At 42.0% G+C, this 52,378-nt stretch overlaps 1 protein-coding gene, 1 long non-coding RNA gene and 1 pseudogene across 4 annotated transcripts; 2 read left to right on the plus strand and 1 right to left on the minus strand.

Moving 5' to 3' along the window:
- The first annotated feature begins 22,555 nt into the window (after positions 1-22,555).
- On the plus strand, positions 22,556-23,078 carry LOC121839980 (annotated as a pseudogene).
- Positions 23,079-23,257: 179 nt separating this feature from the next.
- Positions 23,258-39,948, minus strand: LOC112217689 (histidine triad nucleotide-binding protein 3). Of its 3 annotated transcripts, none has more exons than XM_024378154.2 (5): positions 39,811-39,948; positions 33,372-33,489; positions 33,194-33,263; positions 32,938-33,064; positions 23,258-23,417 (listed from the first exon to the last, which is right to left on the minus strand). In XM_024378154.2, exons 1-5 carry the CDS (start codon positions 39,946-39,948, stop codon positions 23,397-23,399), a joined length of 474 nt encoding a protein of 157 aa, XP_024233922.1. In that variant the 3' UTR covers positions 23,258-23,396. The 3 variants fall into 3 exon arrangements, with proteins under 3 accessions (XP_024233922.1, XP_024233921.1, XP_024233920.1); XM_024378153.2 differs by lacking the exon at positions 23,258-23,417 and adding an exon at positions 31,987-32,248 and having other exon boundaries at positions 32,948-33,064; XM_024378152.2 differs by lacking the exon at positions 23,258-23,417 and adding an exon at positions 31,987-32,248.
- LOC112217695 lies at positions 39,890-46,671 on the plus strand. Its single transcript, XR_002948494.2, has 7 exons — positions 39,890-40,017; positions 41,155-41,655; positions 43,467-43,591; positions 43,758-43,915; positions 44,468-44,677; positions 44,805-44,927; positions 45,663-46,671. It is a non-coding gene; the product is annotated as an uncharacterized LOC112217695 (long non-coding RNA).
- The last annotated feature ends 5,707 nt before the right edge of the window (positions 46,672-52,378 follow it).

Consider the following 52,378-nt stretch of genomic DNA (forward strand, 5'->3'; position numbering starts at 1 on the left):
TATGGAAGCCCTTAGACCTCATTCTTATTGGTATATTGGCGATCACACAATTGAATGTGGATCCCGCCACCTACTATGCAGGATGGAAACAGGATTCCACCAAAAAACTGAACTGCCAAATAATAAATACATCAGCCAACTTTGTTAAAAATAAATCAAACAGATCCCTACATAGGCTCAAGGGGAACCTGGGAGGTCGTGTCTTCCGGCGCCAGTACCCCTTGCAAGTCTTTCGATGTAAAATCTTTGTCTCAAAATCTTTCCTGCTGCAGCCACAATAATGTCTAGTTTCTTCAACTTCTTTGAGACTTGTGCAGTACAGATTATAACTGTGGCAATGAATGCAACAAAATCCACCTTTCGTCTGGCAGTAAACATTGACTACAGGCTGTGTTGTATCCAATACCATCTCTTCACTAGCACCACTTGTTTTCTCAATTCTTTTAAAAATCGCCGCCACATAGGAGTTTCGATTGACCGCTAACTTTTGCCACCTCAATTTCTTCACCCTTACAGGGCACTCAGGATCCCACCACAATTGCAACACCATCATCCTTTTACACCTTTCTTCACTATACTCTGTTTGTCTGCACACACTTGAAACATGGCCCAATCCTTTACAATTCTTACACTACAATACAAAAGATCTTACAGCATAACTTACATAACCAAGCTTCACATGCGTAGGTATTTGCTCTTTATCAAAAAACAACAGGACCAACAGACTATCTTTCTCCATTCACATATGGATTTGATTTTTACCTTGTTTTTTTCACCACTGTCCAGTTAGTGGAGGTAATACACCTTTTTGGGTTGTAGTCTGCCATGAAACCCACAGAAGAAGAACTTTGCCGCGATTTACTTGTATATGGTGGACATGTACAAATTAATGTGATATGAGGCGCTCCTCCCAGATTGATAGGACAATGTACACACATATTTAAAGTTTGTGAGTGTGTGATATGGGACTTGGAGACATGTTTATTTCGAAAAACTTTAATAAACAATGGCAACATTACCATGTTTTGCCAGCAGCATACCACCCTGCATCCCACTGCTGGCTTGCTTCTGAAGTTAAGCAGTGTTGGTCCTGGTCAGTCCCTGGATGGGAGACCAGATGCTGCTGGAATTGGTGTTGGAGGGCAAGTAGAAGGCATCCTTTCCTCTGTTCTAAAAAAAGATCCCATTTTCCCAGGGCAGTGATTGGGGACATTGCCCTGTGTAGGGTGTCGTCTTTTGGATGGGACTGACTCTGTGGTCACTAAAGATCCCATGGCACTTGTGAGAGTAGGGGTGTTAACCCTGGTGTCCTGGCTAAATTCCCAATCTGGCTTTCATACCATCATGGCCACCTAATCATCCCCAGTTCACAATTGGCTCATTCATCCCCCCTCCTCTCCCCTGTAACTATTCCCCAGGAATATATCCATAAAAACACATGGAAAGAGGGTGATAGCGTGGCAGGCACAGCTTGTCCCATTAATTAATCACAAAAATTTAGGATTAGCTGATAACGAAACAAACAAACATTATGGAAAATAAAGAGAATCTGTACCAATTTATTGATCAGCATTTTGATATGTTCGGAAAAGAAACTGATACATCGAAGCAAACAAGAGAATACCTTTCCTTGAGTTCTGTGAGCGAAACAGGAGGAAAGCAACCTTCTAAAATGTGTCATTTAACATTGGAGTGGGACATTTTTATGACTATGTCTCCAGAAGACAGAGCATTTCTTACAAGCATGAGTGAGCAGATAAAAAAAACCGGATATACAGTGGGGAGAACAAGTATTTGATACACTGCCGATTTTGCAGGTTTCCTTACTTACAAAGCATGTAGAGGTCTGTAATTTTTATCATAGGTACACTTCATCTGTGAGAGACAGAATCTAAAACAAAGATCCAGAAAATCACATTGTATGATTTTTAAGTAATTAAGTTGCAATGATGTTTCCACCTCCATGCTTCACGGTTGGGATGGTGTTAATTCTACCGTTAACTTTAATCCCTTTATCCCAGTGTTAACCAGCCCGCCACACACTAGAGACAGCAAACCTGTTGACATGGATTAGGTATTGATTAGGTATTGTCAACAGGTTTGTTGACAATAGGACACATGGCACTAGAGACAACAAACCTGTTGACAATACCTAATCAATACCTAATCCATGTCAACAGGTTTGCTGTCTCTAGTGCCATGTGTCCTCTGAAACACAACCCAACCAAGCCACACTTCTTAAAACAGCGCGCATCCAACCCGGAAGCCAGCCGCACCAATGTGTCAGAGGAAACACCGTGCACCTGGCGACGGTTTATTTGGTTAGTGTGCACTACGCCCGGCCCGCCACAGGAGTCGGCGTGATGAGACAAGGATATCCCTACCGGCCAAACCCTCCCTAACCCGGACGACGCTAGGCTAATTGTGCATCGCCCCACGGACTTCCTGGGCGCGGCCGGCTGCAACAGAGCCTGGTCGCGAACCCAGAGTCTCTGGTGGCACTGCGATGCAGTGCCCTAGACCACTGCGCCACCCGGGAGGCCCCGAAACAGACCCTTTACAATGATTTGTGACGTTATTTGGATTTTAACTAATTATCTTTGAAAGACAAGGTCCTGAAAAAGGGCTGTTTTTTTTTGCTGAGTTTATATGGACACTTAACCATCATGGTGCTTTTTAATGGTAAGTTTACAAACATTGGTTGTGGTAAGTATAACTGAAACTTGGTAAGTGTGGAAATAAGTATAGCAAGTTATAATTGTAATGGCTTAGCAGATCATCAAAAAAGACGATACATTTTTACACAACTAAAAGAGAAAGAATATAAAATATATTGTTTATAGGAAACTCTTTCTACAAATATAGATGAAGTTGGGTGGAAAAAGGACTGGGAGGGAGAAATATATTTTTTGTCATGGGCAAAGAAACTCAAAAGGGGTGATTATACTAATTAATACAAATTTTGATCCGATTGTGCAAACAGATCTGCAAGGAAGATGGAAAATGTCAAATATGCTATTGGACCAAAAACAGATTTTGCTTATTAAATCTATATGGGCCAAATAATGATGATCCACACTTTTTTGAATATATATATATGTACAGTGGGGCAAAAAAGTATTTAGTCAGCCACCAATTGTGCAAGTACTCCCACTTAAAAAGATGAGAGAGGCCTTTAATTTTCATCATAGGTACACTTCAACTATGACAGACAAAATAAATAAATAAATCCAGAAAATCACATTGTATGATTTTTAAATCAAATCAAATTTTATTTGTCACATACACATGGTTAGCAGATGTTAATGCGAGTGTAGCGAAATGCTTGTGCTTCTAGTTCCGACAATGCAGTAATAACGAACAAGTAATCTAACTAACAATTCCAAAAAACTACTGTCTTATACACAGTGTAAGGGGATAAAGAATATATACATAAGGATATATGAATGAGTGATGGTACAGAGCAGCATAGGCAAGATACAGTAGATGATATCGAGTACAGTATATACATATGAGATAAGTATGTAAACCAAGTGGCATAGTTAAAGTGGCTAGTGATACATGTATTACATAAGGATGCAGTCGATGATATAGAGTACAGTATCTACGTATGCATATGAGATGAATAATGTAGGGTAAGTAACATTATATAAGGTAGCATTGTTTAAAGTGGTTAGTGATATATTTATCATTTCCCATCAATTCCCATGATTAAAGTGGCTGGAGTTGAGTCAGTGTCATTGACAGTGTGTTGGCAGTAGCCACTCAATGTTAGTGGTGGCTGTTTAACAGTCTGATGGCCTTGAGATAGACGCTGTTTTTCAGTCTCTCGGTCCCAGCTTTGATGCACCTGTACTGACCTCGCCTTCTGGATGACAGCGGGGTGAACAGGCAGTGGCTCGGGTGGTTGATGTCCTTGATGATCTTTATGGCCTTCCTGTAGCATCGGGTGGTGTAGGTGTCCTGGAGGGCAGGTAGTTTGCCCCCGGTGATGCGTTGTGCAGACCTCACTACCCTCTGGAGAGCCTTACGGTTGAGGGCGGTGCAGTTGCCATACCAGGCGGTGATACAGCCCGCCAGGATGCTCTCGATTGTGCATCTGTAGAAGTTTGTGAGTGCTTTTGGTGACAAGCCGAATTTCTTCAGCCTCCTGAGGTTGAAGAGGCGCTGCTGCGCCTTCCTCACGATGCTGTCTGTGTGAGTGGACCAATTCAGTTTGTCTGTGATGTGTATGCCGAGGAACTTACTACCCTCTCCACTACTGTTCCATCGATGTGGATGGGGGGGTGTTCCCTCTGCTGTTTCCTGAAGTCCACAATCATCTCCTTAGTTTTGTTGACGTTGAGTGTGAGGTTATTTTCCTGACACCACACTCCGAGGGCCCTCACCTCCTCCCTGTAGGCCGTCTCGTCGTTGTTGGTAATCAAGCCTACCACTGTTGTGTCGTCCGCAAACTTGATGATTGAGTTGGAGGCATGCGTGGCCACGCAGTCGTGGGTGAACAGGGAGTACAGGAGAGGGCTCAGAACGCACCCTTGTGGGGCCCCAGTGTTGAGGATGAGCGGGGAGGAGATGTTGTTGCCTACCCTCACCACCTGGCGAGGGCGGCCCGTCAGGAAGTCCAGTACCCAGTTGCACAGGGCGGGGTCGAGACCCAGGGTCTCGAGCTTGATGACGAGCTTGGAGGGTACTATGGTGTTGAATGCCGAGCTGTAGTCGATGAACAGCATTCTCACATAGGTATTCCTCTTGTCCAGATGGGTTAGGGCAGTGTGCAGTGTGGTTGAGATTGCATCGTCTGTGGACCTATTTGGGCGGTAAGCAAATTGGAGTGGGTCTAGGGTGTCAGGTAGGGTGGAGGTGATATGGTCCTTGACTAGTCTCTCAAAGCACTTCATGATGACGGATGTGAGTGCTACGGGGCGGTAGTCGTTTAGCTCAGTTACCTTAGCTTTCTTGGGAACAGGAACAATGGTGGCCCTCTTGAAGCATGTGGGAACAGCAGACTGGTATAGGGATTGATTGAATATGTCCGTAAACACACCGGCCAGCTGGTCTGCGCATGCTCTGAGGGCGCGGCTGGGGATGCCGTCTGGGCCTGCAGCCTTGCGAGGGTTAACACGTTTAAATGTCTTACTCACTTCGGCTGCAGTGAAGGAGAGACCGCATGTTTTCGTTGCAGGCCGTGTCAGTGGCACTGTATTGTCCTCAAAGCGGGCAAAAAGTTATTTAGTCTGCCTGGGAGCAAGACATCCTGGTCCGTGACTGGGCTGGGTTTCTTCCTGTAGTCCGTGATTGACTGTAGACCCTGCCACATGCCTCTTGTGTCTGAGCCGTTGAATTGAGATTCTACTTTGTCTCTGTACTGGCGCTTAGCTTGTTTGATAGCCTTGCGGAGGGAATAGCTGCACTGTTTGTATTCAGTCATGTTACCAGACACCTTGCCCTGATTAAAAGCAGTGGTTCGCGCTTTCAGTTTCACGCGAATGCTGCCATCAATCCACGGTTTCTGGTTAGGGAATGTTTTAATCGTTGCTATGGGAACGACATCGTCAACGCACGTTCTAATGAACTCGCACACCGAATCAGCGTATTCGTCAATGTTGTTGTCTGACGCAATACGAAACATCTCCCAGTCCACGTGATGGAAGCAGTCTTGGAGTGTGGAATCAGCTTGGTCGGACCAGCGTTGGACAGACCTCAGCGCGGGAGCTTCTTGTTTTAGTTTCTGTCTGTAGGCAGGGATCAACAAAATGGAGTCGTGGTCAGCTTTTCCGAAAGGGGGGCGGGGCAGGGCCTTATATGCGTCGCGGAAGTTAGAGTAACAATGATCCAGGGTCTTTCCACCCCTGGTTGCGCAATCGATATGCTGATAAAATTTAGGGAGTCTTGTTTTCAGATTAGCCTTGTTAAAATCCCCAGCTACAATGAATGCAGCCTCCGGATAAATCGTTTCCAGTTTGCAGAGAGTTAAATAAAGTTTGTTCAGAGCCATCGATGTGTCTGCTTGGGGGGGGGATATATACGGCTGTGATTATAATCGAAGAGAATTCTCTTGGTAGATAATGCGGTCTACATTTGATTGTGAGGAATTCTAAATCAGGTGAACAGAAGGATTTGAGTTCCTGTATGTTTCTTTCATCACACCATGTCACGTTGGCCATGAGGCATACGCCCCCGCCCCTCTTCTTACCAGAAAGATGTTTGTTTCTGTCGGCGCGATGTGTGGAGAAACCCGCTGGCTGCACCGCTTCGGATAGCGTCTCTCCAGTTAGCCATGTTTCCGTGAAGCAGAGAACGTTACAGTCTCTGATGTCCCTCTGGAATGCTACCCTTGCTCGGATTTCATCAACCTTGTTGTCAAGAGACTGGACATTGGCAAGAAGAATGCTAGGGAGTGGTGCACGGTGTGCCCTTCTCCGGAGTCTGACCAGAAGACCGCTTCGTTTCCCTCTTTTTCTGAGTCGTTTTTTTGGGTCGCTGCATGTAATCCACTCCGTTGTCCTGGTTGTAAGGCAGAACACAGGATCCGCGTCGCGAAAAACATACTCTTGGTCGTACTGATGGTGAGTTGGCGCTGATCTTATATTCAGTAGTTCTTCTCGGCTGTATGTAATGAAACCTAAGATGACCTGGGGTACTAGTGTAAGAAATAACACGTAAAAAAAAAAAAACTGCATAGTTTCCTAGGAACGCGAAGCGAGGCGGCCATCTCTGTCGGTGCCGGAAGTAGGAATGAATTTATTGAAATAAATAAATGAATTTATTTGCAAATTATGGTGGAAAATAAGTACTTGGTCACCTACAAACAGGTTGAAATCCATCCACAGGTACATCTCCAATTGACTCAAATGATGTAGATTAGCCTACCAGAAGCTTCTAAAGCCATGACATCCTTTTCTGGAATTTTCCAAGCTGTTTAAAGGCAATGGTTTCTTTTGATATTCCCATGATGTCAAGCAAAGAGGCACTGGGTTTGAAGGTAGGCCTTGAAATACATCCACAAGTACACCTCCAATTGACTCAAATGATGTAAATTAGCCTACCAGAAGCTTCTAAAGCCATGACATCCTTTTCTGGAATTTTCCAAGCTGTTTAAAGGCAATGTCAAATTAGTGTATGTAAACTTCTGATCCACTGGAATTGTGATACAGTGAATTATAAGTGAAAGAGTGTCTGTAAACAATTGTTGGAAAAATTACTTGTGTCATGCACAAAGTAGATGTCCTAACTGACTTACCAAAACTATAGTTTGTTAACAAGAAATTTGTGGAGTGGTTGGAAAACTAGTTTTAATAACTTAAACCTAAGTCTATGTAAACTTCTGACTTCAACTGTGTGTGTGTATATATATATATATATATATTGAGCTTACAAGCAATGAAAATCTATCATTATGGTTGGAGATTATAACACAGTTTTAATTACCTCAATGGATCATAAAGGAAATCCCTCTATCACCCTCAATCACTTAAGGAGATCAAAGGATACATTAGAACTACTGGATAAACGGAGGTTGAAAAACCATGACCTTGTGAGATCTACATAGGATGTTTAAAATCAAGCTAGCCGTCTTGATTACTTCCTAGTCTCGTTCTTGCTGGCATCAAAAATATAAAAAAATATTAATAGGAGACCGAATGCGATCAGACCACCATCTAATTGGACTCCATATAACTCTTACTGAATTTCCACGTGGACGGGGATATTGGAAATTTAATCAAAGCCTATTGGATGACAATTTGTTCTTAACAAAGACAAAATAATGAACTTTTTTTGTACAACATAAGTACAGCCGATCTTCTTATTGTATGGGACACTTTCAAATGTACTTTGAGGCCATTCAATACAATGCTAATCATTAAAACTAAAGCAGTTTAGGTCAAACGAGATTAGACTAATAAAGGAAATAGAGGAAGCAACAGCGCATGTAGTAATGGAAACTGTACTATAGAGGCACAACATAGGTTAGAGGAAAACAAGAAGAATTGGAGGTACTTATTCAAGAATGATCAGGTGTAATTTATTTCCAAAATAATGCGAATTGACAGAAAATTGTAAAAAAATGCAACAAAAAATCTTGAATCGTCAACAGAAATTCTGCCAAAAATAATTTACAGAAACTCGTTACAAATGATGCATCAAATTATATTTTGAACGAGGAAGCAAAATATTTTAAGCATATGTTTTCTTTTGTCTCTGTAACGGTTCTCTTGTGGTGAAGGAGAGTCAGACCAAAATGCAGCGTGTAGATTTCGATCCATGTTTAATAAACAAACGTAAAACACGAATCAATTATAAACACTACAAAACAAAGAACGTAATGAACCGAAACAGCCTATACTTGTGTAAACTAAACACAGAGACAGGAACAAGGACACTAAGGACAATCACCCACAAAACCCAACACAAAACAGGCTACCTAAATATGGTTCCCAATCAGAGACAATGACTAACACCTGCCTCTGATTGAGAACCATATCAGGCCAAACATAGAAATAGACAAACCAGACACACAACATAGAATGCCCACCCAGCTCACGTCCTGACCAACACTAAAACAAGGAAAACACATATGAACGATGGTCAGACCGTGACAGTCTCCTCCATTTCTACTGAATGATGTTAAAACTGTAAGGATTTCTTTCCTAATAATAATGTAAAATAATAAATTTACAGAAAGATCTGCATGAAGGCCAATTTACAGCAGAGGATCTTTTTGAGGGAATAAAGTACTATCAGTGTGAAAAAACACCAGGGTTTGACGGTATATCAGACCTTTTTTTGATGTACTCAAATATCCATTATTAGCATGTTTTAATTACTCTAATACAAATGGTCCGATTTCATTACTACTAAAACAGGACCCAGGTGGTAAGTATAAAGATCCAGTCCATTAAAAAACTGGAGGCCTCTAAACACTTCAATGTTGCAATGTGAAAATGCTGGTGAAATGCATTGAATAAAAAAGGTTTTACCAGATGTTGTTCATCCTGATCAGACAGTTTTTTTACATGGACGATATATTGGAGATATGAGAATTACTTGAAACAATTGAATATTATGAAACAAAGATACCAGGCCTGGTCTTCATAGCAGATTTTGAAAAGGCGTTTGATGAAGTATGACTATAATTGATATAAATGCCTGGATTACTTACATTTTGGTGAATCTCTTATACAATGGGTTAAAGTTATGTACAGCAACCCAAAATGTAAAATAATAAATAATTGGTTACTTCTCAGAAAGTATTGAGATTAAGAGGAGTCAAACAAGGCTGTCCGTTGTCTCCATATCTACTTATTATTGCTAGCAATTAATATTAGATCGAACAAGAACATCAAGGGGTTAGAAATCCAGGGGATAAAAACAAAAGTGTCATTGTATGCCGATGATTCTAGTTTTTTCTTAAATCTGCAATCTGGATCCCGGTCTCATTGAAGATCATGGTCACTTTTCTAGCCTCTCTGGATTAAAACTGAATTATGACAAGTGTACCATATTACATATTGGATCGTTAACAAATACAGTGTCTACATTACCGTGTAGTTTAACAATAAAATGGGCGGATGGTGAAGTAGACATACTTGGTATTTACATCTCAAAAAAACTTAACAATTAATTTCAATAGAAAGTTAGCAAAAATAGATACGATTCTGCAACCATGATGAGGTAAATACTTGTATATTTATGGAAAAATCACATTGATTAACTCTTTGGTCCTATCACAGTTTACTTACTTACTAATGGCACTGCCTACACCAGATGACTCGTTTTTTAAAATCATATGAGCAAAAAACTATTTCATTTTATTTGAAATAGTAAGCCAGACAACTAAACATACCTATTTATATAATTAATATGAGTTTGGGGGGCTAAAATTATTCAATATTGAAGCTCTAAACTCATTAAAAGCTTCCCTCATACATAAAGTATACTTAACCCCAAAATGGTTCTCTAGTAGATTCTTAAGGCTCATCCTTTGTTCAAAAATGGCCATTTTGTTTCAAGTATCGCCCTTTCTTAAACAAGTCATACAAAGCTGGTTACAATTTCAGCTTTATCCTCCAGAAAAAATAGAACAAATGTTATGGTTAAATTCAAGTATACCGATTCATAAAAAAAACATTCTTTATGGAAAAAGTTAACATTTTTTATTATATTTGTTACTGATATTATGAATAGAAACGGAGTAGTTATCGAATATATTTGGGAATATCTGCTCAATCCAAATGTAGAACCAATTGATTGCAGCACTACCACAAAAATGGAGGGGGCAAGTGGAAAAGGGAGAAGGCAGGGAATTGTTTGCCTGCCCGATATTAAAAATACAAATAGAAAAATATACCAGTTTCATCTGAGGACAAAATGTTGACAGCTGTGCCATACAAGGTGCAAAATAAATGGGAGGAGCTTTTTGATGTACCAATTCCATGGCAAATGGTTTATGAACTGGTGCAAAAAAACTACACTTGATTCAACACTTAGAGTTTTTCAATTTAATTATATAAAATTCTTGCCAACAACAGAATGCTATATATATGGGGCATACAACAATCTCAGCTCTGTAGATTTTGCTGCGAAGAGACAGAATCAATAGATAATTTATTCTGGTATTGCCCCGATGTAGCTTGTTTCTGGTCACAGGTTCAGGAATGGTTAAAAAATCACAACCTGCAATTAAAATTAACCTTACAAGTAACAGTGTTGGGCGATTTGGAAAGCATTGGTCAGTCAATACATAACCTTTCCTATGAGTATTATCTTAACTCACAATCTGTGGATAAAATACGATTAGAAAGGTTCAAACATTTTGTAAAACAGCACAATTAAAAAAAATATATGGCACATGAAAACCAAACCAGGGTGATCTATGGTGATAGGTGGGATGGGCTGAGAGTGGCTGAGGGGCGGGTTTAAAGAGTTTGTTTGGTAATGTATTGTTATGGGATTGCTTTATATAAAAGTACCATGTGTGTAACATATGTAACGTGTATGTATATGTAGCAAAAAAGCTGTACAAAACAAAACAAAGATATTTGTCCTCTGAAGCGGGGTGGTGGAGGGGTTAATAAAAACAAATCTTCCCCAGGTCGTTGCTGTAAATGAGAATGTGTTCAGTCAATTTACCTGGTAAAAATGTAAAATAAAAACATTAAAATTAAATAAATGTTGCACTGAGCCATGCATTCGGAAAACCACATCAGTGTCCGACTTTTGGCTGTAGCAGATGCACCTCCCCCGACTTCACTACTCGACTAAGTCGGTTGGTTCAGATATAGCAGTCAAACAAGCCCATTGTGTCCATTTTACAGTAGCATAATCAGACAAAGGTGTAATCCAGACACGTCACAGGGGCTATAAAACTGAAGCACCCGTTTAGAACGTTTGCTCACCACCATATATGGTAGTGAGATGAAGTCCTGTCGTGGGTATTGGAAAAGGATGGATCTCGGTGAAACTGGGCCGACATCCTGCTCATTTTCTAAATCGATGAAACATCTGATCTCAATACATTTCTGTTCCCAAAACTAGAATCTGTTGGAACACAGTGTATTAAGTTGTATAAACTTGACTTTTTCTTAAGTGGTTTATAAGATGTGCAAGCCCAAATTGAGTTTGTGCACACGCGCACTTCAGAGGGTTTCCTAACGGAAATATGCAAATACATGCTATTGGATCTGCTTAGGTCGTACTTGGCTTCCCTACCTCGTTGCTTGTTCTGCCCACTCTGCCTCATTTGCTCCCACTGTAAACGACAGAGATTAACTATCTTGGGTTAGTTATAAATATCTTTGGCATAATCAATGCCATATTGAATTCTTGATGGGGCACAATGTATTATGCATTTCCAATGTTCTGACATCTACAAGGCCATTCTTTGGTAATCATAGGCCTATGACGCCCCCATGTGGCCAAAATAATTGGAGTCAACGCACAAAAGGACGGCAGACACTGGCTTACTCACTGTGTAGATGATAATGAAAAAAAAGTAAGAGCAAAATGCCGAGGATTAGCGTGTTATATAATTCGTCTTTATCATCAAAACTATTGTTCATCATTAGACTGTCTGTCTGCAATTATACCCACATTGGTAATAATATGTAACAAGGCATAGAAATAACCCCAAAGTAATATAAAGCACAACATACCTACTAGTGCAGGGATAGGGAACGATGTTTTTCTACGTGGAGAAAACGATCAAATCTGAGCACAAAAGGCCCTTTAATGTTATTTCCTTTGTTGCTCTCTGAAAGAAGAGAGAAAGTGTTGTTCCACATTAAAGAGTGAGTGTGTGTCAGTGGGCCACACACATTTCTCTTAAAGTTGTTTACTTCCCTGTAGTGAGCATTTCTCCTTTGCCAAGATAACCCAGCAACCTGAAAGGCGTGGCATATCAAGAAGCTGATTAAACAACAGGTGCACCTTGTACTGGGGATAATAAAAGGCCACTCTAAAATGTGCAGTTTTGTCACAACCCAATGCCATAGATGTCTCTAGTTTTGAGGGAGTGTGCAATTGGCATGCTGTCTGCACTAATGTCCACCAAAGCTGTTGCCTGAGAATTGAATGTTAATTTATTTACCATAAGCCACTTCCGTTGTTTTAGAGAATGAGGCAGTACATCCAACCGGCCTCACAACTGCACACCACATGTAGCCATGCCAGTCCAGGACCAGTGCATTTTAAAATAGCAATAATTTCATCAAAAAGAAAGGAGGACCAAGGCACTCTTCCTATAATTGATTAAAATGCCTTTATTAGTATGGCATGTTCAATAGAAACAAAGTTGTTGTTTTTTTTAACCGACGCGTTTCGGCTGCATGGCCTTTGTCAGGGAGTACAAAAAAAGGAATACAATGTCCCCTTTTTAACAGCTTTACAATTAGCCCTAATTGGAAGAAGTGGTTACACAATTGATTGGACACACCTAGTAAACAATAATATACACATTAAAAGGTGAAATACTGTAGCAATGTTATCATAAAAATACAACTCCAAACTAGAAGTATCAGAACACTAAAAGGTAGTTCTAACCTGAAATATGACTGGGAGAAGTGTCAAGAATAAGAAAGCTATATATTCCATAGTACACTAGAACACAGCAAAACATGAACAACAGTCTAACCATAGCTGAGGGCAATAGAGCAAAATGTCCACTAGATGACAGCAAATGGACCCATCACAACCCTACAGGAAGGGTGAGAAATCCATATATTCATTTAAACCAGGGTATTTAGTGGCCTGTAGTTTGTAAATCCATATATTCATTTAAACCAGGGTATTTAGTGGCCTGTAGTTTGTAAATCCATATATTCATTTAAACCAGGGTATTTAGTGGCCTGTAGTTTGTAAATCCATATATTCATTTAAACCAGGGTATTTAGTGGCCTGTAGTTTGTAAATCCATATATTCATTTAAACCAGGGTATTTAGTGGCCTGTAGTTTGTAAATCCATATATTCATTTAAACCAGGGTATTTAGTGGCCTGTAGTTTGCAAATCCAAAAACGTTCCCTTTGTTTTAACTGTTTAAGACGGTCCCCTTTTCTAATAGAGGCCGGAATATGATCAATACCCATAGCTTGTAGGGAGGCAGGGTTGCCATGGTGTAGGGACTTGTAGTGCCTTGCCATGGGGTAGTCTTCATTGCCTACCCGTATGGCGTACTTGTGTTCCACTAAGCGGTCTTGAAGGCGTCTCTTTGTCCGTCCAATGTAGAACACCTTGCACTGTGGACATTCCAATCTATAGATGACAAGTGGTTTTACAGTTAATGAAATGCTTGATGTAATACTCCATTTAGGAAGCGGTGTCAACAAAATTCTTCTGAGCAATATTACTGCAATGGTTGCAATGGTTACATTTAAAAGAGCCCTTGGGTTTGTGGTCAAGCCAAGTGTTTTGAGTCACCCGGAAGATAACTGTGGACCAATTTGTCATTTAGGGGAGGACATTTCTTAAAGTTTATGACTGGTGGCTCAGGAAAGACTTTGCGTAGTAAGCGTATCACTTTGGATGATTCAACCAATTATTTTTAATGGTTCTTTTAATGCTCTCTGCTTCAGTGCTGTATTTTGTGACAAAATATACTCTCCAATGTATCACGAGGCACTCCCCTTCGCAACAAGTTCTCTCTGTCAAGTAATCCAGCCCTTATACCGGAATCTTTCAGGACCTGAACGCTGTAGCCCCGATTCAAGAAGCGATTCTCCAATTCAGCAGATTTGACACTGTAGTCTGTTTCCTGATCGCAAATTCTGCAGACTCTTTGGAATTGGCCATATGGAATGTTTTCTTTTAGCCTTTTGGGGTGAAAGCTGTCTGCCCTCAGAATGGTATTCCCATCTGTAGGCTTCCTAAAGATTGATGTGTGCAAACAACCTTTGTCATTTTTACTAATGTCGAGGTCCAAAAAAATGAATGTTATCCTTGCTGTACTCCATAGTTAGTTTGATGTTAGGGTTAATGTTGTTAAGGTATTGGTGGAAGGAAATAAGTTCATCTTCTGAGCCGGACCAAAACAGACAAGCATCATCAATATAGCATCCCCACCATATAATCCGGTCAAAGAACTGGTACTTAGAAGGATCCAAAATGAAGTCATTTTCCCAAGTACAAACCAGGGTAGGAAGGGCTGTAGCTCCCATGGCACATCCTTTAACCTGTTTAAAGATACGGTCCTGAAAGATAAAGATGTCATGATTAAGAGTCCATTCAGTCAGTGAGACAATGAATTCTGTAGGAGGCATCTCAGTTTCAGGTCTGGTACTCAAATGGTGCATAGCTGCCAAACCTTGTTCATGCTCAATGGTGGTGTATAGAGACTCCACATCCATGGTGACTAAAAAAGAAGCTGTACCTATATTGTTCAATTCCTTAATGTTGTTCAACACATCTGTGGTATCTTGAAGATAGGCTGGGAGTGACGTCAGAAAAGGCTTAATAAAGTAATCAATGTACTTAGAGATGGGTTCTGTCAGACTTTCATTACCACTAATGACTGGTCTGCCTGGGGGATTTTCAAGATGTTTGTGGACCTTTGGAAGAAGGTTAAAATAAGCCAGACTGCCATTGAAAAGACATTTGAACTCATTGTCTGAAATGTAGCCATTCTCCTTAGCTTCTGTGAGGATCCCTTTCAATTCAGTTTTTAGGTCCTCAGTAGGGTTGAAGGTAAGAGATTGGTAGAATTCATCATTGTCTAATTGACGGTAGGCTTCTGTCACATATTTGTCTTTACTCAACACTACTGTAGGGCCACCTTTGTCTGCTTTTTTAACCACAATATGTTCATTTTTGGACAATGATTCAACTGCATCCTGTTCTGTCTTAGAAAGATTATGTTGTGTTTGGTGGTAGTCAATTTTACACTTAAACAGATTCTCCACATCAAAATTAACTTTCTTAGCAAATGTATTTAGTGTGGAATTCTGGACGATGGGACAAAAAGTGGACTTGGGCTTAAAAGGTGTTTTAGAGGGAACAGAAACTGCCTGACCCGAGACACTGGCATCTGTAGTTGGAGAGATGTTTTGCTTGTACCAGGCCTTCAGATGTAGATTCCTGTAGAAACTAAATAGGTCAAACTTTGTATTAAATCCATTAGTTGAATATGTGGGGGCAAAGGACAGTCCTTTAGACAATACCCTTATGCGATCATTAGAAAGGGGTTCTCCAGAAATGTTGATCACAGCCTTGTTCTGGTCCTGCTCCGTGTGGTTGGATAGTCTTGATTTCTTCCTCCCCCTCCATGTTGGCCTCTTCCGCGTCCTCTCCTGTTGTGGAACCTGTGTGACGACTCTACCTGATCTAAAAAATCTTGGGAGGAGCTGGCCTCTGAGCTTCTGGGGTGATCCTCGTCGTCACTGCTTGTAAAGTTGAAAGAAACAGATCTAGGCTTCCTTCTCTGCAGATGTGAGTCTGAATTCTTGCGTGTTGATTTTCTCCAGGCAAAGACCTTGCCATCTATATAGTCTACTTCATCTCTTCTAAATCTTCTTAGCTTGTCTTGTTTCAATATCAGAGTGAATGTGTCTACTTTCTATTTCAAGATTTCATCACATTGTGCTTTGTGAGAATTGTCACTGTGCTCTGATTTTCCTTTTTACTTCTTCAATTTCTGTTTGGACCTGTCTGTCCTCTTTAGATTCTTCTATTAGAAGTAGCATTAGGTCAAAAGAACACTTGTTGAGAATAGCCTCCCATTTATCTCTAAGCAATAATTTCATACCTTGAATTACATTGAGACACGATCACATCTTTTATTTTTTGCAGAATTCCTGGTGATTTTACTGTGTTTTTTAACCAAAAACAAAACAAATATTTTTGCAAGCCAGTCCTTCAGGTTAGTGGATGTTAAGTGTAGGGAGGGAATGCAGTCAACCATGTAAGAGTTGTTGACCAGTACTGTTGTTTCCTGCTAAACCAGGTGTATTCTTATTTGACCTGGTTCTGGGTCCTTAACTGCTGGAGCACTTTGTCTACCTACAATAGAGCACAAACAAATTATTTAACACACAGAGATCTGAATATTGTAAACATGACACAAACATGAAGGACCACCCATAGTGAAATGGTATAGGTTGCTGCTCCACTCACAGTGATGAACCAATAGGATTGTGGCCCATAGTTCCTGAGTGACGTGATGCTCATCTGACTGGCAGGAGCAATGACGTGGAGATGGAGGTGAGGGACAGAGGAGAAAGGGGGCATGTGTAACCCCATCCTATGGAAGACAAAAACAAGGGAACAAGTTAGGATCCTCAGAAATTGCAACACAGATGGGCCTGTACTCTAATGTATTATTAAGGCTGAGGTCAATGTGATCTGTCTCAATGACATGGCTAATCATAATGTAGACCTTTACCTTATGTCATCCAGGTCAGTCACCTTTTTCTTATGCAGTACACTCCTTCCCATCTCCTCCATCTTCTCCACTCAAAAATTAAAGAGCCTATCAATACTCTCCATTCAGACACCATGTGATTATGTACACAACATTTCAGAGGATAATACATGGGCTAGGCCTGTCTATTTCCAATTAATTTGTGCTGCTCTATTTGTATTTTATACATTTGTCAATTTTTAAAAATACAAAAATGACAACAATATAATAAGTAGAAAACATTTTCAATACAAATATAAAAGTAATGAAAGTGTCCAAGACCAGCTTACTTATTGGTCTAACACAGGAAGCTACAATTTGACAGACAGCACGACTCCTTATACATACAATCAAATGTATTTATAAAGCCCTTTTTACATCAGCCGATGTCACAAAGTGCTATACAGAAACCCAGCCTTACAACCCCAAACAGCAAGCAATGCAGATGTCTCAGCCTCCAGTATTTATGCTGCAGTAGTTTGTGTGTCGGGGGGCTAGGGTCAGTTTGTTATATCTGGAGTACTTCTCCTGTCCTATTCGGTGTCCTGTGTGAATTTAAGTGTGCTCTCTCTAATTCTCTCTCGGAGGACCTGAGCCCTAGGACCACGCCTCAGGACTACCTGACATGATGACTCCTTGCTGTCCCCAGTCCACCTGGCCGTGCTGCTGCTCCAGTTTCAACTGTTCTGCCTTATTATTATTGGACCATGCTGGTCATTTATGAACATTTGAACATCTTGGCCATGTTCTGTTATAATCTCCACCCGGCACAGCCAGAAGAGGACTGGCCACCCCACATAGCCTGGTTCCTCTCTAGTTTTCTTCCTAGGTTTTGGCCTTTCTAGGGAGTTTTTCCTAGCCACCGTGCTTCTACACCTGCATTGCTTGCTGTTTGGGGTTTTAGGCTGGGTTTCTGTACAGCACTTTGAGATATCAGCTGATGTACGAAGGGCTATATAAATAAATTTGATTTGATGTAGTAGCACAGGGGCAAGGTAAAACCTAGATGAACCAGGCTCTGAGGGGTGGCCAGTCCTCTTCTGGCTATACCGGGTTGAGATAACAGTACATGGCCAAGATGTTCAAGCGTTCATAGATGACCAACAGGGTCAAGTAGTAGTAATAAAAAAGTGGTTGTAGAGGGTGCAACAGGTCAGCACCCCAGAAGTAAATACTTTACCTTACCCAAAGGTATGTGCTCCTTCCGGAGTGATTTGCAGTTCCCGACGTGTGTCCTAGGTACAACCAGGTAATGATGCCGTGCCCCGGGTTTCAGGTCACGAAAGCAGACCAGTTCATCATCCTTACGCATTTGAGAATAATAAAACAGTTGGTTTCTTATGTTTGCATGATGTAAGACACACAATAACAGTAGCTAGTGTTGGTGTTCAAATACTGGAGAGTGAGACCAAATCATGGACGCTGGACAGAGTGGATTTCAGTTGTAACAAAATGGCAGTTTATTGAGTCAAAAGATATTGTGGAAGGACCACCAGAGGGCAGGCTGGGCTCATGGATAGTAGCCCAACAAGGCATGGGAGACAAGGTAACCAGAGGCAATTAAGCACAGCTGACGGTACTAATGACATACTCTCCTTCCCCTATAAGAGAGAGAATGGAACCAGCAGAGAGAGGGGGGGGAAACTATCTCTGGAAGATGGCCACCGAGAGAGAGGAGCTATCCAGGAAGAACCACTAAGACGGTGACAATCCCGTGACTTTTTGTTGTAGTTTAAAGATAATCCTATTGTGTTCCTGTTTCATCTGGAGAAGAAAATGTATGTTTTTTCCTTAGGAGATTTTCATTGATTATGTTGGAGTGTTTGTGTTGACCAAATGCCCTCAATAGAGAACTGTGTTCAATCAAGAAAACCTACTCCTGACTCGTTTATTCCACCTTCCCGCTTTAGAGTGACGCCCAATTACTTGGTCCGCTCACATTGGTGGAGAATGCGGAGATTAGGTGGATGAGTGACACAAGGATAAGTGAGTAAATCAAGATTCTTCCAGTAGACCCGGAGGAACCATTCAAGAACGATGGATAACGCCCTACTACAACAATTGATCACGGCACAGCAGACAACCATAGAACTCCTGCAACAACAGTTGAGCCGACGAGAAGAACCTAGAGTTAAGCCACGAGCGGCTGCTCACTCCATCTTACCTCGTCTCTTCAAGGAGGATGATATTGAGGCCTTCCTCATGACCTTCGAAAGGACGGCCACCTTGGAAGAGTGGCCGCCCACAGAATGGGCGAGCGCATTAGCCCCTCTTTTGACCGGGGTGGCTCAGGAAGCCTATTTTGACCTGGATTCCCACGAAGCTGCGGACTATGGGCGACTAAAAACCGAGATCCTGTCCCGGTACCAGCTGACTGCCAGAGATAGGGCTGTAAAGTTCCATCAATGGACCTATACAGCTGATCAACCCGTCCGTGCCCAGATCTTCGCATTAATACGACTGAGGAAGACACGTGAAGGGTTATACACAACGCAGGAAGGAAGGAGCAACCAGGCGCTAAGGGATATATTTGAAGCTCCATCCGAGGAGGGAACCTGGAAGGGATTCTCCTCGGTCACCCCTGATGGGGATGTGGAACATCCTCCACATCCCTCTACCGAGGTCGACCTGTCCCAGGAATTAAAGGGACAGTTCGGCACCTCGCAGCATAGAGACCCAGACCTAAGGGAGGCCATGAGGAAGGTGAAGGTGATCGACGGGAGGAACGTCGACGGATCAGGTGAGCCCCCTCTTCCTTACTATGCAATCAGGCGGGGTCTCTTATACTGGGTCGTACGACGAAGGGGGAAACCAGGAATTACTAATGGTGCCTAGGCCATACAGGGATACAGTTCTACAGTTAGCCCATTCCCACGTCCTAGGAGGACACCTGGCACGAGACAAGACTATTGACAGAATCATGCAGAGATTCTATTGGCCCCGGGTCACCCGGGATGTGGCCAGGTATTGTAGGACGTGTGATCAATGTCAACGTACAGCCCCACGGCCACACCTACGTAACCCTTTGATTCCTCTCCCCATCATAGAGACTCCCTTTGAACGCATAGCTATGGACCTCGTAGGACCCCTCCCAAAATCCGCCAGAGGACACGAGTACATCCTAGTGGTTATAGATTACGCTACCAAGTTCCCGGAGGCCATACCCCTGCGTAACATGTCGTCAAAGGGAATTGCCAAGGAGTTATTCCTGATGTTCTCTCGTGTGGGCCTCCCCAAGACTATCTTAACCGATCAAGGAACCCCGTTCATGTCCCGGTTGATGAAGGACTTGTGTCGGTTATATCAGGTTCAACAGATACGTACAAGCATATTCCACCCTCAAACAGACGGGTTGTGTGAACGCTTGAACAAAACGATTAAAAGCATGTTGAGAAGAGTGGTGTCCCGAGACGGGAAAAACTGGGACATGCTTCTCCCACACTTAATGTTTGCCCTGCGAGAAGTACCCCAGGCATCCACTGGATTCTCTCCGTTTGAATTGCTCTATGGCAGACCCTGTCGAGGAATCCTCGACTTAGCCAAGGAGACCTGGGAGACCCAACCATGCCCCTTTCGATCCACAATAGAACACGTTACCCTGATGAGAGACCGCCTGTTAGCAGTGTGGCCCATAGTCAAGGAGCATATGGAGAAGGCCCAAAGGACCCAAGGCCGGGCCTATGATAAGTCCACGACCCCCGTGAGTTCACCGTGGGAGAGAAAGTATTCTCTCCATTCCCAGGACAAACAGATGTCAAAGGAAAAGAGGAGGCTCTACCACAGGTGCCTCCACCACCATCCACACTGAACCCGGCAAGAAGGTGCATATCCGCCCTTACAGGATTCCTGAGGCTCGCCGAGTCATCGCTAAGAAATTCGGATTCCAAGGGGGCTCTTCAGGCGGTGGAGGAGGATACTTCCGTGGAGGCAGAGGTGGTGGAGACCGGCTAAGACCTTCCCGCTTTAGAGTGACGCCCAATTACTTGGTCCGCTCACAATATCTTGTCCTGCAGTTTAAACGTGCACGGACCTAGTCATATGACTCAGTAAGGAGTCAGCAAAAAAGGCATTAGACAGAGGTTACAGCAAATTTTATACATGGAATAATGTAGGTGGAGTCTTGTCGTCTCGTTTTCTGAATGGTCCCGAAGGGTTGGAGGCGGACCTGCTCTAGCCAGAGTAGGAGCCCCATTGGTGCACAGCAGAATCCTCTGCTCTTGGCACCCGACCAGTAGCGAGGGGAGTGAGGTGTGTGTGTTCGTGCGATGAAATGTCTGTGTGTCAAGGAGTCGTGAGGTAAGGGGAACTGAGAGGGGTAGTTTATGGCTGGGGCTAGGTTGGTTCATGTTTTGGCAGGGGTATGTGCAATGACTTGAGTCAGGCGGATTAGTTTGGCGCTCTATAACCGTTTGTGCGGTTAGTATCCTTGTGACAATGGGGAACCATGTTTTGTGCAACAGCAGTTTGTGTCTCAGTCATGGGGTGTGTTGTGCAAGCTTTAATCCTATGGTCACAAACAGGCTCACAATCAGCCTGAGGGCACTAAGGCCACCTAAATGATGCTTACTATATGTGCTTGATATATGAGCTATGTATATGAATATATGTCACTAGTAGTAGTAGCCTACTATCTAGCACGTTTTATGCTGCGTTTGCGTGCTAGTTGAAACTAGGAAACACTGAAATGTTCGACTTGCTAACCGGTTGAATGCAGCACGTGTATAACTACAAGTTAGTAAATTGGACATTTGAGTTTCCAAGTTCCAGCTAGCACTTGAACGCAGCATTAGACTTTCACCTCATTGGCTAGCTATTTTGTTCGATTTTGTCAAATGACGAAACTTACAAAAAGCTGCATTTCTGTGTCCGACCCCGACTGTTCCTTGGCAATATTACAGAAACAGCAAGTTTTGTCATTCTTGTTTGGAGATGTGGTGTCCTTTGCTTCATTAGTGCTTTCATAAGTTGCCATTTCACTGTGATGGGTCGTTCGCGACCTAGCTGCTCTTTTTTTTAATGAACCGAATCGCATGAGTGAAAGAGCCATTCATTAGGCTCCCTGATTTACATACAAGTACACTGTTTGTTATTGTTTTTTTTTGTCTCAAAACAATGATTACCTGCGGATACGTTACAAAATAATTGTCTAAAGAGGGTGAATCCTCACTGCAGAAACAAGAAAGCTGTCATTCTAGTCCATGCTCATTTTTGCAGTGTGTTTAAAGAAAATTCATTTTTGTAGGTGAATAATTTATCCAGGTAAAAATGTATTTAAACGTGCATTTCACAATCTGACAAAGGTAGCTAATTAGTAGTTAATTCCTGGGCTTTACAACGGCGATTTGCAATTTTCCCTTGGTTCTCGATCGAGTTTTAAAGTATTTTGAACGAGGATCCAGTTGGGAACTCACCAGAATGACCTTCACTACATTGCCAAAGATTTGTATAGATAGAACATTGTTCTATATGTGACTGTACACTTGAGATATAACTTGCTAAAGCACCAGCCTCTCTACTTCCTCGTCGTGTTGACACGTGGGTCGCGCGTCAGCAAGGCTAGCGTGAAGCCAGAGATGTTTGAAAAAGATGATCAACACATATACCGGGAGGCCTCGCATCTCATTCATTCCCATCTGCTGCAGGTCGGTCGCAAGATATTCTGTTTTATCGGAGTGGTGAAAAGGATGTCTGACGAAGGGAAGCTTTTTGTGGGTGGCCTCAGCTTTGACACTAACGAACAGTCATTAGAAAATGTATTCTCCAAATATGGGCAAATATCTGAAGTTGATGAAATTAAAGACAGAGACACTCAAGGTCCAGGGGCTTTGGTTTCGTCACCTTCGAGAACCCAGATGAGGCCGAGGATGCTATGCTGGCCATGAACGACAAGTCTCTTGATGGCAGACCGATCCGTGTCGACCAGGCGGGCAAATCTGGCGGTGGTGGCAGGTCCGGAGGCGGATTCCAAGGGGGCTCTTCAGGCGGTGGAGGAGGATACTTCCGTGGAGGCAGAGGTGGTGGAGACCGGGGATATGGTGGTGGACGTTACGACAACAGAAGTGGAGGCTCATATGGATCAGAAAGAGGCTATGATAACAAAGACAGAGCACAAGGAGGAGGATATGGAGATCGTTCAGGTGACGAGGGTGGCTGGTAGGACAGTGGCGTCCGGATGCCTGTCGTCTGGGCTCGGCCCCTCACCCCGAACCAGCGGCCCCATCTCGATGACAGCGGGCCTGGCCTGGCCTGGTCCTAGCCCAGCGCCTGCTGCTCCGCACCACTTTAAATCTTCTTCTGAAACCCACCATGTAGATAAGAGCAGTCCTGGATAAGTGCGGGGAGGGCTTGCTTGCACTCCGAGCCACCCACCACCTGTCTGTTCCAAGTTTTTTTCGTTTTTTACTTTCTGATCCTCCTTATTTGTTATTGAAAACAAACAAAATTTTAATTTACAGTTTTTTTGTGGGGAGCTCGAAAGAGCAAGGCTCATGTGCTGTAGGCCTTTGTCTCACTTTGGGCTGTGCACAACCTGAAAGACAGGGAATGTATCTTGGTTAGAGAATGGTAATGCAGTTGTAGTTTCAAAGCTCTGCTCTGTAACAAAGTACGAAAATGCTTGCACTTATTTTGGTTGATTTGATTGTGACTGCTTTGCCACCCATTAATGGTGATGAGTCTGAATGAGGGAAATGTACAGAAAGGTCTGAAACCTTCCATCACCACCATCATGTTTCTACTGTTCTACCTGACAGAGGGAGGGATGGTGGAGACGTTCTCTAAATGTTCTCTAGTCCACTGGGCTTTTTAGGATCGCTGTGGGTTCTGGTAAATGAGGGCCTACTCAATTGTTTTCTGGATCACTGATCTGTTGTTTGACTGACCTACCTATATTGTCTAATTTATTTTGGTTTCTACTGAGAACGTTTTTTATTTTATTAGCTGCACATTTTGAATAAGGAACTGTCACATGACAGTTGAGTACACAGCGGTGAATTAATGTGAAGCGGGCCAGTTCTTAAAAGGTAACTACTACTTATGAGCTGTTTTCAACAAACCTACTTTTTATGAGGGTACAAATGGAGTGATTTAACAACTGTTCTCATCATAGCATCAGATTGGTTTTGTATTTGATTTTTTTGTTGTTTAAGCATTCTGTATCTTCATGGATGTGTTTTTCCTAAATAAAAAACCTTTACAAAAAAAGAAAATAATAATGTTTGAAAAAGATGGGATAAGAGTCCCAGCACGAAATGTACAGAGAACTTAACGCTTCGCCCTGTCGACTGTCGACCAATCGCGTTCACGTTATCATGCTGCGTAATGTGGTTGTTTAGCTATTCGTAACGAAATCAATTCTGTAAATCAGGGTATGAGTAGAGAAACCTTCCTATTTTCCTTGAAAGTACGCACTGTCACGATTTGAAATCTATACGATATAACAGAGGACAAGTTCGTTATCTCAAATCCTGGAAAATATTTGTAATGTTGAGCTTCTTGTTTACGTAATTCATGCTCATGTTGGCCTTTTGTGTTCGCGCCCAATTTACTCCCATAGACTCATTGAAGGAGAGAGCGCCTTGTCTGAGTGTAACCAGAATGCACAGCGCGGCCCATCGGAAATGGATGGATAGAGTGGGCGTTAATGCGATTGTATCTATGCCGAAGAGTTTCCCATCTCTTAAAAGTATCTCTGGCGAAGCCGCATACAGTCAGAAGAATTTGCTGGTGTATTTTCAACAAGTGTATGTAATTTCAGTGGGTGTGGTGTACAGTACACACAGACCTTGGGTTTGCACTAGAAAACACAGCCACAAAGTCATATTCCACAGCCTCAAAGTCAAAATTGGCTACAAACATTTTCTCTTTGAGTAGTTTAAGGTTGGGCATAAGGTTAGCAGTGTGGTTCAACATGCACTATATATAAATTGCTCTGCCATTTCCCGGTTGCAAAAATTAAAATAGTTTGCCAAATTTCAGTTTGTGACAAAACAAGCAAGTATAGTGTCATTGTACCATCTAAACCACTGCAAAATATATTTTCCATAAGCAAAAATACTGTATTTTCAGCTGTTTGAAGCTGGTGTACAAAACCAAAAGTTAGACGCAAAAACGTCAAAGAAATAGCGAACATACCGTCTGGTGGACCGGCCCGATAGGTATGTCCTGCCTTTCGGCCAGATGGCTAGGACAGTTCAAAAAGAGTAATCACTAGTGTTCACTAGATTAGTGTCGTAGGTGCAACAGTGCGTGACGATGGCCCTGAAATGACTGATTTAATATGTTGATTTTTGCCGTACGACTGTAAGAGGAACAAACATAACCTTTTGAAAGGTAAATCGTCTTTATTGCGGACTATACACTGACTTTAGAAGAGATAACGGGACCTGTCACACTGTTTGAGTTTTCAAAAGCAGTATGTGGCTCCTGTTGCAATCTCCTACTCAAATATAAAAGAAGTGCAATGTTGTGGAAAGATTTGGATGTCTTTTTTAAATTTAATTTTACTCCCTTTTCTCCCCAATTTCATAATATCCAATTGTTAGTAGTTACTATCTTCTCTCTACAACTCCCGTACGGGCTCGGGAGAGACGAAGGTTGAAAGCCATGCGTCCTCCGAAACACAACCCAACCAAGCCGCACTGCTTCTTACCACAGCGAGCATCCAACCCGGAAGCCAGCAGCACCAAAAGAGTGTCTGTTCAGGAAGGCACAGAGAGTCTGATACAAGGCCTATTCAAGGACCCAGCAACAGATGACCAGCCGCCAGATATAGGAATTCAATACCTACAAGCATCATCAGCTGTAAGTGATAACAACGAAAGTGATCACCTCATAGTTAAAGTGCTCTACCTTCAAACAACATACACTACATAACCAAAAGTATGTGGACACCTGCTCGTCAAACATCTCTTTACAAAATGCCTCCACTCTTCTGGGAAGGCTTTCCACTAGATGTTGGACCATTGCTGTGGGTACTTGCTTCCATTCAGCCACGAGCATTATTGAGGTCGAGCACTGATTTTGGGCGATTAGGCCTGACTGGCAGTCAGCGTTCCAATTCATCCCAAAGGTGTTCAATGGGGTTGAGGTCAGGGCTCTGTGCAGGCCAGTCAAGTTCTTCCACACCATTCCCAACAAACCTGGTAAAGGATGGATGCCTAAAAAGACTGGGGAGGACTTGGTGTCTTGAGCCACAGTAGCAGAAGGTCACCTAGTGGTTAGAGTGTTGGACTAGTAACCGAAAGGTTGCAAGATCAAATCCCCAAGCTGACAAGGTAAAAATCTGTTGTTCTGCCCCTGAACAAGGCAGTTAACCCACTGTTCCTAGGCTGTCACTGAAAATAAGAATTTGTTCTTAACTGACTTGCCTAGTTAAAGAAGATGTGGGATCCACATTGATTAGGGTATCTATCTTTGGGACTGATCCCTTCTCATCTGAAGAGGACAGAGCAGCACTTTGCTCAGCAGTACCTTTTATTATTATTATTTTTTAAATTTTAACACACTGAACAACATTGAAAAGATAACATTTTAGACAGTTTACAGAACCAATATCTACAATTCATATGACATTAACCACAAGCAACAGTGGGGGAGAGGGGTCATCCAAACAAGATGCCACGCAAATAGGTACACTTCTGAGAAAGAGAAGCCTACATGAAGGGGTTGAATTGCAACCCGGTACAGATGTTGATGTATAGGAGCAGCGTTCCCCACATCAACGTTATGTTCCAGGATGGACGTGCGACTTGGAACGTCCTGAAACACATTGAGAAAACTTTATCAATAGGATAAGATCCTTAGTTTGATCGTTATCCAAATGTTCCATTTGAGAGGGTAACTTTTTCAGCATCTCTGAATTACATAGGCGGTCACACTGCTGTAACTCCAACCCGTCCTCCTTTAGGTCCCAGCCAGGCTTCAGCACCACCACAGCCACACTGGAGACGGCGGGCTGGACCGGCTTACTTGAGGAGCTGTCTGGAGAGTCACGTACATAATGTGCTTTCAGCATGTTAACATGACACACACGGGAAGAACGCCTTCGATCTGGGGTCTTTATCACATAATTGGTGTCACTGAGTTTCTTTCCCACCAGATATGGTCCAGAAAAACATGCCGACAGAGATGAGCCAGGGATTGGCAACAACTAAAACTTGATCACCTGGTGCAAAAGAACGGCCAACAGCCTTTTTGTCATAATGCAACTTCATGCGTTTTTGAGACGAGACGAGGAGAGGGACTTTTGGGCTAACACACAGGCAGCGTGCTGTCTCTCCCGCATCTTACTGACATAATCCAAAACATTTTTAGGGGTGCTACTGGGTGTAGGAGATAAGATATGCTCCTTCAACACTTTCAGCGGACACCGTGGGGTGTGTCCAAACACAAGGTCAGCAGGGCTGAACCCTAAGGACTCTTGTATCGTTTCCCTTATAGCAAATAGGACAAAGGGCACCCCCTCATCCCAATCGGTACTGGTATCCATGCAATACATGTGTAGCATTGCCTTCAGCGTCTGATGCCAGCGTTCGAGAGCCCCTCGACTCTCTGGATGATACGGACTGGAGACCTGATGGGAAATACACAATGTCTTTAACACATTTGAGAACAGTTTTGACATGAAGTTGGATCCCTGATCAGTTTGCATTACTTTAGGGAGTCCAAACGTAGAGAAGAACTTCACTAGTGCCTTCACCACAGTCTTAGCCGTTATAGTACGGAGAGGAATAGCCTCTGGGTATCGAGTAGCACTGCACATTATTGTTAGTAGGAACTGGTTACCTGACCTGGTTTTCGGCAATGAACCTACACAATCAATTATCACTCTTTCAAACAGCTCCCCCACCACAGGAATCGGGCAGAGCGGCGCTCGAGGAACTGTTTGATTCACTTTCCCAGTGAGTTGACATGTGACATGTTCTACAAAATTGGACCACGTCAGATTTCAAACCTGGCCAGAAAAAATGCAGAAGGACCCGGTTATATGTCTTTGTGATCCCCAAATGTCCGGACCACGCCTGGTCATGGGCGAGTGACAGCACCTGCTGTTGGAACGATGTAGGAACAACCACTTGACACACTTCACTCCAGTCATTAACGGTGTAGTGAGCTGCCCATTTCTACATCAAAACTCCTGCTTCCATAAAGTAGGCGGTCTCTCTAGTTTCAGCTTCCTCAATGGAAATTACCAAAGCAAAACACTTGCGAAGACTGGTGTCTCCTTTTTGACATTCAATTACCTTCTCGGGGGTGACATACAAAAGAATGTCATGTAATCGGGGCGCAATTTCGCGTTCCACTGCCTTAGTTTTTACTCCTGTAAAAACTGTCGGCATTGCAGAAGGCCTACTCGGCGCATTGTCTTCTACCTCAACATTCTCAAAAATGGAACTAGCCAAATCCACCACATCTCCTACTTTGCGAGATTGTGCCCCTGTTAACACACAAGCAGGAAAAACATGTGGAGATGCTTGAACCAATTTCTCATCTGCAATTCTGATTTATGGGTTGTCTGCTAACTCTAACACAGGAGTGACGTTACCACCAGCAATATCATTTCCTAGTAGCAATGTGACTCCTTTTACTGGCAGTGTAGACGCTACACCAACACGGAAACGTCCTGATACCAAGTCTGACAGTAAGTGGACCCAGTGTAATGGTACAGGTACGGTCTCTATCCCCTGTAATATGACGTACGAGCCACAATACGTTTCAAGAGACCAGGGTAAAGCATCAGTAACGATTACTGATCAGAACAAGCTGATTACTGACTGCGCCGCCCCGGTGTCTCGTAAGATTTGGATAGGCTTTTGATCAGCTTGTTCTCCAGTTAAGGAAACACAACCAGCAGAGATAAACGGAGCATAGACCAGATCCGGTTTCTCAAATGCTGCATCAATACCTCGGGCCAACGGACGAGCCAAAGACTTGACTAAACCCAAACTTTTCATTTTATTTTCAGTTTATTTTTAAAAGCCGGGCAGTCTGGAATCCCGTGACCCTTTTGGTGACAGTAAAAACATTCACGGATCTCATGAAAAGGCTTAGGGTTGTCAGAGGAGAAGCGACCTGAACGAGGAACTGATGACGTAATCGTCCGGCCTTCAAAACGAGGTGCACCAAAGACAGTCTTGTGTGTCAAGGAGTACTCATCTGCCAACACTGCTGCTTGGGCCAATGTCACCACTTTCTGTTCATTTAAATGAACTACAATTCTATCTGGGAGGTTGCTTTTAAAGTCTTCCAACAGCATTAACTCACAATTATCAGCAAAGGTGTTAGCTTTGCTGGCTGAACACCAGCAATTAAATAGAGACTTTGTCTCTAGCAAACTCAACAAACGTCCGGTGAGATGTTTTCTTGTGGTTCCTGAAGCGCTGCCTATAAGCTTCAGGCACCAACTCATAAGCCCGCAACACGGTAGTTTTAACTGTATCGTAGTGTAAACCATCTTCCAGGGAGAGAGCAGCTACTACTTCCTGAGCTTTCCCAGACAAGTTACATTGTAACAGGAGCGGCCAAACCTCGAGTGGCCAATGCAGCACAGCGGCCAAATGCTCAAACGCATAGAAATAGGCATCAACTTCCGACTCTCGAAATGGAGGGACTAATGCAATATTTCTACTTACATCAAAGTGGACTTGATGATAAGCAGTTTGTAGAGTTGCACTGGAGCCAGCATCTAGCTCTAGTTGTCGCATCCTCACCTCCTTCCTTCCTCACCTCCTCAGCTTCTATTTTCCTCATTTCAAAATTCATCCGTCTCTCTCTCTTTTTGCTCCATTTCTAAACGCACCAGCATCACCTTCAGCCTAGCGGTCCCGTCTGAACGACCTGAAGCAGAAGATAAAGGGTCAAATCTGGGCAGGGTAAAGGGGGTACGAGCAACCCCTTCCTCCGCCCTGTCCTCTGACTTGGCATCGGAAGGTCTACCCGTCTCCTCTCCTTGCAATGAGAGAATTCGCTATCTCACTAAACCCTCCCTGACTAGCACCACAAGCTCAGCCTTTAGGGCTTTCTCAGGGATAACAAATCCATAATGGTCAGCTATAGCTATAAAGGTCTACTTTACGAAACCTATCCAAACAATCAATAGAGGGCGCTTCAAAAAACATGGATGGCTGAGGCAGCCATCTTGTACACAGCAATCTACTGGACACACATAAACTAAACAAATCATCCAAACTCACAACCTACCGTCACACCTCAATTACTAACCAGAGAGCTCAGAGCAGCAGGGTGGGGTGGGTTTAATGATCCCGGATGAGCCCCCATTATGTTACGCACGCCTCTATGAAGAGGGAACACAACACCCTGCTACAACACAACTCCCCGTGAATGGTATGGACTGTAGGTGCGAGTAAGGAAGACAAAAAGGTAGAATGTGGTACCGTTTACAAGGAATTTATTCCGTCACACTGTAATATGGAGAAAAGGGGCTGGACGGAACCAAAGCAAAGAAAGTAAATGTCAAATCCCCCCCCCCTTCTCCTATATAACCTGCCTACCCATCTTAGTACCACATGGCGCGCTAACCAAAATACAAGGGGGTGGTCCGCCAAGGTCTTACCTAGTGTGCCTAGACAGTGAATATACTACGGGTATATGTATACCCGCGGGCCTCTTGCCTAAGCAGTCCCTAGGTGCCTTCCCCCTGGGAACAAATGAAACAGAATAACACAAACAATTTCAATAACCAAAACACTGCATCCTATTGACACACAGACATAACCAATCAGCTCTCTCACTCAACCAATACAGGACACACTAATCATCTCCCTCTGAGAACAACCAACACAGTATATCACCCTCAGCCATCAGCCTCCTCTCTCAGCAATGATCTTTCTGCAATCTCCTCTCTCAGCAATGATCTTTCTGCAATCTCCTCTCTCAGCAATGATCTCTCTTCTGAACAGAATACTGGCTTTTATATAGCTTCAGAAGGAATGGGTAATTGGAGACAGCTGTGTCTTCACAAGGGGGCGGGGTCAGCTCTCCAATTTGCCATGGAGTTGACCAATCAGCTGCTTGTGGAGAATTCAGGAAGCCATCTCCTGAAACACACACTCCAATACACAAGCTATAACACAGAAACTGGGGAGCGTAACAATCAGTTGGAGATGAGATTCATATGGGCTAGTAATTTATTCCAGACCTTAATGAATGCAGCTGTTTGATGGGTTTTTGAAATTGTGATTTGTTCCATGTGTACATATTCAACAATCAGTTGGTGCCGATGCTGTATGAAGTTGCTTTGTTTTTTTCTTCCCGTTTTAAAAGATGCATTGCTTCCCCAGAGCAAAATCCAGAGAAGTCCAGAGAAGTTTATTTTGGTGGGGTACAAGGTCAGGGTGGCCCAGGTCACCTTGTATACAGTATATACAAAATATATATATATATTTGGTTTATGAACATAGTCTGGCAGTAAATATATATATATTTTTATGAAATTGTCCAAAATTAACTAGCTAGCATTGATTAAACAGTAATGACAATTCCCTTTTAGCTCACTAGCTAAATTATAAAAGCATTTTGTATATATTGATGCTGTTACATTAACCAAACAAAAGGCTATTTTATATGGAAATCATGATGTCTTTCCGGGAACTTTAACCTACCTGGTATTTTGTCAACCTGTGTAGATAAACTGGTTGGTGCAGTCAACTCTAGTGGCCCTATCCTTAAAGGTCTAATGCCGCTGTTTTTATCTCAATATCAAATCAGTTAAGCACCTCTAGTACTGTCTAGGAGTGTTCTGATCGGAAAGGGGAAAACTGAATATTAGCTATTATTGGAAGAGAGGTTTGGAACTCTTTTCTTATTGGTTTTTTAACTAATTTACCACCAGGCAGGCCAAAAATCCATCTCACCAAAACAGGCTGACAGTTCAGGGGGTCTTTTCAAACAGCTCTTACACTAAAATGGCATTATCATAATTTTCACAATTACACAGTATTATTCCAACCTCTTAGTGTGGAAATATATAAAACACAGGAAAATCCCATTTTCGACTGCACTGGGGCTTTATAACTTGTATAAATCACAGTATTCATTATGAAGTGAACTTCAGAGTAAAAAAATAAATGGAGCAGATGTCTTAATATACAAATTTATTGATAATCTTTGATAGACTATACTATGTTTTCATAATTGTGAGTTTAGGACCCTAAATAACTCAACTTATCCATTAAAAAAGTATGGTTTTAGCCCTTTTCGCTAAATTCTCCCATTCTCACATCTCTGACCCCGCAGACAGGCTGCCCCTCATTCAGAGAGCCCTCTCCCACTGTTGCATGTAAGCATCAGATAATGATCTGGATCCACTCCACTGACCAGGGTCCTGCGCAATAAATCCTCCTGCAGGAAATTTACATTTTACACTAATTGAAGACACATTATGTATGTGTACCTGTATATGAAAGTGTGTTCTGCAACTATACTGAACAAAAATATAAACACAACATGTGTTGGTCCCATTTTTCATGAGCTGAAATAAAAGATCCCAGAAATATTCCATACGCACAAAAAGCTTGTTCATTTCTCTATCATAAGCTTCCTCCAATGTTGTTTAGAGAATTTGGCAGTACGTCCAACCAGCCTCACAACTGCAAACAACTTGTAACCATGCCAACCCAGGAACTCCACATCCGGCTTTGTTACTTGCGGGATCGTCTGAGATCTGACACCCGGACATCTAATGAAACTGAGGAGTACTTCTGTCTGTAATAACGCCCTTTTGTTGGGAAAGACTCATTCAGATTGGCTGGGCCTGGTTCACCAATGGGTGTGCCTGGCTGCCAAGTGGGTGAGCCTATGCACTGCCAGGGCCACCCATGGCTGCGCCCCTGCTCAGTCATGTGAAACCCATTGATTAGTGCCTAATGAATTTATTTTAATTGACTGATTTCCTTATATGAACTGTAACTCAGTAAAATTGTTGAAATTATTGCATGTTGCATCTATATATTTGTTCAGTATATACTGTATGTCACTGTGTGTGTATATCCTACTGTATCTGCTCTGAGTGTGTCAAAATTTGCACTCACTGTGGCGAACCTCATTGTGCCTGGTGTGAACTTGTGTGCCATGTCGTCAGTGATCTCACTTGTCGGGGCGAGGACATGGAGGTGGAGGTGAGGTACAGAGATATATGGAGGTCTGTGGAACCCCATCCTGTAGATGGACAGACAAGATCACTGAACCTACCAGACCAGCGACATACAAATACAAGCATGAACATACATGTTGACATGATTGGTCTCTCTCTTTCACACACACATGCAAACACAGGATACTTTATACCTGATGTCATTTGGATTGGCAATGCCATTTTCCTGCAACACAGCCCTCCCCATCTCAGCCATCCTCTCAACTGCCACATAAACAAATAAATAATCAATTAACATTCAACTGTGTATATGCATATCAGAAATTAACAGTATTTCATGTAACGTTAGTTATTGGATTAATCATTCCTCACCTAGCTTTACGTGCTCCTTAAAGAGAGAAAAGCAGCTCACTATATGTTTTTTTGGCACAACCAGGTAGTGATGTGGTGCAGCGGGGTTAATGTCCCGAAAGCAGACTAGTTCAGAATCCTGTAAAGAAGATTAACAAAAGAAATGGAGACCTTCAATGGAGTAGGAAGAAGTTACCACTAAACACTGTTCTAAATTTTGGGTCAGGTTTTCCGTTAGCCAGGTAATAGCTTTTGCCCCTCCCCCAAAAAATGAAAAGCCAATAAATACAATTGGTAGCGGTGAATTGTCAGCGAGAAGGAAAAAAAATCCCTATGCAAAATAATGCTTTTTAGCCTCTTCATTGATGTAAATACCAGTCAATATAAATGCATTTGACCGGTCATGCTTATCGGTCCACAGGTTATTTTGCACAATTTAGGGGAATTAAATTGGTGCGTGTGTATTTTTGTTAGTCGTTATGCATCTTATATATCACACGCACACAGCATACAGATAGAGCCTACTTTGAGCAGAAAATCTACCAGACAGCACAAGAGCTGCTGCTACATCTCCTCAAAAAGCTTATTTGTTGCTTCTGGATTGAAACATATTATTTTATAATCCTAATCATTGCACAACAATTCTAAACGCAATCGTTTCGTTTATTAAAAACAGTCTTGATGGCCACAATTAAAATAACTACTATTTTTATTTCTCAAATGGTAATTGAAGTGCCCTTCCCATTCGCCAAGTGCACAGGCAACGGTAGACAGGCATCAGCACATCACACACCACTTTGCAATGAACAGGAGGCAGTATGCATTTATAAAACATATAGGCCTACGTAACTGTTGAAATCTGAACGTTTTACATCATATGATGAGGCAAGTCTTACCTGCATCAAAGTAGCGTAGCCAAAATCTGACCATAGAAACGTGGAGGCAATTCTTTTATAAAGACTTCCATATGCCATTAAAACCAGAAGCCCATTTCTCTCATGTTCTATTGGTTTTCAACTGTCTTTCACTGTCCAGTAGCCAAAGGCACAATCCTAGTCATATTAGCAACCCATGCTAGTTTTTGAATCTTCAAATCTCCACTCTTTCTAACAGATATTTTCATCTCTGTCACATGAAACCGCTCGCATGTGCAGTGCACTTTTCACAATGGTGTTTTCCTGCTAATTGCAGTATGGAACGAACATTCCTACATAGCCTACTGCCTTGTGTGCATTGCTGTGCTTATAATGTGAATGAATAATATCAACATTTTAAGCTAAACGTTCTGATCTGTTGCATGATCACCATTGCTTTTTTAAGTTGTTGTTGTTTTTTGGGTGGGGGGTAGCCTAGGCTTACTGATTGTATGAATTTGGGGTCTATCATCCCACAAATGTCCCAGAGTCTGCTTGGATTTGGAAAAGGCCATTTATTTCTTGCACAAAATGACAAGTTGACCAATAGAATAGGGGGATAGTACAATGGGGGATAGTAGATTGACATAGCCTAGTGATTTTGCTGTTCATTACTTGTCTTGTTGGCTGAGGAAAAGTCCATGTGGACAGTTATTCTAACATGTGCGGTGCATGGGTTTCAAGTTTGGGGAAGCTCATTTTCACCATAAAAATGCACCTTCATAATAAAGCATTCCATGCATCCTCACATTTTCAGACATATGTAAGATAGCCTATTATTCCTAATGTGATGACTAGATTGAATAATCAGAATTTAGGTTAATAATATAACTCAATCACTGTTTGCAAAACAATATTGTTCAATGCAGGGTGTAGTGGCGTAGAGAAGGCCTGGGCTATATCACAGGAAAACACATTACATGCAATTCTATTACATTTTATATGACTAGAAATATTAGCAGAATGTTTTTTTAATGCAACAAACATTACAGGGTAGTCTACTCTGGGCCTATTAAAAGGGAAGACGCAAATACAATATGACGTCCATCTAATCTGGAGGAGGAAAATATTGTCCAAAAACAAACAAAAGTGGCACTGACTTACCCAATGATAAAGACAATCAATATGCACACTCAACAGGGATATGGCAGATATTGTCCGTGGGTGCAAATACGATAGGCTACTTTTAGCTCAATTCAGTTGAGAATTTTTAGAATTAAAAAGGCAGATTGGGGCCTTTACATTGTCTTCTAGCTACAGCAATAGCCTTTTCGCTTTCCAAATGTTTTTCACGTGATTGTATTTTTAAATATTGAGATGAGCCTGGCTGGGTCTCTCTGCTTTTCACTGACAGTCACAACTCAACAATAATCTATTTGGTATTTGCCATGCGCTTTGCACAAATTGCCCCTTCCGAATGTAGGAGCAATCCGAATTTAAAACAATCCACAGTAAAAAAAGAAAAAAAAGAAGCTAATGATCATCATTACTACAACTCATGCTTTCTGGTGTATTAGCCTATTTTTAATGATTGTATTTATTTCTGTATAGACTAGAGGTCGATCGATTAATCGGCATAGACAAATAATTAGGGCCGATTTATAGTTTTCATAACAATCAGTAATCGGTATTTTTTTATTCCGATTATGGCCAATTACATTGCATCCCACGATGAAACTGCGTGGCAGGCTGACCACCTGTTACGCGAGTGCAGCAAGGAGCCAAGTTAAGTTGCTAGCTAGCATTACATTTTTCTTATAAAAAACAATCCATCTTCACATAATCACTAGTTAACCTAGTAATATCATCAACCATGTGTAGTTAACTAGCTTGTCCTGCGTTGCATATAATCAATGCGGTGCCTGTAAATTTATCATTAAATCACAGCCTACTTCGCCAAACGGGGGATGATTTAACTAAAGCTCATTTGCAAAAAAAAAGCACAATCGCTGCACGAATGTACCTAACCATAAACATCAATGCCTTTCTTAAAATCACAGAAGTATATATTTTTAAACCTGCATATTTAGTTAAAAGAAATTCATGTTAGCAGGCAATATTAACTAGGGAAATCGTGCCACTTCTCTTGCGTTCATTGCACACAGAGTCATGGTATATGCAACAGTTTGGGCCGCCTGGCTCATTGCGAACTAATTTGCCAGAATCTTATATAATTACGACATAACATTGAAGGTTGTGCAATGTGTAACAGCAATATTTTGACTTAGGGGTGCCACCCGTTTGATAAAATACGGAACGGTTCCGTATTTCACTGAAAGAATAAACGTTTTGTTTTCTAAATGATCGTTTCCAGATTTTAACAAATTAATGACCAAAGGCTTGTATTTCTGTGTTTATTATATTAGAATTAAGTATACGATTTCATATTTGATAGAGCAGTCTGACTGAGCGGTGGTAGGCGGCAACAGGCTTGTAAGCATTCATTCAAACTTTACTGCGTTTGCCAGCAGCTCTTAGCAATGCTTGATTCACAGCACTGGTTATGATTTCAAGCCTATCAACTCCTGAGATTAAGCTGGCAATACTAAAGTGCCTACTAGAACATCCAATAGTCAAAGGTATATGAAATACAAATGGTATACAGAGAAATAGATGACGCGTCATAATTCCTATAATAACTACAACTGGGAATATTGAAGAACTGGGAATATTGAACCGCCAGCTTTCATATGTTCTCATGTTCTGAGCAAGGAACTTAAACGTTAGCTTTTTTAATGGCACATATTGCACTTTTACTTTCTTCTCCAAAACTGTGTTTTTGCATTATTTAAACCAAATTGAGCATGTTTCATTAGTTATAAGAGACTAAATAGATGTTATTTATGTATTATATTAAAATAAGTGTTCATTGTTCATTCAGTATTGTTGTAATTGTCATTATTACAAACAAATAAATATATATATACATTTGAAGTGGGAAGTTTACATACACTTAGGTTGAAGTCATTAAAACTCATTTTTCAACCACTCCACAAATTTCTTGTTAACAAACTATAGTTTTGGCAAGTCGGTTAAGACATCTACTTTGTGCATGACACAATTCATTTTTCTAACAATTGTTTACAGACAGATTATTTCACTGTATCACAATTCCAATGGGTCAGAAGTTTACATATACTAAATTGACTGTGCCTTTAAACAGCTTGGAAAATTCCAGAAAATTATGTCATGGCTTTAGAAGCTTCTGATAGGCTAATTGACATCATTTGAGTCAATTGGAGGTGTACATGTGGATGTATTTCAAGGCCTACCTTCAGACTCAGGGCCTCTTTGCATGACATCATGGGAAAATCAAAAGAAATCAGCCAAGACCTCAGAAAAAGAGTTGTAGACCTCCACAAGTCTGGTTCATCCTTGGGAGCAATTTCCAAATGCCTGAATGTACCACGTTCATCTGTACAAACAACAGTACGCAAGTATAAACACCATGGGACCACGCAGCCGTCATACTGCTCAGGAAGGAGATGCGTTCTGTCTCCTAGTGATGAACGTATTTTGGTACGAAAAGTGCAAATCAATCCCAGAACAACAGCATAAGACCTTGTGAAGGTGCTGGAGGAAACAGGTACAAAAGTATCTATATCCACAGTAAAACGAGTCCTATGTCGACATAACCTGAAAGGCCGCTCAGCAAGGAAGAAGCCACTGCTCCAAAACCGCCATAAAAAGCCAGACTACGGTTTGCAACTGCACATGGGGACAAAGATCGTACTTCTTGGAGAAATGTCCTCTGGTCTGATTAAACAGAAATAGAACTGTTTGGCCATAATGACCATCCTTATGTTTGGAGGAAAAAGGGGGAGGCTTGCAAGCCGAAGAACACCATCCCAACTGTGAAGCACGGGGGTGGCAGCATCATGTTGTGGGGGTTCTTTGCTGCAGGAGGGACTGGTGCACTACACAAAATATAAGAAAATTATGTGGATATATTGAAGCAACATCTCAAGACATCAGTCAGGAAGTTACAGCTGGGTCGCAAATGGGTCTTCCAAATGGACAATGACCCCAAGCATACTTCCAAAGTTGTGGCAAATTGGCTTAAGGATAACAAAGTCAAGGTATTGGAATGGCCATCACAAAGCCCTGACCTCAATCCCATAGAAAATTTGTGGGCAGAACTGAAAAAGTGTGTGTGAGCAAGGAGGACTACAAACCTGATTCAGTTACACCAGCTCTGTCAGGAGGAATGGGACAAAATTCACCCAACTTATTGTGGGAAGCTTGTGGAAGGCTACCCGAAACGTTTGACCCAAGTTAAACAATTTAAAGGCAATGCTACCAAATACTAATTGAGTGTATGTAAACTTCTGACCCACTGGGAATGTGATGAAAGAAATAAAAGCTGAATTAAATCATTCTCTACTATTATTCTGACATTTCACATTCTTTAAAAAAACATGGTGATCCTAAATGACCTAAAACAGGGAATTTGTACTGGGATTAAATGTCAGGAATTGTGAAAAACTGAGTTTAAATGTATTTGGCTAAGGTGTATGTAAACTTTCAACTTCAACTGATAAATAAATATATATGCCGATTAATCGTTATTGGCTTTTTTTGGTCCTCCAATAATCGGTATCGGCGTTGAAAGATCATAATCGGCCGACCTCTAGTATAGACAGGAGTAAGCTATTTAGGCTATATCATTTTGGCAATTCAATTCACTTCCGGGGAAAGCTTCCCGAGCCTTATGGACGCGCCGCATATGTATTCTAACATCTTCAAATTGCTCATCTGAATTCAGTAAGAATGACGAATGCTGTTACATCAGAGTTGCATGTTCTGTTAAGATAAATTACCATAAACTAAATGTGATTTCTGCCATTCTGAGCACAGTGGGCCACATTTTCCTAACGGTCACTCTGATACTGACCAACATCACACAGGGTTCAGTGACAATGTCATCACGTCATCCAAAAACATGGCACCTCCACTCATAATAGCCACAAAACATAGCAGTCAGACAGATAAACGGTTCCAATTGTTCTTTCCATCATTTTAAAACGAGGTCTGTGGGAAAAATGGATGGTGGAGAAACAATGGGAACCATTTCTTTGTTTGACCTCTAAGTGTTATGGGTATTGTAATGAAACAGCAGGGAGCAGGGCTCGAACCCTCGATCTTCTAGCCCGAGATCCAGCGCGCTATCGACTGTGCCGCAAAAGCATGCTCGTGCGGCAGAGTCGTTTTCCGCGATTATAAACCCAGGGTCGTTACAGTATTATGACTCCTACTGTAGTACTCTGTTGGATGTATATAAAATATAAATTGTTATTATCTTCGGCTGTGTGATGAAAACGTTTTTATTTGAAGAATTAAATTAATGTTTTGTGCACAAAGATGATATCTAGTGTGTCTTATTAAGAACTTTCACATCTCTATGTGGACGTTTATGGAAATTGCGTCAGATAACTACAGTACCGAAGCAAAACTGTAGCAGCAGCCGAAACAGTGCTTTTAGACCCGAACCCTGACTTGACCGCGAAATGCTTGCGTACGAGCCCATCCCCACGATATATTATTACCTGTTTAACAATTTCTGTGTCCTTGTCTTGGTTTTCAGCAATCATACAGAACACGCAGATGTCTTCCATGTCGCTGGATAAATTACTTTGTGTATCATCGTGGCGTTGTTGTACAGTGTCCCCTGCGCTGTTCTCCATTTAGCCGGTCCGGTTCCCGAGATCTATTTCCTGATGGCAGCCGTTTTCGATTTACCGCTTCCGTAACAGGTATGTCACAGATAGAACAATGATATATATATTTTACCTGATGTATAAATGTGAAGCATCCGCTTGGCGTTTCCGTTCACTACCAAATTTAGTATTGAGAAGAAGCCCAGTGGCCAGCAGTGGGAGAAAATGAAACATTTGATCTCAATACAGTTTTCTGTTCCCAAAACTAAAATCTGTGGACAGAGTTTTAGACTTTGCCATTTGCCAAAATATTTTAAAAATCACGTTGTTCAGGAGTGAAAATTCGAATTCACGGAAATATGGAGATGAATGTTCGAACAGGCAAATATGATCTTGCTACCTTGGCCTCTCAGCATATGATGATTTGTTCGCATTGGAAACGAAAGGGTGTGGTCTATCTTGGTTTAGTTATACAAATCTGTGGATATGTTGACGTAGTAGCTCTAACGGTCCGTCTGCTTTGTATAGCTCCCATATATCATGGTGATACTGTAGTGTATACAGTTGCGCTTTCAAGACAACTTGGAACTCGGGGGGAAAAACGAGATCTGTGTTCGTATACTCATACTAACGTACATTGAGTATTTAGTATGCTTATTGGTCACAGTATGTATATAGTTAGTATGCCAAAAATTCCCGGATGTCGTATTACCTTAGCCAAAATACGGGCTGCATTCCAAACACGTAAAAGACACACCCTCTCCCCTCAAATTAGGTTCTGATGACGTATAAAGACGTCTGACGAGTTGACAAGCAAGGGGACGAAACCTAGCTTACTAATTACAACATGTTGTATTACCACATAACATTACTATTGTTTGGCAAGGCAATGATAGAATAACTGAACCAGTCAAAAGTTTGGACACACCTACTCATTCCAGGGCATTTCTTTATTTTTACTATTTTCTGCATTGTAGAATAATAGTGAAGACATCAAAACTATGAAATAACACAGGGAATCATGTAGTAACCAAAAAAGTGTTAAACAAATCCAAATATATTTTATATTTGAGATTCTTCAGATTCTAGTATCTGCAGAGCTATACTCATGTCAAAATTATAGGTTGAGTTCACAACTAACCATCACAGTTTACCCGTAACTAAGGCAGGAAATGTACATTTAATGAAAGATTGTGACTAACCAAATTATTGTACTTGTTTTTTATCTTATAGGAAGAATTGCAGCATGTTGTTCACCTCTAGCACTCACAGAATCCGCCCCTGCAGATACGCTGTAGCTCCGCATGGCTGTCCACTGCTTATGTACAGCCTTCCACAGCTGAATGGGGCCAGGGATCACCTGAAAGGACTCTCTCAACAACAAATACAGGCTTGTAGAGAGGAATGCTTTCAGAGGTCCATACCATTGTCATGAGACTGTTTTTGACATTTCATGCCTTGCAATGGCAGAGAACAAATCTGCCTCTACCCACTACTCCCAATGAAGCTATCGAATTGTATTTGTTCTTACGGGCTTACATGCTAGCTCATCTGTAACACAGAGGACTAGAGATCAACTCTGTTATCCTGACGCTGAAGGGGACAGACCGAGGTGGCTGCCCTGCTGATTGAGAGGGGTGCCAACCTGGAGGAGGTCAATAATGAGGGATACACCCCACTCAGAGGCTGCATGAGAGGGGCAAGAGGACATGGTGGCGCTATTTTTGGCACAAGGTATGGGCTCTCTCTCTCTCTGGGTTTAAATTAAACTAGTTATTCTGTTTAGAGATTTCACAATCATATTGACCGCCCAAGCTCATTGTTGAGGCAAAATACAAAACCCCTCTTTTGAAAACAAAATGATCAAGTGATTATATTAAGTTTTAAGCTCATTACCTTACTGAGTTGATGCAATAGGAACAAGCTGGCTGTTCCAAAACAAATTGAAATCATTTTTCAATAGCCAACAGTGTGAATAAATTAGTAGCCCTTTAGTAAGTGTGTTCCCAGCCAAGCCATCTTCCAGCCTTCCTCTGTACACTCTTAGAAAAAAGGATTCTGAAAGAGTTCCAAGTAGAACCCTTTTGCATTCCATGTAAAACCCTCTGTGGAAAGGGTTCTACATGGAACCAAAAAAGGATATTCAAAGTAGAGGTAGGCCGATTATGATTTTTCAACGCCGATACCGATTATTGGAGGGCCAAAAAAATCTGATACCGATTAAATCGGCCAATTTATTTATTTGTAATAATGACAATTACAACAATACTGAATGAACACTTATTTTAACTTAATATAATACATCAATAAAATCAATTTAGCCTCAAGTAAATAATGAAACATGTTCAATTTGGTTTAAATAATGCAAAAACAAAGTGTTGGCGAAATAAAAGTGCAATATGTGCTATGTAAGAAAGCTAACGTTTCAGTTCCTTGCTAAGAACATGAGAACACATGAAAGCTGGTGGTTCCTTTTAACATGAGTCTTCAATATTCCCAGGTAAGAAGTTTTCGGTTGTAGTTATTATAGAAATTATAGGACTATTTCCCTCTATACCATTTGTATTTCATTTGGATGTTCTTATAGGCACTTTAGTATTGCCAGTGTAACAGTATAGCTTCCGTCCCTCTCCTCGCTCCTCCCTGGGCTCGAACCAGCAACACATCGACAACAGCCACCATCAAAGCAGCATTACCCATGCAGAGCAAGGGGAACAACTACTAGAAGGCTCAGAGCGAGTGACGTTTGAAATGCTATCAGCGCGCGCTAACTAGCTAGCCATTTCACTTTGGTTAAACCAGCCTCATCTCGGGAGTTATTAGGCTTGAAGTCATAAACAGCGCAATGCTTGACGCACAACGAAGAGCTGCTGGCAAAACACACAAAAGTGCTGTTTGAATGAATGTTTACGTGCCTGCTTCTGCTTACCACCGCTCAGTCAGATACTTAGATACTTGTATGCTTGTATGCTCAGTCAGATTATATGCAACGCAGGACACGCTAGATAATATCATCATCCATGTGTAGTTAACTAGTGATTATGATTGATTGTTTTTTATAAGATAAGTTTAATGCTAGCTAGCAACTTACCTTGGCTTACTGCATTCGCATAACCGGCAGTCTCCTTGTAGAGTGCAATGAGGGAGAGGCAGGTCGTTAATGCGTTGGACTAGTTAACTGTAAGGTTGCAAAATTGGATCCCCCGAGCTGACAATATGAAAACCTGTCGTTCTGCCCCTGAACGAGGCAGTAAACCCACCGTTCCTAGGCCGTCATTGAAAATAAGAATGTGTTCTTTAATAACTGACTTGATTAGTTAAATAAAGGTTCAAATAAATACATTTAAAAAATAGGCAAATCGGAGCCCAAAAATACAGATTTCTGATTGTTATGAAAACTTGAAATCGGCCCTAATTAAATCGGCCATTCCGATTAAATCGGTCGAACTCTAATTCAAAGGGTTCTCCTATGGGAACAACCAAAGAACCCTTTTAGGTTCTAGATAGCACCTTTTTTACTAAGAGTGTTAGTCTGTTGTCTGCAGGTACCAACATCAACACTCAAGAGGGGATCCAGGAGACGGCCCTCCCGGGGCCAACTTCAAGCTGGGCTGCTCAACACTTCTCATAGAGGGACACTTGGAGCTAGTCAAATACCTGCTGGCTGCAGGTGAGCAGAAACTCTCCTAACTGGACAGCCTCTCTGTTTGGTTCTCCCAAACCAAACTCTACCAACCTCTATTTGAGATTGGCTCATCCTCGCTTCATACATTATGGAAATTCACTTGGCTATCACCAAAACCAACAGTTCCTCAAGTTGTTTATTTTTTATCCAGATCACACACAGACACAACACTCGGGGTGGAATTTACACCTGTGTTCTTGTACTCCGGAGCCAATGTCCATGCGACGGGAGACACAGCACTGACGTACGCCTGAGAGAATGGACACACAGGACGTGGCTGACGTGCTGCTGCAGACGGGCGCTGACCTGGTGAGACTTCTAACCTTTTGGCCTGGCCTCATCTCTGCGAAACACAGTTCATGTCAATACAGTATTTTATTTTTTGCATGAGTTGTTCACACAATGTGGGTGTGCTTCCTGAATGGCACCACATTCCCTTTATATTACATAATTGTTTTACCAGGGCCCATCGGGTTTATTTTACAAATATTATATATGTTTTGGTTTTTGCCCTGTCATACATGTTATAGCCAAGGGAAATGTAAATATGCATGTTTTTTTACTAATACAGTCTTCTCACAATTGGTCAAATGTTTTGCTGAATGCACATGCATTTAGATAGTGTTTTTTTTGTCACACTGTGGCAAAAGTGGAAGTGAACATGGACAGCGTCTCTAAGCCCGAGTTCTCATCAAGGAAAGGGAAGGATGGCTCACTAAGGGAGCTCTGCACTCACAATTCCACTTAGTTCAGGAACTGAATGGGCATTCTTATGGAGAACTCAAATGTCTTATTTAACTGAATTGAGATACAATTGATCTGGCTAATCTCCGGGTTGGATGTTATTTTCTCAAAATCAAGGTGGTCCCTGACAGTTGGAAGATAGACATGAGCAAGATCTTAGAATCGGAAGCAGCGACGAGTAGGAGAAGGAAGGAAAGGAGAGCGAAGAGGAACTAAGGATGGTCACACCATCGTGGTGTCCTACCTCCTTGACTACCCCATCCTTTTGGTCCCTGTGCCAAACCTACTGCATCTCAGCTCTCATCCCCCTCCCATGACACCTCTCAGGTAGGGACTGCTGGTTTACCAATAAACAAACAACTACTGTACTACTAGAGATATGTATTTGTATTAACATCACATTTTTATAAGTTGATACCAAATACTTTTGTAATATCTGCCCTAACCCAAACAGGCTCCACAACTTCCATTCCAAACCCTGGCCATGGTAGTGCCCCCACAAGAGACAGACAGAGTACCCTCCAACATCACAACACCTCCATCTGTCATGACCCACCTGTAGCACGCGCTCCAGCAGGTATATCTCTCTGGTCACCCCCAAAACCAATTCTTCCTTTGGCCGCCTCTCCTTCCAGTTCACTGCTGCCAATGACTGGAACGAACTACAAAAATCTCTGAAACTGGAAACACTTATCTTCCTCACTAGCTTTAAGCACCAGCTGTCAGAGCAGCTCACAGATTACTGTACCGGTACATAGCCCATCTATAATTTAGCCCAAACAACTACCTCTCCCCCTACTGTATTTATTTTGCTCCTATGCACCCCATTATTTCTCTCTACCTTGCACATTCTTCCACTGCAAATCTACCATTCCAGTGTTTTACTTGCTATATTGTATTTACTTCGCCACCATGGCCTTTTTTTCTTGTTGCCTTTACCTCCCTTATCTCACCTCATTTGCTGACATTGTATATAGACTTATTTTTCTACTGTATTATTGACTATGTTTTTTTTTACACCATGTGTAACTCTGTGTTGTTGGTGTCGAACTGCTTTGCTTTATCTTGGCCAGGTCGCAATTGTGAATGAGAACTTGTTCTCAAATTGCCTACCTGGTTAAATAAAGGTGAAAAAAAATAATTTAATTCACAAAATGTCAGTCCAATAGTAAATACAGGTCTAACTTTGTTAATTCCCTGACCAAGAAGACAACTAGACAATAGTTGAGTGCTCAAGGCATCAAAGCGTTATGATTGCTGTAATATTGTATGGTACAACCTTGTAGCTAACTGGTTGTGTTGTCTTGTCTAGCTGTCTCAGACGGCTTCAAGCAGAGACTGAGCCCCTTCCAGGGTATCCCACTTGCTGCAGACAGTCCAGACACAGATCTGCTGCCCCTCTTCTACTTGTACCAGCCCCTGGAGTGCATTGTGGAAGAGACGGAGAGCAAACTGAATGAGTTCAGCCAAAAGTATCTCAGCCATAGAGAAGGCTGAGCTGCAGAAGAAGAAGATCCTCAAGAAGTTGTTCACCAAAGAGTGCATGAAGGCCGAAGGCCTGAAGGGTGACCCGGGGCAGCCACCTACCTCTGTAGACCAGCTTCTTACCTTGGCCTCTCAGCATTCTAGACTTTAGTACAGCAGACTACCCCAACATCACTTGTCCTGCCCTACAGAGGCTGATGGTGAGCCAGCAGTAGATGTTGGGACAATAGTTGACAGGCCTGGGACCCGGGCCTTCTCACTCAGGCCCCCGACAGACTCATAGTGGCCTTCCCCACACAGACCGTCACTGACACGCTGGTAGACATCATGGCAGTTATGTGAGCAGTTACTGTAGAAGCTGGTTCTTCACTTTCTTTCTTCTTCTAATAACAAGTAGTAAGGAGAGTGTTCTGTCCCCCATCCTTTTCCTTAATGCTGAACATGGTTTCAATACATTCAACATAATTCCCAACTGCTTCTAAACTAAATCTAATTTGATTTAGTTATAGGTTGAACGCTCTTTTATTAATTGTTCTCTCTCCCTCTGTTACAGTAGCAGTGAGCAGTAGAGTGTCTATGTTGAACACTACAACCTCGCCCATACCCACAGCACAGATGCCCATCAATTCACTGTCTCTCTTTTAGACAGGTCTGACTCCTCTCATGGGGGCTGCATCGGGTGGCTAAGCTGTGGTGGGGCTGGTGCTGCAGGACAAGCACTATAGTGTGTGTGACATGGCGTCTCAAATCAAATGTATTTCTTTATATAGCCCTTCGTACATCAGCTGATATCTCAACGTGCTGTACAGAAACCCAGCCTAAAACCCCAAACAGCAAGCAATGCAGGTGTAGAAGCACGGTGGCTAGGAAAAACTCCCTAGAAAGGCCAAAACCTAGGAAGAAACCTAGAGAGGAACCAGGCTGTGAGGTGGCAAGTCCTCTTCTGGCTGTGCCGGGTGGAGATTATAACAGAACATGGCCAAGATGTTCATAAATGACCAGCATGGTCGAATAATAATAAAGCAGAACAGTTGAAACTGGAGCAGCAGCACGGCCAGGTGGACTGGGGACAGCAAGGAGTCATCATGTCAGGTAGTCCTGGGGCATGGTCCTAGGGCTCAGGTCCTCCGAGAGAGAGAAAGAAAGAGAGAAGGAGAGAATTAGAGAACGCACACTTAGATTCACACAGGACACCGAATAGGACAAGTACTCCAGATATAACAAACTGACCCTAGCCCCCCGACACAAACTACTGCAGCATAAATACTGGAGGCTGAGACAGGAGGGGTCAGGAGCCACTGTGGCCCCATCCGAGGACACCCCCGGACAGGGCCAAACAGGAAGGATATAACCCTACCCACTTTGCCAAAGCACAGCCCCCACACCACTAGAGGGATATCTTCAACCACCAACTTACCATCTTGAGACAAGGCTGAGTATAGCCCACAAAGATCTCCGCCATGGCACAACCCAAGGGGTCTCAACAGACCATCCTCAGTGGTGGACTTTTACCTCTGACACATTACGTCAGCACCATCATGAATCTCATTATCTTCCTGAGTCCAACCTCATCCAACCCTCTGATATATAGCTGGAAATATCGGAAATTCTGAATCTCTGCCTGATTTTGTGGGGATGCCTGCAGTAACTTCAAAAGTTCTCTAGGTGCCGGCTTATCCTTTTTCCTCTAGAGTGTTTGTGACAGCACTTCTCTTGCAGCATCCAACACATTATCATATTATTGTGGTATGAACTTCAATGTCCGGAGGGGTTGTGGAGTGACCTTTAACACCTGGAGGGATTGTGGCGTGAACGCTGTCTGGAGGGGTTGTGGAATGAATTCTGATGTTTGGAGCGGATGTGGTGTGAATCTAACATCCGGGAGGGTTGTAGAGTGACTTCTGACATCTGGAGGGGTTTGTGATGTGACTTCTGTCTTCTGCAGGGCATGTGGTGTGACATCTGTTGTCTGGAGGAGTATCAATTATAAAAGTGATCAGGTACTGTAAGGGGTCTAGGTTGTGTAGCTCTTTCTGTTGGCTATATACAAATACCAGTATGTCATCCAGCTGATACGGAAGGGGTTCTCCAATGTGTGGCACAAACTCTCTCTGATACAGTTGAAGTCGGAAGATTACATACATTTAACTCAGTTTCACAATTCCTGACATTTAATCCTAGTAAAAAAATCCCTGTTTTAGGTCAGTTAGGATCACCACTTTATTTTAAGAATGTGAAATGTCAGAATAATAGTGGAATGATTTCAGCTTTTATTTCTTTCATCACATTCCCAGTGGGTCAGAAGTTTACATACACTCAATTAGTATTTGGTAGCATTGCCTTTAAATTGTTTAACTTGGGTCAAATGTTTCAGGTAGCCTTCCACAAGCTTCCCACAATAAGTTGGGTGAATTTTGTCCCATTCCTCCTGACAGAGCTGGTGTAACTGAGTCAGGTTTGTAGGCCTACTTTCTTGCACACGCTTTTTCAGTTCTGCCCACACATTTTCTATGAGATTGAGGTCAGGGCTTTGTGATGGCCACTCCAATATCTTGACTTTGTTGTCTTTAAGCCACTTTGCCACAACTTTAGAAGTATGTTTGGGGTCATTGTCCATTTGCGACCAAGAACAACACTACATATTTTTGGGTTCTGAGAATATGAAAATATACTTGTTCATGTCACTGATGGAGTGCTGAGGTTTAGAGGGTCTATACCAGAAGTTAATGGTTAATGGTTATAGGAGTGCGTGCAATTAAGGTTGGAATGTGTAGGGGAGCGATTACACGTGGCAGGCATTGATAAGAGGAGAGAGCCATGGATTAGTGATTGAGGGGGGTTGAGGTCAGGTCAGGGTCACCTTAACCTCTCTGGGATCATTCGGGACGCTAGCATCCCACCTCGCCAAAAGCCAGTGAAATTGCAGGGCGCCAAATTCAAAACAGAGGTCTCAATTAAAACTCCTCAACCATACAAGTATTTTACACCATTTTAAAGATATACTTCTCGTTAATCCAACCACAGTGTCCGATTTCAAAAAGGCTTTTTGACGAAAGCAGAACATATCATTATGTTAGGTCAGCAACTGGTCACAGAAAGCATTCAGCCATTTTCCAACCAAAGAGAGGTGTCACAAAAAGCAGAAATATAAATAAAATTAATCACTAACCTTTGACGATCTTCATCAGATGACACTCCCCGGACTCAATGTTACACAATACATGCATGTTTTGTTCAATCAAGTTCATATTTATATCCAAAAACCTCAGTTTACATTGGCGCCATGTTCAGAAATGCCTCCAAAACATCCAGAGAAATTGCAGAGCGCCACATCAAATAACATAAATACTCATCATAAACTTTGATGAAAGATACATTTTACATAGAATTAAATATAAACTTGTTCTTAATGCAACCGCTGTCAGATTTCTAGAAAAGCTTTACGGCAAAAGCACAATATTCAATAATCTGAGAACAGCATTCAGCCACAAAAGTAAGCCATACAGTTACCCGCCAAATTGTGGAGTCAACAAAAGTCATAAATAGCATTATAAATCTTCACTTACCTTTGCTGATGTTCGTCGGAATGCACTCCCAGGACTCCCACAAGAAATGTTAGTTTTGTTCGATTACGTCCATATTTATGTCCAAATACCTGTTTTGTTCACTATTCCAAAGGCACAATGTGCGAGTGCAAAATCCAGACGAAAAGTCAAGAGAGTTTCATTACAGTTTGTAGAAACATGTCAAACAATGTTTACAATCAATCCTTAGGGTCTTTTTATAATAAATGTTCAATAATATTCCAACCGGACAATAGCGTATTCATTACAGAGGAAAAAGAAGGAACGGTGTGACCACATGACCGCTCAGTAAACAACTGATTGGCCTCAGCCTAGTCCACCTGAAACAGCTCTTATTCGACACCCTTCCACAATAGAAGCCTCAAGCAACTTTCTAAAGACTGTTGACATCTGCTGGAAGCCTTGGGAAGTGCAACCTGGCCCCATAGACACAGCATATTGGATAGGCAATCACTTAAATGAAACTACAAACCTCAGATTTCCCACTTCCTGGTTGGATTTGTCTCAGGTTTTCGCCTGCCATATGAGTTTTGTTATACTCACAGACATCATTCAAACAGTTTTAGAAACTTCAGTGTTTTCTATCCAATACTACTAATAATATGCATATATTAGCATCTGGGACAGAGTAGCAGGCAGTTTACTCTGGGCACCTTATTCATCCAAGCTACTCAATACTGCCCCCATGTCACCAAGAAGTTAAGGGAGAAATAAAAGTTTATGGCCCGTATCACTAGTGTCCTGCCTAGCAGTAAAGAACAATGTTTGTACAGATGTGTAGGAGGAGACTCAGCCTAGGAGGAAGGGTTAAATATCAGTGCTTGTGTGAAAATGTGTTTGTCTAATGCAGCTGTATTGATCCTCTGGGAAGAATAAACTTGGTTAAGCTTTCATAATGTCCATTGAGTTTTTACTCTGCGAAATTAGAACCTAACAGTATTATATATACACAGTACACATTTCCTTCTATGATTATTTTTTTCTTCACACTGGCCTAGGCCCAGTGGCTTCAGCCCCGGTAAACGCCTGCATTAATTCGTCCCTGGCTGCAAGTTGAGCGCAAATGCCCTGGTCATGGCTAGAAGGGATGCATCTTTTGTCAAATTAAATGTGAGATTTGACTTTTCGTAGCAGGTTAGGATAATTAGGTTAAAGGTCAGGAAAAGGGTTAGCTAAAATGCTAAATGTTTCTACTTCTGACGTTAACTTGCCAAATGCTGGATCCCTTCTAGTCATGACCGTAGATGTTGAGCAATTTACTCAGTTAAATCCTAAACTACTTGTCAAAATTAAGTCAGCTTTACTTACTAGCCTATGGGATAAATACACAAGTTGCATTTGCCTATGTATCCCACATAAGACAGTAAGTAAGCAAGCCAACCTTGGACAAGTAAGCAAGTGGGGGAAAAAAAAAAATTCTCAGCATGTAACGCTATTATTTGTTTATTTCGTTTTAAACGTGGCAACAATAGAATAAATACATCCTTGGTGGTATTCACATATGATACGATGGTTTTTGGATTCACAGGAAATAAAACACTGGAAACATTCACAATGAGAAGAACACGCAACATCTATATGACCAAAATACAGAAAACAAAGCCATACCTGTAAGGATTGTAGATAGTGGGAACGCAGGAACAGGTTCAACAGTTACAGTAGTCATATCATGCAGTAGGCCTAGTCATCTTACAGTAACTAGAGACAGAAATTAACACTCCCTTTATCGACATTGGTTTGGAAAATAAAAAGGAAGCCTCAGTTGCACGAGATCAACAGAACGTGTTGAGAAAAAAAAGGTATATCCCTTTCTTTCCCAAATAAAATACCAGTGGTGACCCATCCTTCCCTGTCATAGTGGTAGAAAGTGACAATAGTGATTGATGTTAATTCCACAGACAAGACCAATCACCGAGTTATTGAACTGTCCCACAAGCCTGCAGCGCAAAACGACATCCCTCCCTACTTCCCTTGTCTCAATGGACTAAACCCTCACACTCTGTAGCAAATCACCCTACTTACCGAAATGCATACAAAACCAAGAGAAGGTACAGTTGGTCAGAGATGTGACAGACTAATACTGCCTTGAGAACCTTCAATCTATTTCCTGCTTGGGATTTATCAACCTTGTGGCCGATGACAGGACTTCCTTTAAAACAAAACAGAAAATTGAAATGCAAAACAAAAAAAACATACAATTCTATATGATGAAACAAACAAAACAGCTACAAAAGTAGAATAAAACATCTGTTCATTACAAAAACTCCCTCTTTACAGTACATTTTGAAAGTATTCAGACCTCTTCCCTTTTTCCACATTTAGTTACGTTACAGCCTTACTCTAAAATTGATTCAATTCATGTTTTTCCTCACTACACACACACACACACACACACACACACCCCATAATAACAACGATTCAGAAATGTTTGCAAATGTATTACAAATTTAAAAAACTGAAATACCTTAAGCATTCAGACCCTTTGGAAAGCACACACCTGTCTATATAAGGTCCCACAGATAACCGTGCATGTCAGAGCAAAAACAAAGCCATGAGGTTGAAGGAATTGTCCGTAGAGCTCCGAGACAGGATTGCGTTGAGGCACAAATCTGAGGAAGGGTAACAAAACATTTCTGCAGCATTGAAGGTCCCCAAGAACACAATAGCCTCCATCATTCTTAAATAGAAGAAGATTGGAACCACCAATACTCTTCCTAGAGCTGGCTGCCCAGCGAAACTGTAGGGCCTTGGTCAGGGAGGTGACCAAGAATGTGATGGTCACTAACAGAGCTCTGGAGTTCCTCTATGGAGATGGGAGAACCATCAACCATCTCTGCAGCACAATCAGGCCTTTATGGTAGAGTGGCCAGACGGAAGCACATGACAGCCCGCTTGAAATTTGCCAAAAGGCACCCAAAGGATTCTCAGACCATGAGAAACAAGATTCTCTGGTCTGGTG

The sequence above is a fragment of the Oncorhynchus tshawytscha genome, linkage group LG18 (genome assembly GCF_018296145.1).
Source record: "Oncorhynchus tshawytscha isolate Ot180627B linkage group LG18, Otsh_v2.0, whole genome shotgun sequence".
Taxonomy (NCBI): Eukaryota; Metazoa; Chordata; class Actinopteri; order Salmoniformes; family Salmonidae; genus Oncorhynchus; species Oncorhynchus tshawytscha.

What these genes read in the sequence shown, in the direction of transcription:
- LOC112217689 (XM_024378152.2), bottom strand. Translation starts at nt 39,948, where the DNA reads ATGGAGAACAGCGCAGGGGACACTGTACAACAACGCCACGATGATACA. An exon ending in ACACAGAAATTGTTAAACAG is followed by an intron (nt 33,490 to 39,810) that starts GTAATAATATAT and finishes TCTTCTTTACAG; the next exon opens with GATTCTGAACTAGTCTGCTT. An exon ending in GCCAATCCAAATGACATCAG is followed by an intron (nt 33,065 to 33,193) that starts GTATAAAGTATC and finishes GTCCATCTACAG; the next exon opens with GATGGGGTTCCACAGACCTC.